Source organism: Vulpes lagopus, chromosome 22, assembly GCF_018345385.1.
Source record: "Vulpes lagopus strain Blue_001 chromosome 22, ASM1834538v1, whole genome shotgun sequence".
NCBI lineage: Eukaryota > Metazoa > Chordata > Mammalia > Carnivora > Canidae > Vulpes > Vulpes lagopus.
The window spans coordinates 3,639,374-3,711,462 of NC_054845.1; the positions used below are offsets into that span (position 1 = coordinate 3,639,374).

The following is a 72,089-nucleotide window of genomic DNA, read 5'->3' on the forward strand; positions in this document are numbered from 1 at the left end:
ATTGTGCTGAAGTATATCATTTGGGGGGAAAAAGAATAATTAAACAAAAGACAGTTTCTGCAAAACACTTATTCCAAAGAAATTCTTAAAGCTGCATTAGGGTTAATCCAGAGTAAAAATTGCCAGTCCTGTTGACCATTCACAGGCATTCAAGATCCCATGGCACTCACTGAAACAGCAGAGGAATTAACCCTGCAGTTCTGGCTTTACTCCAAATCTATTCATTAAATCCCCCCTACCTTATATTCCCCACATATTTCCAATTAGGAAAATTATTCTTCATTTCTCTTTGATACCGCTATTGGGACATGTTCTGGCACAAATCTCCTGTATCTGCTCTCTCTTGGAATTTAAGTTCAACACAGCTTGAAATTTGGGATGAATGACATCTTTATACTTAAGGTTCGCTGCCCTCTCATAAACGGTGGTAACATGCACCATCAGACATTTCATAGAACGCACTGCTCCGATAAAACATAGCATCTTGCGTATATATATATTTAAATTCTTTAATCACAAAACATCAAAAGAAAAGTAAATGGCAACTTCCAGGATATTTTAATGTACAGGGAGGAATTTCCTGACAAGAAAGCAGAAGTTATGCTAATCAAAACAGAGCTAGGAATTGCCAAGCTTTTTCTTTTTCTCACTTGAAACCTCTACAGCTGGCTATGTGGGGGAATGAACAGATGGGACGAATTATATATTTAAACAGCCTTTGACATCACGTCAAACACCTTGGCTTTTGCTCTGTAAATGGAACTTAACTATTTTTCTATTTATTGCAGTCGTAACACTCCGCATTTTATTAAAATGTTATAGACTAGACAAGCAATAAAATGTATATTAAAGATTTTAAGTTGTGTATTACAATGACAAGGTAATATCTAAATGTAAACAAAAGAATACTAAGCAGTCTATTTTAAATTAATAAATGAAAATACATTTTTTTATTCTCTGAAAAATGTATTATCCTATGGCACTAGTTGAAAATTATTTGAAAATTATCCCTTTTCATCTCCTAACACTAGGACTGTTTTTAGTCAATGTTTATTTCAGGAATTTATTTTCTATTTGTGATGGGGTATGGTAGAGAAGCTGCTTCCAGCATGAATCTTCTTGGATTTCTGACAGGCTTAAGTTGTTTGCAAGTGGAGTTTGATTGTGTATTGTGAAAAAACCTAAGATGGATTTATCCATTCATTCATTAACCCAACAAATATTATTTAAGTACCAGCTTTGTAATACATACAGAGTTAGGAGTAAAACAAAGTCCTTAGCCTCAAGATTCTTATATTTTACTGGATAAGAAAGACAGTAAACACCAAAACAAATAAATATGTGAGATTAGGTGGTTATAAGAGCTGGGAAGGAAGGACAAAAATAGACAATTGAAGAAAAATATTTGCTTAAGGTGCTCAGAGATGATCTATTTGAGAAGTTGCTATTTGAACAGAAACATGAAAAAAGTGGAAGAGTGAGCAATGTGGAACATATGGAGAAAGATGCCAAACAATGAAACAATAAGTGCAAAATACCTAAGAGAGGGGAATCCCTGGGTGGCTCAGCGGTTTGGCACCTGCCTTCAGCCCAGGACGTGACCCCAGGATCCTGGGATCGAGTCCCACGTTGGGCTCCCTACAGGGAGCCTGCTTCTCCCTCTGCCTGAGTCTCTGCCTCTCTCTGTGTGTCTCTCATGAATAAATACATAAAATCTTAAAAAAAAAATACCTGAGAGAGAAGAATGTTTTCTGAGTTCAAGGAACTGTGTAGAGAGCACTGTATTAAAGTGGGCAAGGGAAGAGAAGAAATGTCCCATATGCCATTTTTAAAGTATTAGCTTTTCTCTGATGTGTCCAACATAGAGTACAGGGGCAAGGTTGACAAGGAGTTTAGTTAGTAGTCTTCTGCAATAATTCAGATGTGAAATGATGGTGGTTTGGACCAGAGCTAAGCAAAGACAATGGTAAACAATGGTTAGAATCTAAAGGCAATTGAAGGTAAAAACCATAAGTGATCTGAGGGATCAAATGTGTATAGAAGAAAACAAGAAGAGTGAATGGTCACTCAGGCATTTTACCCTTTGCAACGGAAATAATAAAATTATAATTTAATGAAATGGGCAAAAGAAATAGAACAGGTTGAATAATCTTCCCCCCAAATTCCTGCCCTCCTGAAATCTCAAAATGTGACCTTATTTGGAAACAAGATCTTTGCAGATTCTTAAGATAAATGTTGAAATGAATTAATATTGAATTAGATGAGCCCTGAACTTAACGGCTGTGGCCCTATAAGAGATAAAGTACAGGAACACAGAGAAGCAGGGAACAGAAAGATGGAGGCAGAGACTGGAGTGATGTGTATACAAGTCACGGGACACCAAAGATTTCTGGCAACCAACTGAGGTTAGGAGAAATGTATGAAGTGGATTCACCTTCAGAACATCTAGAAAAATAAAAAACAGCCTGCCAACACCTTGGATTCCGACTTTGTGAGAGAATGAATTTCTATTGTTTTTGGCTACCAGGTTCATGGTAATTCCTTATGGTAGCCCCAGGAAACAGGTCCAGATGGGGAGGACAAATGAGGAGTTTGAGTTTTTGCTTATCAATTTGAGATACTCATCATAGATCTCTGGAGAGATGTCAAATTGGCAAGGTAGTCATAATTTCAGAGGTGAAATTAGGCCAAATATAATTATTTATGAATCATTAGAGCATAGTTGATATTTACAGTTGTCAGTGGATGAAACCACCTGTGGGATGAGGGTAACTGTGAAGAAAATTGAGAGAAAGACTAAGTTCTGAGTTGCTGGATATTCCAACATTTATAATCTGAAGAACTAAGGAACCAGAAAAAGAGTGAGAAGGGATAACACAAGTGAAGAGTTTGAAGAAGATTCTTTGCCAAATGATAACAGGCCAAGTAGATGGATGATGGGAATTGGATATTGAGCCTAGCAATGTGGAGATTGCTGCTGACCTTTTCAACAACTATTTTTAATGGAGTGCTGGCAGGAAAGACCTTAATTGGCTTGGATCCCAAAGGGAAAGACCAAGAGTGAATTCAAAATTCAAGTTTTGAAGCTTGGCAAGTTGGGGAGTTTGGCTTGAAAGAAGAACAGAAAAATGGGAAGAAACTAGAAGTGGATAAAGATGTAAAATTTTACATATTTAAGGATTAGATATTCTAGTTCACAATAACACAAATAAATAATTGCCCTATTACAACTTTGAAGCCATGTTAATATGTACAGCAAACCACAGATTTCTTGGGAAGTTAAAATGTTGACATAATTGTAAAGAGTAAAATCTGTCTCATGACAGATTTGGCTACAATTAAATAACAATATAACTTTCTATTTCAGAATTTTGTCCAATTTCATAATAGGTAAATAAATTAAAATAATAATAAATAATAGAAAACAGAAGTAAATAAAGTAAAATTAATAATAATAAACAAAATAATAAAAAACATAAGCAAATAAAGTAAACTAAAATAAAATGAAAAATAAGAGGCAAAATATTAAAATGTCTTCTAGTATGACTAAAAAAGAAAAAAAGCTCAAGTATCTAAAATTTGAATTAGCAATAATCACACCTTGGATAAACCTCATTGGCTACAATACTGTCACTATGCAAAGCTAAGTATCTAAAATTTGATACAGAAGTGTATAAAAGTTAATTTCCTAGTTCAATATTTCTAAATAAATGGAGTATTTATTTTGTATCAATTTCATTACAATATTTCTCTATATAAAATTCACTTAAATTTACTATTTGATTCTTCTTTATTCTTTCTAGAAAGTATATTTTTTCTCATCTCAATTTATTTTTTCACTACCAGTAGAAATATTTTTTATATTATCTTTTTATTTCTGAAAAAAATACTCTGCAAAAGTTTAGGCAATATCAGTTGCATTGCATTTATGCTGTTTCTGTGGTAAAAATAAATATGTATGGAATGAAAAACAGTAATAGATTTGTTCCTTAGAAAATAGATAAGAAAATCATAGTCTGTGCTCTAAGATATTTTTAGTACTGCACTATTAAGAGTAGATCAGTGTATTTTTTGCTAACCAATTGTTTCACATCTTTAATATTTTATGAACCATATACTTTTTGTGCTTGTTTTGACAGATCAAAGAATAAGTAGAGTACAACAAGCAATGAAGTAAAAATTGTTTTTTTTTAAATTGTTGAATAAAAGTGGAGAGTTAAAGAGAAAATGGACATACATCTTTTTGATTTTAGTAAAATAGACTTTGCTCAATTCCATAAAATTAAAATGTATAAAAGCTTGACAAACTGGTATAATATGTACTGTTTTCTGCCAAATAATTGAATATCTAATTTTAGAAAGCCATTAGTATAAGAGAAAGAATTTACATTACTTATGAAGAGCATAACTTCTTCCATTTTTAATTAAGGTTTTATTATTAAAATTCATTTGTTAATTTTTAGGTGGAGGAATTACATTTAACCTCATGCACTGCACTTAAGTAAAAGAGAGCAAAACATAATGATCCCAAATAGCCAGAGAGGCAAAATTCTTATTGGCATAGATCCTTCTCTCTTAGTAATATGCCCTACATATTTCATAAGCTAGATATCTTCAAAGTCTGGTATTTGTCTCTGTAACCACTGATATTCTCAAAGCATGCTTGGTTTCCTCCTCCCCTGCCATAATTGGAAAGTATCTCCATACAGAAAGTGGGGCTATTTTAGAACGCATCTTCTCCTTTTAGGGATCATTATTCTTTATTGGCTATTGTCACATATTCTTTTCTTTTCTCTTTTCTTTTCTTTTCTTTCTTTTTTTTCTGTTCTATTTCTTTAAGATTTATCTATTTATTTTAGAGAGAGAAAATGGGGGGCGGGTAGGGAGAGGGAGTAAGAGAATCTCCAACAGACTCCTTACAGAGTGAGGAGCCAGATGCTTGTGGGGCTAGATCCCATAATCCTATGATTATGACCCAAGCTGAACTCAAGAGTTGAATGCTTAACCAACTGAGCCACCCACATCCCCTTCATTTTCTAAATAAATTTAATTGTAAAAGTAGGGAAAATGCCAAATCAACAGATTCAACACTGGTTAATTTTCTTTTTCTTCAGATCTGTACATGCCCCACCTTCTCTCTTCATTACATTTGTATCGAGATACCTTTATCATCTATATTAACAAAAGACCATCCTTAAAATGAATAAGGAATCTAATTATTTCAGCATCTTTAATTATCACACAATCTTCCTTCTATATATTTTCAGATAGATTTTTGTGATGTGTAGGATTAACTGTAACTCTTTAGTTTTAAATAATTTGCACATTTGTTTACTTATAATAGACTAACACTTCCTAAAAAATCAATGAGATATTTTATATATAGTTTATATATATATATATATATATATATATATATAGTTTAAATAATAATCTGTCCTTAACTCAAAAAGAGAGAAAGGGAAAGAATAAATTATCAAGAAAAATATTAATTTTATTAAGAAGTAAAGATCAGAGAAAGAAATTGAACAAAGAAAACAAATTTAAAAACAACTCCTGTGCAAATAACATGTTATACTCATGTTTCTTCCTCTGTATTGCCTTTGTAGTATCTCTCTTCCTGAAAAGTCCTGCCCCTCCCTTATATCGATCTAAAACCTGCATTTATTTATGGGGCCTTATTTCTTTCTCTCTATGAGTAGTTCTTGAAATCATCAGTCACCATGATCTCCCTTTTCTGAATGCTTATAGATCTTTTTTTTTTTTTTTTTAAGATTTTATTTATTTATTTATGATAGTCAGAGAGAGAGAGGCAGAGACACAGGCAGAGGGAGAAGCAGGCTCCATGCAGGGAGCCGGACGTGGGATTCGATCCCGGGTCTCCAGGATCGCGCCCTGGGCCAAAGGCAGGCGCCAAACCGCTGCGCCACCCAGGGATCCCTGCTTATAGATCTTGAAGTTGTACCAATCCATCTACCACCTGACTACATGTTACCTTGTATTGTTCTTTAGTTCTTTGTATCGATTTTAAGGTGTTTCTTGAATGTTTACTGTTAAATTGTATGTGCCTTCAAGTGTCAGGTACACGACAGGTGCATAAAAAATTCTCAGTGATTTCAGAAGAAAAAAACACGTAGAAAAATTAAAGAATGGTTTTCAATCAACTGCGATTTTGGTGAAGAGAGTAACAGTCAATTTACTACTATTATACCATTTTGATTCAAAGTCAAACTCTCAGTATGAAACATAGGTAAGACTCTAGGAAAGCTAAATATCTTGTCTCTGGCTATATCTGAGTATTCCTTTCTTACTTATTCCCGCAACTATTCAGAATTCCACCGAAGGCTGCCTTTCCATGAAATGGCTCCCTATTAGACTGCAGCCATCCCTTACCCACAAACACTCTACTCCCTCCCTCACCTGAGACATTTTTTTTTTTTTTTAGTTTCAGAGAAGAAAATTAACAAATGAAGAGGTTAAGTTAATTCAGAAAACATGAGTGGCTGTCAGGTTGTGTTCATTCTAGTTGTGCATTTGCCTTGGGGTGACATTTACAATGGGTCACCTCAGAGCAGAGTCATCTCAGTTACATGTGTTTTCTGAGTGCAAGGTGCTCTGTCCTCACCCTGGGTTTTTCTGCGTTCTGTTTTTAATGCCTGGAATACTCTTTCCCTTCTTTCCTTTCATAAATGTTTTTTGATCAAATGAATACATTTCTCTTGTTCTATATGTGTGCATATATATATATATGAGAATACATCTCTCTTGTTCTACATATATATGTATATATATGACATATATATATCATTTACATGATAAACGATGGGTTTATATCTGGGAAGGTTTAAGGTCCCTTTTAATTCTAAAATTCTGTGATAGGATAGCTACATTGTGGTGACTGCTTGTATGTTCCAGGAGTTCTAAGTACGTGTTATAGGCAAGTACTATGAGGAACCTGAAATTCAGAAAAGACAAATAAATGATGTGATTATAAATAGTCCATGGATTGTGAGCTTTCTTTTCACTGGAATACATTGAATCATTTTATCTTCCACACCATTCATGTGTCATCCAATCAAATACCCAAATACCACATTTCCTCTGTTTGCAGGGATGTGAGTGTGTGTGTGTGTGTGTGTATGTGTGTGTGTGTGAAAAATAAAGTCAGATTGGACTGTAGCCAGTATTGTTTTGCAGAGGATGGCATAGATATTTAAGTAGACAACAAAATTTCCAAGGTTCTTCTTCTACTGACACTAGAGAAAAAGAAAGGATCACTAACATTCTAAAGACATTGTCAATCACTGCCAATTTCCCTTTTTTAGAGTGGAGGTCTGAGTTATGGTCTTATTTTATGCGTGTATGGTTGTTTTGCAAAGCTATGCAAATTAAATCAGGATTTAATAATATAAGGATAGAAAGAATCCAGAAAGTGAAGTAGATATGCAATTAATTTATTCTGCATAATAATACAAATGATAAACTTAAAAAAAAAAAAAAAAACCTGAATCTCCAGGGAGCCTGAAGTTAGGAAGAGTGAGCAAAGTCTTAAGCAAGTAAGGACACAAAGCAACATTGAAGCTTGTGATCAGAAGCAGTGCATAGTAAGTGAAAGAATTTCGAGAACAGAGATAGATACTATTCTTATAATAGTATGGATCATTTTGGGTTTGGCTCATAAAAAAACCCAGATAGTGAGTGAAGCATATCACACACTCAAGTGTCTCATGGGAACGCTTTCAGAGAATCCAGGAAAAGTGGCTGGTTTCCATGTCTCAGGTCATGATAGAGGAGAAGAAAAAAGAGTGCAATAAGAGTAAAGTTGAAACAAGGACAGAGGTTGTAAAAATAGGAATTTTTTTTTTCTGTAGGTTATAAGGATAATTGGATTGGAGCTGTCCAAACAAAACTATCTCAGAAGATGGCAGAGGATATAAGGAAGTTGAGAGAGCATAGCCATATTTGCAGCCAGAAATAACCATTCATGCAGATGTAACTTCTGACTGCTGTATATTTGTATATTTGGCAGACTCTTCTCTTTATTTGATCCCTACCATTTTTTGTTGGGATAAATTTAAATAGATATATTTAACTTTATATATGCATTTATATAAAGTAAAAATTTTATAAAATTTTATTATATATATTTAACTTTATAAATATATATAATGTATAATTTATCTACTTAACTTTATCCCAGAAATATATATATAATATACGCCATATTGTAATTTGCATATATATTCACTATATATAATATGTTATACATACTATGTATTATATACCATATACGTATTCACACATGCACACACTTATATACACATCATAGGGGGCAGAAAAACAGACCAAATGCTTGCTTTCATATATTAGCTAATTTAAATTTATATTGGAAACTAGCCAAAAACTCATGTTTCAAGGCCAATGATCAAATGATGATTAAGTAAGGTCTGAACTGACATTAGGTTCAAGAATCTGTGCTATAAGAATAAGTCAGGTTTCAAGAAACATTAGAAAATAATGCTTCTTTATAATAGAGACAAAGGCCCAACTAGAGTCATACTTGCATAGCTATTTTCATTATTATTTTTTAAATATCATTTTTGTTTAAATGGATAGTACATCTACTCTTTCTCCAGTTGTAATTGTGTCATTAACAAATAATCATATTGGCTCATGCTTTTAGATTTCTTGGTCTCTCAAGAGTTAAAGCAATTTTTATTCTGAGACTTAGATTTATGTATGTAACTTAGGATACTAGGTGGTTCGCAATTATTTTACCCTTCAGAGACTGAGTTTAAAAAAGTTTCTGAATATGGTATTTTTTATTATTATCACTATTAGATTAAAATGTTTATCATTTATTTGTGCACATTGTGCTAAACACCATGTGAGAAAATTTATATGTTATTTTTATTCTTTCCACAAATATTTTCCAAGAATCATAATTCTGACTCCAAATTCATACTTATTCCTTTTACGTGTTTTTTTTTAAATTAGCTTTTAGATATCCATCAACCATTTATATGATATTTCCACTTATTTACTGGTTTTGTTATATAATTATCTGATATTAAAGAATCCAATTGGTAGAAAAGTAGATGATAGATGTCAATAAAATGCACTTGTAATTATGTTAAATTGACTTTTTTTAATGTTCAAAGCTCATTCTGTGAAAATAAACAATTATTTTGTGTTACATTTATAATTCACTACTTGCAATCACTTGACAATACAGCTTTAATCTCCCGATTTACTTAAAATTAAGGTTTATATTCACTAATTGTAAATAAATCTAAGTCCCAAAACTTTATAATAAGTTTGATGCCATCCTACAATGTTTCCAAAGGGTTTTCCTATTAAAGAAAGGTTATAAAGGTACCAACTATTACAAGTATTACCTATATCAACCAAAGCATTTGCTTCAAAATCATTAAATATTATTAATGCATATTTTAAAATTAATTTTAAAACCTTTATATACATCTCAGTTTATTCTACTTGCGTGTAATAACTCTCTGGGGTCTCTGTTGCACAACTATAGGCTGCAGCATATGTATAGTACTCTCCAGCCTTGAAAATATATTAATTTGTAGTAAAATACATCTTAATTCAATAGGATATACTATATGATCTGTGGCCAATTATTAAAAGATATCGTTGATTTTGGAGTATTTGTGCCCCGAAATAATATAGCGTTTATCTATTCTGTAAAACACTATACTATTAAATATAAGAAAGTTTTATCATTGGAATAATATAGCATGGATCTGTTCCCTTCCATACTCTACTATTATTAGAACAGTTTGTTGTACAGAAACCTGGAGGCAATAAAAGAGCGTCATACCTACGGAATAGCCAGGTATATTGAGTTAATATTCTTCATCTTCTATTATTTGAACAAATTGTTCTAAAAACAAGTTTGAAAATTAGATGAGAATAAATACTATATATTTAGTGTAATATCAAGTTACTGGGAATTGGCATAATGGTCTTATAAGCAGCATCATATGGAGTTTCGCTCATAAAGGAAAATGAAGAAAAATCCAAAAACAATGAGACAGACGGCAAATATATCTGAGAGATGGAGTGAGCTGAGGGACTCAGAGGGGCAAAGCAGCAGTACCGTTTCATAAGGTGGTTTGAAAAGCTAGATGTGGAACACGCACTATAATCTCTAAAGTATCCTAAATTACTTATAATTACATGATGGCATTTAAAATACACCAGTTTAGTCATAGAATTAATGGAAGACAATGGTACTTTTTAAAGAAAATTTGGATGAAATATTTTGTCCAAATTTGAGTGTTTCTGTGATAGCTTATGCCCATAGATATGTTTTACTTCTTTCTAAAATAAAATCATTCTTTCTTTGTGCTTAAAATAATAGGTAGGTGTACAGTTTTGTTTGTAATACAAATTAATTTCTCTTAGTTTAGGAAAGAAGACATGTAAGTAGAAAGTAGAAAAGTTTGTCCATGAGTTTTGGAACTTCTGCTTAAAACTCTTCTCCCTTTTGTGAGTGGCATGCCTATAACTCTTAATCTCAAATAGTGTATTAGTGTCACTCAGAATTGAGAGCTAATAGGAGGCCTTTCTGAGGTGACACGAAATCACAGCAATAGTTTGCACAACACTTGTTACAGCCACAGTTAGAAAGACTTTGAGACCTTCTGAAAATGGTTTAAAGATCAGAAAATTCCGATTTGGAGTAAGCTCTGATGTTGAATCCATATATGACTGAAACAAAGTGGGTCTTGTATCAATGACATCAAATTTACAAATAAAAAATTAAATGGCACATACGTGTTGAACATTTACATAAGTAATTCAGATTTGAATGCTCCAGTCAAGAGTTTCAAATTTACATTGGCGTGGTACTTACTATATTAAGTTGTTTTACCCTCCAAATATTATTGTCCTGAGTTTCAGGAACATTGTGTATTGGCTAGAGTTGATGGGCAGTTTTTGGTAATTCCTCTTTCACCCATGGAGTCATTTAGAAATCTTCTATTCTGTCCTGATATTTAAGAAGGGGAATATGTAAAGATGTTCCCTATGTTAGAAATAAACTCACAGGACAGCTGAAATCTGATCCAGACCTCTCTTGTAATTCAAAGTCTCCAACAGCTTTCACATGTAGTAATACAATTGCAAATTAGGATAAACTGGCTTCTTTTGAAGAACATTTTGTGAGACATTTTATAGCAATGGTCAGCTGAATTAAAAAAAAAAAGAAAAAAAAACCTCTTTTGAAATTACTGTCTTAATTTATTCTTTTCTATCAATTCAATCTCCTATTTGTCCTAGAAGATATTATCTCTCTTTCAGAGAAGGGCATTTTCCTTCTCTCACTGTAATCTGACTTTTAATACATTTGAAAGCATTCTGCCTTTGGAAGGAATATATATGTGCATAGAGAGATAGAGACAGAGAAAGAGAGAGACGTTAGGGATGCAAAGAGCTAAAAGAAGCCTGACGCTTTGAATTAGTAGCTACAGCAACAACTTTGTTACTTTCTAAAGTCCTGGTATTTGTGGTGGAATAGAGTACGCTTGCTGCAAAATAAGACAAAATAAAAAGAAAACAGTTTTTAAATGATTTTAAGATGCTATTATATGCATAAACATGTTTAAAAATATTTATGTGCAAAAGCTTGAACACAATATGTGTTTATTTATGGAATGTATTTTCACTTTACAAAGGGAATCTTCACACAGTAAAGGCCTTCTCATACGCTTCCTCTGAATAGTAAATTTTCCAGTTTATTTAAAATATCCTTTAAATATATGTATACATGTACATGTGTTTGCATTGGTAGATGGGTGCATAGGGATATAGAAAAACAAGTATTTTTAAAGGATATGTGAAATGAGCCAGAAAATTTTCTAGACATAGTGTTACACATGTGCGTCAACATTTGCTCACTACCTTATAATCACATCCAGTCATCAATGCTAATTCTCAAAACAAAGTGGTGAACAAAACAATGACCATTCTCTTGATTGGTTTACAGTCTGATGCAAGAAAGATTCACATCTGCATATCATTTCAATGCCGAACCCTGCCAATATGTATCCAGAAAACAAATTAGGCCAGGAAGGAAAGGATTGTTTCTGGCAATATTTAAACTTGTTGAGTTTAAATATTGGAGGTGGAGTATACGACTATATAACTGTTCTAGTTTGGAAATGTTGTTACAAATGAATATTGTAACCTATAACAATTTTTCTTTATGTTTTCTATTGCATTATGCTGATTCTACTTTGCCATAGGCTAGTTTGAGCGGCTAGTTGTTCTTTATAGTAGAATACTTTAAAATAATAGTAGAGGGAAATGGAAATCATGAGAGAAAACTAGGTAATGAAATTAATTTGTCAGATTGTGCAGTTGGGGTCATGGACTAGGGCGTCAGCTGCTCATACACTGGGTATAGAAAGTGACAAAAATTCTTATTCTGACATAAGAATGACTGCACTCATATCAACTACAAAAATTATACTTTTAAGCCTATCAGCGAGCTACATATCTTAAACTGATGAAGTGCTCCTAGGAGAGAAGAGCCCTTGGGACTCCTTTTACCCCAGGCAGAGAGCAGCAGGGGAAAGGGAAAGAGTGTAGAGAGAGGCAAGAAAATAACACATTTCCACCAAAGCTTCAGAGGGTAGGAAAACAGAGACCCTCTGGGCATTCCGGGGCTCACCTTGAGCTGGAGGCAGCAGCCTGGGGGAGAGAGGAGAGCAGAGGGAGATGCAGGGTGTTTCAGTGAGCACCGGGTAGGGGGTAGGGTGGCCTGTGGCTGGGCCTGGAGACAAATTGCCAGGACCTACCTCACCCCAGACTGACGGACAACCACTGAAGCCTGCTAAAATCTGAGGGCAAGGTGGGAAAACTGAGAGAAAATCTCCTTGGAAGTAACGTCCTGTAATAAGGAGAGTCGTAGGAGCACAGAAGCCCTCCCAGAGGCACAGGTGTATAGGATATATAAAGGGTAGAAGCAGGGCAGGAGAATAATATTTGGCTCAAGGATAACAATCTCTGAGGGAGGATAGAGAAAGGTTATTCGTATAAGTTGCTATATGAGAATCTAAACAGCATTGCTTCTAGAAAAACATACTATTTTCATATTAAGGTGCTATTAGTAAAATAACATTCTAATTGCAAAAAAAAGCAAACAAGTATCTGCAATGTACATCCATATAGACACATTTTATTACATCTATGCTATGAAATACTTTATGCTTTTAAAAGGGAATTAAGAAGTTCTGTATGTTTGACCTGGACAACCTCCCATGATAGGTTATTGCCAAAGCTAGAGTGGATTGTGGCATCTCCTACCAATTCTGCATTCAGTGGACTTACCTGGAAAGCTCACAATCAAGTATTATAGGACTATTTATACCAGAAAACCAATAACCATTATAATTAGCTATATAACACCCCCACCACCCAGCTGGGTGGGGGGGGGGTCAGTGATTATTATGGCATATTATCTATGAAACAAGATTACATTTTTGTTAAACAGTACAAAACATTTTATATTCTTCTATTTAGTTTATTTTTTTTTTTTGAACTTCTATTTAGTTTAATGGACGAAAACAAAAAGACTGAGGAGGGCAAGACAAGAGTGATGGCATCCGATGTTGTGTTGGAAAATACTGGATATTTTTTGGATAGATTATTCAGATAGAAAATTTAGTCTTATTTAATTATAAGACTGGGAACACTTTTTTATTTTGTAATTTGAGCAAGAATTTTAAATGTTATTTTATTTATTTATTTATTTATTTATTTATTTATTTATTTTTTAAAGGCACATTTATTCAGCGTCATGATCAGACTATTACATTTAGCAATCAACAGCATGGGTGCAAAAAAAAAAAATATCTACATTAAAACCCTTTGTTGGGCTGCTTTACACTTTCCACAGAACAGAAACTAAAATACCCATTATACAATTAGTCACAAATACAGTCGTCGAGTTTTTTGTGCATACACATGAGTATTGTCTAAAACATGTCTTCTTTGTAGCAGCGAGGCCCCGCCACCACTGTGCTTGGCTGAGTTCACAAATCTGTTGTAACCTGTAGCTTCCCTGTCACCTTTCTGGCTCTCCTCCCCTGCTAAGCTTTGTTTCCTGGCAGTAATTAAAACTTTCCGCCCCTGCCATAGCTGCTGCTGCTGCTGGAACCGTAGCCACCTTGGTTTTGTGGTTTGGCAAAGTATTGGCCTCCACCACCATAGGGGCCAGAGCTCCTGCCTCCAAAATTTCCTCCTTTCATGGGTCCAAAATTTGAGGATTGATTGTTGTAATTGCCAAAATTGTTATAGCTTCCTCCACCCCCCAACTGGCTTCCATCATCACTAAATCCCTTCTAGCCATCCCCATTGCCACCGTACCCACCACCGCTTCCACTGCTACTGAAGCCACCTTGACCACTGAAGTTCTCCCCACGACCAAAGTTGTCATCTCCACTGAAACCACCTCCACGACCACCACCAAAATTTCCAGAACCACTTCGGCCTCTTTGGCTGGACGAAGCACTAGCCATCTCTAGCTTAGATAGGGTTTTCCTTCCTTCACAGTTGAGGCCAGTCACAGGATGGTATTTTTGAATGACAGTCTTGTCTACAGAGTCGTGGTCGTCAAAGGTCATAAAAGCAAAACCTCTCTTTTTGCCACTGCCTCGGTCAGTCATGATCTCAATCTCTTCAATTTTCCCATACTGTTCAAGATAATCTCTTAGATGATGTTCTTCAGTGTCTTCTTTAATGCCACCAACAAAAATCTTTTACAGTTAAGCAGGCACCAGGGCTTTGAGAATCTTCTCTTGAGACAGGCCTCTCTGATTCCACAACTCTCCCATCCACCTTTTGTGGCCTTACATCCGTGGTTGCATCCACCTCCTCCAGGGTGGCCTACCTGATGAACCCAAAGCCTCCAGAGCACTTGGTGTTTGGATCTTTCATTAGCACAGTCCGTAAGCGGTCCCCATTGCTCAGAATGGCTCCTCAGACTTCCATCAGCTGTTTCAAAGCTCAAACCTCCAATGAAGAACTTCTGCAGCTGTTCAGGCTCTTTTGGAGACTCCGACTTAGATGTGACCATGGTGGGAGGGGAGACTTCAACGACTACTTGGAGGAGTCCAGGAGCAGAAAGGAGTAATCTAACAAACATATCTCTTAAATGTTCTTTTAAATGTGACATTTGTATACTTCAAAACACTCTATTAATTTCTAACTTACAGTTATATAATTACATACATATATATGTATATATATACATATATATATATATATATATACTTTGAACATTTATTAAGTGTGATCAGTACAATAACCATATAGTGACCCATTAGGTATTATCAATGACTTGCATCCCTCTACACTCTTCTTTATTCCATCCTCCTCCAGTGCAATAGGCACTGTTCAGAGTTTTAATTATGTATATGCGATTTTTAAAATTTTCTTATTGTAATTCCAGTTAGTTAACAGGCAGTATTATATTAATTTCAGGTGTAAGACACAGTGATTCAACGCTTCTGAACATCACCCAGTGCTCATCGCATGTGCCCTCCTTAGTTCCCATCACCTGTTTAACTCATCCCCCTCCCTCCTCTGCTCCAGTAGCCACCAGTTTGTTCTCTAGGTTATGAATCTGTTTCTTCCTTCTGTTTTCTTGATTGCCAAAGGAGCTAACCGTCTTTTTAAAAGCAGGTGGCCATATGTACCTCTTCCATTGTAAAGTGTCTTTCTGAATTTTCCCATTTTAATTTAATTTTTGTCTTAATGATCTGTAAGAGTTCTTTCATTCTTTTGTACTAAAACTTTGTCAACTCCATTAAAACTTTCATCTCTAATTTACAAAACATATTTACATTTTCTATTTTTACAATCTTTGCTTCTAATGTCTTTGCTTAAATAGAGTTCTTAATTTTAATGTAGCAAAATTTATTCACACATTTTAGTAAGGTCAGCATTTTTTTAATCTCATGTAGGGAATCTTTGCCTGTCACAATGTCATAAAACTATTTTCATGGCTTCAATATTTTTTTTCTAAATTTTGAAAGTTTGATTTTTTTTTTCAAATTTAAGTTCTTAATCCATCTGGAATTAATATGTATATATGGGCTATAACAGGAAATTGTAGTAGGGAACAGACATAGGAGAGACAAATTATCTAACATGATTTTGGTGAATAATCTTTACCTTGCCTGCTGATTTGTGTCTGTCAAACAATCCCATATAATCATATCCTAGTTTTGTGCTTTCTATTCCATCCAATTTGTTAAGTTGTCTCTCTTGGTTTCAGTACCATAATTTTATTTATCATAACTTCATTTAAAACTCCTCAAAATTTTTTTCAGAAGCTTTTTGTTTTTTTCTGGAAACTACTTTTCTGCATAAGTGTAAAAACCAATTTGCCCATGTTTCATTAAAAAAATCCTGCTGCATCTTGATAAAATTGCTTTCAGTTGGGTGAAGATGAGTGGGAGATATAGGCTTCTATTTATGGAAAAAATAAGTCACAAGAATAAGAAGCATAGCATAAAATATAGTCAATAATATTGTAATAGTGATATATTAACTATACTCAAATTTTTAAAAAGTGCATTGAATCTTTTGCTCAATCTGAAAAGAACTGATCTATGTACAATGTTAAATCTTTCCCAAGAATATGAAATACGTTTCTCATTTTTAAGACTTTCCAGACATCTTTAATATTTAACAATCTTTATTAGTTATATTTATTTTTATATTTATTGATCTAATACTGTCTGCAGTTTTTAAATACTGCATTTTCAAATTTTCTCATTTGTATTGCTACAATGTAAAAATGCATCTAATGTTTATAAAATACTGCTATAAATAGTCACATTAACAAATTATAATTATTCAAATAATTAGCTATATATTTTGAATTTTTCTTTTAGAATGATAGTTTTATTTCTCCCTCTGTGATCCTTTGTTTTTGATTTATTTCTGTTGTCATGTTCCTTTGGCTTGGACTTGAATACAATGTGGAGTAGCACCTGTGATGTTACCTGTGTCATATTCTTTGTTTTAAAATGAATTATCTCCATAGATTCTCAAGGAATGATGACTTTTTAGTAGATAGTATTTATCACATTTGCTAAAGGTTTACATTATCATCATGAGGTGCACTGAATTTTAACAATTAATTTCTCTGCATCTGTGAAGTGATCATATTTTTTTTTCTCCAAAGCTGTTAGTGTGGTGAATGGCATTTGTAAATTTCTATTATAGCACTCTTTCATTTCTTTTATAATCTGAATTTAATCATATTATGTTCATTTATTTATTTATTTTTAAAGATTTTATTTATTTATTCATGAGAGACAGAGAGAGAGAGAGAGGCAGAGACATAGGCAGGGGGAGAAGCAGGCTCCATGCAGGGAGCCCGATGTGGGACTCAACCCCGGGTCTCCAGGATCACACCCTGGGCTGAAGGCAGTGCTAACCCGCTGAGCCACCAGGGCTGTAATATTATGTTCATTTAAAACTTTTAAAAATATTTGTTTTTTGAAATTACTCCTGGACTCTGGTTATTAATACTTTTAAGGATCATGGAGTTTGTATTTATTACTATGACTGAGGTAGAGTTGAAGTTTTCCTTCAACAAAATTGGACAAATTTATGTAAGTTTTACCAGTTTGTTTCCTGAGGTTAAAATGACTTCCATAGATGACTTTGATAATATGCACCCTCCTTATCAGTTGCATAGAAGACTTGATCTAACAATAGAATTGAACGTTCCTTGAAATTTTGGTAGAATGTGTGTATCTATCATCTGTATATATTATTTTATTTATTAGAATCTCTTAACTATTGCTTCAATTTCTTTAACTCCTTTTTTATGAGTCCGTTTTACATTTTATTAGTCTAGGCATTGAAGGTTTTATCTATCTATGCTTTCACGTGCCTTGGCGTAAAATTTTCCATGAAATTCTTTTATGTTTTTCACTTCTCTTTTTGTAAATGCTTTAATTTATGTTTATGTTTTCCTTTTCTTGTTTGTCTTAATCTTATTAAGAATTTATGTTACTACCATTTTTAGATAAGCAACTATTAGCTCTGTTTATCCTGTCTATTGTATCTTTTTTTCCTCCATTCTGTTGATATTTGTTCTTATTCACAGCAGTTATCCATCTATTGCCTCTTAGGTCCTACTCCACTCTCTGTTGCCCTGCTTGTGATACTGGACCATCTCTCTTCTTCCAGCTGGCTCAGTGTTAAGCTCTGTGAGCAGAAGATACAGAAGGGACACTTCAGATGGAAGGGAATCCTGAAGATTCTCTGTGATTTTCTTTCTTCTGGCTTCCATGGGTTGCTTGGTTGATATGTATGACACCCGGGGGGGTCTCATATTCACCTTGTGGATGGCTTCATTACAAGTTCCATAGGTGCTCCAATTAGCTTCCCAGTGAGTCCAGCAGCACTCTCCCGACTGACTCAGTGGGTCCAATTGTTGTTGGATTTCCAACAATTCAAAAGCATCCTTTCCTCCAGTTTCCTGTTGAGTTTCACTGATACCCAATAGGAAGACCCAACCCCATGGCACCCTGACTGCAAACATAGGTCCATAGCCAGCGGGCCAGTTCTGGCCAGGGACAACCTGTCAAACTTCTCTGCCATTCAAAGATGGTTGCAACTACACCCTCTCCAACAAAATCTGAATTGTACCTGGTAAAGGGACCCTCTTACAAGGATGTTCCTTCCTTAGGTTCACATCTACTGTCCTAGAGCATTCTCATTATTCTCTTTTACTTCCTAAGAGAATCTAATTTCTTGTAAATACTTAAGAAGTCACTATAGTCTAATTTATAATATTTTCTGTGTGAATTCCATCTCCTAATAGTCATTTTTATTATGCAATTACTGCTTTCTTTGGATTTTTATAATTACTTTTCTTAACTTCTATTTGGATATTTGGCTCATTATTTTTTAGCATTTTTGTCCTTTGTATTCATTTAATGCTACAACAGTCCCTTTAAGTACCAGTTTAGTACTTATCAAATACTTTGAAAACAGATGTGAGTGTGTGTGTGTCTAATGTGAACAAACTAGATCATTTCAGCTAGTTATAGATAAGGATAAGGGCTAAGATGAAATTAAAATGATGTAATACATTAGACAGTTACAGAGAGGCTGTTTTATCTTAGCTTGGGTAGTCAAGGACAGTGTATCTTATGTGTTGACATTTGAACTAGTCAAGGATATATTAAATTGTGACTCCAGTATTAATGGAAGGAGGCTGAACATGTTGGGTGTGATGACCTGGTTAATCTGCTAAAACTAAGATCTTTGAACACATCTTTTCTTTTCTTTTTTTTTTTTTAAGATTTCATTTATTTATTCATGGGAGACACACACAGAGACAGAGGCAGGGACATAGACAGAAGGAGAAGCAGGCTCCATGCAGGAAGCCTGATGTGGGACTCGATCCCAGGACCCCAGGACCATGCCCTGAGCTAAAGGCAGATGCTCAAAAAAAATAAATAAATAAATAAATAAAGGCAGATGCTCAACCACTAAGCCACTCAGGCATCCCTGAACACATCTTTTCTTCTCTTGGAGCACTGTCATCCTTATTCTGCAGTCGCCTAGTTTCCTGTTGCTCAGTGACCCTCCCTTCTTGCTTATAGCCATTTGGTTATTTTCCATATTTCAAATGCCATAGTCATAGCACCACCTGGAGAAGAGAAAGGACCCTTTGTTCTTCATCACCTAAGTGAAACAGATATAATGAGTAAAAATAAGTCAAATGATGAGTAAAATGTGATATCTCAACAAATTCTCATAAAGGTACCCTTTAACAATCAGTATCTGTCACCCCCCTCTGTGTCCCTGGAACTATGCCTTAAAAAAAAATATTTCATCCATGTCTGTGCACATTTAAGTCTCTGATTTATCCTTATACATAATCTCCTCTGACTCCCATCTTTCATGGAGTAACCATAGTTTTTAAATCAAGTATGGAGGGATTTTTGTTTTGAGCCATTTTGCATTTTTAGGTCCTTAAAATGGAAGCTTTGGGGGAGCAACCATATTTGTGCAGTGTGCCCTTTCTACATGTTCTTTGTTTAAAAATTTTAGACCTTTAAAATAATTTTATTTTCTAGTCAAGAGAAGACCCTTATAAAGAATAGACTCTAAATAAGCCTTATTTTACTTTGAATTGCATTATCAAGTTTATTCAGGTTTTTTGTATTTTTAATAACCTTGACAGACTCTTCACTGAACTCACGATGTGTTGCTTTCCTCTTGGAAACCAACAATTGCCCTTCCTGAATTTAATAGATGGTTTCTTCTCCACAAGTGTTATTATACTGGCCTTTACCTAGTTAGTTCTATCTTCTTTCTTCTATTCATAAAGGACACTTTGAATTCTAATCATCTTATCCAAGGTGAAAACTGGCCTTCCTAATGTCGTATGATCTACAAACAGAATTTTTATATTTTCCATTCCATCACTTTGGACAGTGATGAAAGCATAAAACTCTGAGTTTAAGATTAATCCTGTAGGACACAAGTTGTTATATCCCCTGCCTCCAGTCTGACCCTTGGTTATTGCTTTCTGATTACAATTTAGTCAGTTGCCTGCTGACATAATAGCTGTGTAATCTAAACTATATTTTCCAAGTACATTGATAAGGATATTAAGTTCAATATACTATGCACTAAGGACTCAAAACCCTGCTAATGCTACATTAATGTTAGTACATCACAGTGGTATTTATGAATACCCCAAATCCCTTGGAGCTACACTTGGCAGTAACTCAAGGTATAATGGTAAGGAAGTTACCAACCATCTGTCAGTACAGCTGGTGAGGGTAACAAGTTCATATCAATGGGAAAACAAATTTAAAGCAATGGGTGATCATTGGTGACGTTTCAAGAAAAGGTTTGGTTATAATGTACCATTTTAAAAAAAACCTAAACACTTGCTCTGCGATACTCAAAAATATCCATTTTTTTTTCTGTTGTCAGTTAATGACCTCAGGGAATAATACCGGATTATTACTATTGTGGCAAATGTTTTGCTGCCCTTATCTTTTCAAGGCAAAAGAGCAATCTTACTACTCAGTAGGCATTCTGGTTGTCTCAGAAGTATTGATAAGGGATTTCCTCATTTGTGTACACAGAGTAATATTTGAAAGTGTAGTGGAGAAGTACCATCCTGGTTATCATTTCCTGATTAAATTATTGATACTGATAAAATGATTAGTAAGAAAATAGTTAAGAAATGAGCTATAAAATCCCCCAAATGTGTACTAGTAGATCTTCTACACGTCTAACCCACTCAAAAAATGAAATACTTTGCATCTGTTAGTTTACATATGTTAGAGTCATCAGGATTCCTAAAAGACATAATAAAAATAATTTGTAATTTACAAATCATCAGAAGAAGAAATCAGGAAGTGATCACTGAATATTAATTTCAAGATCATACCATCATGACTGAGTTAAGGTCAAGAATCTGCTTCTGTTTTCTCGATTGCACCACAAATGTCTTTCACTTTCACATGGCTAGTACTACCAAACGGGAGCTTGAATATTTGTTGCCTTAGAAGTGCTTGTGTATTATGTCTTAGGTATGTACCTTTGGGAAAGAAACTGATCAAACGCTGCTCTTCTTTACAAAAATAGTTAACATTCTAGTTGTCATTAAGTACTCAATACGTATTCTGTGACAAGTTTAAGTTGGTAAATATTAGTGAAATTGATGGCATATTTACTTATGAAGGATGATTATAATTTCTAAGCTTATTTTAAAACAGCTGTGATAAAGAATACATTTTAAGTATATGATTTTAATTGCAGCAATTGATTTGAACCTAAACAGAGCCATTAAAATAAAATTTATTTAAAACAATTCTTTCACATGAATAAAAATTGTTTATATATACTGAGAGCATCTTGAGGGGGCATCTTTTTGACAGCAAGAGCCCCGAAAGGTAAGGAGAAGATTAACTTATTAAAAAAAAGAAGCTAGAATTGAAGACAAGAAGATAGAGTTGAAGAATGATTTCAGCATTTCTCATTCTCTATACAACTGACTAATTTCGTGAATCACAGAGCACAGTGCAGCTCAGCCACTGAGTGAGTGATTGCACTTACAGTTACGGAACATCCATCAGGAGAAAGGAGATAGGAGAAACTCTACATATGGAAGACAGGCCCGTCACTCAGAACCCCATGTGAGTTGCTGCTTTTGAGTTTTTTAACTGACTGGAAGGACTTTGTGGGCAAAATGAGTCAACAATCTAGCTGTGAGGATTGAAGTGTTTCTTTAAACTGAGATTCTAAGGATAAAATCTTTTGGAAGATTTGAAAAGTTTAAAAAATGTAAAAACTTCCCTTTAAATTATTAGTATTGATTGTCTCCGTGTATTATTAAATTTTTCTGGTGTTAAAAGATAAGTTTGAGGGATCCCTGGGTGGCGCAGCGGTTTGGCGCCTGCCTTTGGCCCAGGGCGCGATCCTGGAGACCCGGGATCGAATCCCACGTCGGGCTCCTGGTGCATGGAGCCTGCTTCTCCCTCTGCCTGTGTCTCTGCTTCTCTCTCTATCTCTCTGTGACTATCATAAATAAATAAAAATTTAAAAAAAATTAATAAAAAAAAGATAAGTTTGAGACAGATTTTTTTTTTAATTTTATAGAGGCCATAAACCTATTTCAAAATAAGTGAACTTTATTGTATTGAAAAAGTATCAAATGTTCTCTAATCCCCACAGATAAATGCATTCATTTCATTCTACACCAAGCAAATTTACATGCTGACTCCTACTACTCTCCTCTTATTTTTTTTAACATACCTTATATCTTATGTGCTGGTACAGAATCATTAATGGCACTAATCTACTAGGCTGGGCAAAACTATTGGAATGTTCATTTATTCTACATATTAAAAAATCATAGGAGAGTAATGCTAAAAACAATCTTAGAGACAATCTAGTTGAGGTCCTTTATTTTAGGATAAAGAAATTGAGATTTGCTTATACTACCTTCTTTATTTTTTTTTTCAAGACATATGTTTTTATGTAGGTTACTTTTTGAGGCCACTTGTCAATGCTCTTGAAATCAGCCTTATTTAAATGAAATGTAAACACAGAACAATGACTTCATATGTTATTCATATTATTTTTTGTTCATGAATCACATTTCCCTATTTTTTGTATATTCTATTCTTTAGTAATATTCTACTATCTGACATTCTGTGTGATACATTAGAAAGTCTGGATTATATTTTCTTCCCTGAAAGGATATTGACTTTTATAATGGCAGGCATTTAAAATAACTGAGGATCAAAAACATAAAAAATAAAATAAAATAAAATAATAAAATAAAATAAAATAAAATAAAATAAAATAAATAATAAAATAATTATAAAATAACTGAGGATCATCTTGCTTCTCTCAGACTTGGGTTAACACTATTAGGGCTACTATTGTATTATTGTTAGTGCTAGGAAATAGTTCTTACTCTAGAATTTACTATTTACTTCTAATATCTGACCTTGCTGAATTCCTAGCTGGAAGTCTCAAAGGGCTCAGCAAGATCTTTCTTCTGGAATTGGGAGAAACTCCAACATATCCCAGCATAGAAATATCTCACTATTTTTGATAATCTCTAACTCTATACAAGTATTCCTGCTAGGCCTGCAGGACCTTGCTGTTGCCTGACATGGCAGCTGAATCATTGACAAGAACCCAAAGAACCCCAAGTAAACTTCTGGAGATGCCTCCCAAGGGTGCTCCCCCTTCTGTCATATGGCCCACAGCACATTTTCTAACCACTTCAGGAAAACTGAATTTTATCTCTTTCTTCTCACCTCAACAAGACCAGAGTTCACTGCTTGAGTTCAGCCTTCATAAGCCATGTCTCGAAAATGTTTCAAAGCAGATTGCCAGGGTGAAAAGGGTGCTTAACTCATTCCTTTCCTTGTATTCGATGACCACAATCCTAGTCTGTTGTCCAATGACTTCATTTCAGTTATTTTCCCTCATTAATAGAAGTCTATAATATTTATATGAGAGTTTATTTGCAAGTGAATTCAGTAAAGGTAGTAAAATCTTTGCAAAGATAGAGTACCTCCTAAAGAGAATTATTTCAAATATGTTTTCATTTCAAAATATGAAAAATTAAAAAGGTTAATTTTGGCTATTATTTTTTATTCCCCCTTTACAACAAGAAAAAGATTTGAATAAGTTCATGAGTTACACTACATTCCTATTCTCTAACACATTCATGTAGTTTTGCCATTTTATTGTACCTCAGTATTAGAATCACCGCAAAAGCATACCTTTGTGAATAAGTTAAATATAAAGTGACTTATTCTATGATAAAAATGTAATTAAGGGTACTATTTTTATCTTTGTCAGAACCACTTAATATTATTTTCATAATTTTATTTTTATTTTTATTTTTTATTTTCATATTTTTGAGATATTAGTGCATTATATACTCACAAAAGTATTTGATATAGATGAAAATAGAAATATATTTAAAAACTCACAATAAGTGTTTACAATGCTTCTCACTACCTTATTCTTGTCTTTAACTCTTCATACAGAATTCCTAGCAAAATTTCTGTATTCCACACACCCTAGTAAAAATGGATGTCTCCACATCTCTAAAGATGTTTCATTAGTCCTCAGAACAAACCCATTTCCTCCGTATTCCTGCTATACCTTTATATGTCACAATGGCTCTCTGTGGCTCTATCTGGCTTAGCCATCCTGGCCTGGTATATTGACCATGATTTTGCCCATATGTTAGGTTTTAATGCTGTTTTCGCCAATGCAAGTTCAAGTAATAATACAAGTTCTATTCAAAATTACTCCTTCCTGGAGCACCTGGGTGGCTCAGTCAGTTAAGCATCTGTCTTCGGGCTCAGGTCATAATCCCAGGGTCCTGGAGTGGAGCCCTGCACCGAGTCCCTTGCTTAGTATGGAGTCTGCTTCTCCCTTGCCTGCTCTTCTTGCTTGTGATCTCTCTCTCTGTCAAATAAAATCTAAAAAAAAAAAAAAAAATCACTCCTCCCTCAGTTAACTCTTAACTCCTCAGGAATCCAGCACAATTTGACTAGATCTCTTTCCGATCTTCGTGTTTACTGCACATGTCAGTGGAGAACTATGTCAAAACTTCCCATGTACAGATTGTGTTCATTACCAATAATAGTCCCAAACAGATTATCAAATAGACTTCTTCTAAGGCCAGCAAAACCATTTTGTTGGACAACTTTGGATTTGTTGAACCCTGCAAGAGAATGCGTGGAATTTAAGGCTCACATTGAGTTTCTGCCACACTATTTTTAATTACCATTTACAAAATGAATCTGATGTGTTTATATTTATTGGAGCTAATAAAAGAAATTGACAGAACAATATATCATAAAGTTTAGGAGCAAGCATTTGACTTGAGAGAAACCACACTACAATGTCTGGCTTATTCTTCTCATATATATCCTTTGACAAATTGTTTCCTATTATAAATCTGTGATATTGTGATGTAATGAAAATTATATATTTTGGTCTTCATCTTTGGCTTTTGGCCAGACCTCCTAAAATCTTAGCAATTTCCTAAGCAATAAAGTTACTAGGAGCCTCTTTTGATATTTGGTCTCTGACCCTGGTTCCAGACATAGAGCTTCTAAATCCCTTGGGATTTCCTGAATAATAGGAACATCTTTCATTTTATTAGATGACTCTTAGTGGGCTCCTGGATAGTATCAGGATAGGGATGGTCACCAGAAAGATCACATCATAATCAGAAGTTTAGAAACCTCTGCATCACGAGAGGATCTAGAGATTAAGTTAATCAATCATGTCTCCATAAAAATTTCTGGACCACAGCATTCAGAGAACTTCCAAGTCGGAGAACACAATCATATGCTGGCACGGTGGTCCACCCCAGCTACATGGGGACAGAAGCTCCTATGCTCAAGACTCCTCCAATCCTCACTAGGTACCTTTTTATCTGATTGTGTATGTCCTTTATTATATTCTTTATTATATAGTAAACTGATAAATACAAGTAAGTGCTTTCCTGAGCCCTGTGATTGTTTCTAAAATATTATTGAACCTGAAGAGGACATCCCGAGAATCTCACTCTATAGTCAGTCTATCAGAAGTACAGGGGACAACCTGGAACTTGCATTTGGAATCTGAAGTGGGTGTCGTCTTGTGTGACTGAGCCCTTAACATGTGAGATGTGACGCTTACTCCAGGTAGATAATGACAAGACTGAATTGAATTTCAGGACTCCCAGCTGGTGCCAGAGAGTTGATTAGTGTGGGAAAAAATGGACACATCAGGTTACGAAAATGTTTTGTGTCGTGTGAAGAAATAGTTATCTTCCTTACAAAGTTCTAATCACTTCATTTGGAAAATATCTTACAGAGTTGATATAAGCAATATATGAAATAATGTCAAAGTAATGAGTCAATAAACAGGTATTGGAGGTGGTGGTAAATCGTGATGGTATTACAGAGGCAATAGTAATGGTAATAATAACAGTAGTGTACTAATAGTGACAGAGATTGCCTACAGTTCAATACCAAATGTTAAGGAATTGGAGGTATTTTTCCATCACATGATACATTCATTCTCTAAACTCTTACTTTAACTATAGCCTAATTATGAGAAAAGGCAGTTGGGGCATTTCTACTCAATGAAAATGAAGCTTTGTAACTAAAACTATTTAAAAAATAACATTCAAAAGGCTTTAAATTGGTAAGAGGTAATTTAAAATACCAGAGTAACTCTTTGAGGAACCTCCACACAGTTTTCCTGAGTGGCTGCACCAGTTCACATTCCCACCAACAGTGCAGGAGGGTTCCCCTTTCTCCGCATCCTCTCCAACATTTGTTGTTTCCTGCCTTGTTAATTTTCCCCATTCTCACTGGTGTAAGGTGGGATCTCATTGTGGTTTTGATTTTTACGTTCTCATTCATTTGGGGAATATAAATAATAGTGAAAGGGAATATAAGGGAAGGGAGAAGAAATGTGTGGTAAATATCAGAAAGGGAGATAGAACATGAACACTCCTAATTCTGGGAAACGAACTAGGGGTGGTGAAAGGGGAGGAGGGTAGGGGATGGAGGTGATGGGTGATGGGCACTGGGGGGGGGCACTTGACAGGATGAGCACTGGGTGTTATTCTGTATGTTGGTAAATTGAACACCAATAAAAAATTAATTTATTAAAAAAAGAGAAAATAAAATAAAATAAAATAAAATAAAATACCAGGGTAAGCACAGGATTTCATCTTTAAAGGAAAGAGTGAAGTCACTTTGATAAAAAGGAGTGTGGGAAGGATTAAGGTTATGAAATAGTGGAGAGAAAAGCAAAATTCACAAGATTGAACTACAGAAGGGCATTGGATGTATGACATCGTACACAACGTATGGCTCTTAATACCAGGCTGCCTCCTATTTCACTACTGTACTTTGCATTTAGCTGCTACTACTTGGTGCCCCACAATATTAACATGCTAGAAAATGCTATATGTAAACCAGGAAACATCAAGCAACATGTTAGCTTTGTTTCCCTATTTACCAATCACAAATGAACTAAATATGCATTGTACCACAGGAGATTATTTTTAGTGCTTTAAAATTTGATAAGGCAGTAAATATTCTGGCTTATAGCAAGTCCAGAACAACAGTGAAGTGTGCTCCTGCTAAGACATCTACGAATAACAAAAATTTGGATTTAAGGATAAAGAATTAGTAATAATGTGATTTTTTTATCTTGGATAATCTGGGTTTCTCCCCCTATGGTTAGGATATCACTAAAGTTGGATTATTGTCCATAATATATTATGAAGTTTCCTTGTTACGTTACAGAATGTCAAATATTTTTAGCAAAGCACACTTTAAAAATATAATGCCATATAGGAAAAACTAATTTATAAGAGAATTATGAAGTTCATCAGGTAATTTAACTATTATTTGACAGAAAACATTTATGTTCCAAAACCTTAAAGACACTTCCAAGGAGATCTAGGCTTTGAAGAAACATAATATGAAAATTAATCTTTTATCTCATAATTATATTTAATCATTAACCATATAAAATAAAAATGAAGTAGTCATGATCATACTTTACCATTTTAATTTATAAAGCAGAGGAAAAGTAAAATAAAAATGGACAGGTTATATTTATTTTTATTTTTGTCCTTTCTGTTTCAATAAAGTATTTAAGGTGATTTAAAATACAAAATGTGAGGGGTGCCTGGGTGACTCAGTTGGTTAAGCATCCAACCCTTGATTTCAGCTCAGGTCATGATTTCGGGTCATGGGATCAAGCCCCAGGTTGAGTCCCATGTTCAGCACAGTGTCTTCTTCTTCTTCTTCTTCTTCTTCTTCTTCTTCTTCTTCTTCTTCTTCTTCTTCTTCTTCTTCTTCTCCTCCTCCTCCTCCTCCTCCTCCTCCTCCTCCTCATACACTCTCTCTTTCTTTCTCAAATATATATACATACATACATAAAATCTTTTAAAAATGCAAAATGTGCACCTTCAGTGATAAATCAGAGAAGTGACAAAATGAAGGGAACATATATAGTTGTTAAATGAGGAAGCTACTTCTGAGTTTCCTTAGAGCCAATACAGAATTAAAAAGAGAAAGAGAAACATACTGACCTATATATGTCCCATTAACTAATAAAAACAGTAATATACCTTTGTAATGATATGCTGTCTTCCTGTCATATTAGTTGGGACTTTTGGTCAGGGGCATCAAATAATTATTTATTTGATTACTTAAGGTAAAATATGTTTACATCATAAGTACAATGACAACTTAGAGAATTAAAGAATGGCAAAAACCCAAACATAGTATGGCAAAATCTAGGAAATAGAAGAAGTGTTCTCTCTACCTCCTCTCTGCTTCACTGTTTTCTGCATTATTTCTTTTTCTCAAGAAATAAGAAAAGTGAGGCAAAAGGTGAGGGTAATAATATAATCCTGTATCAGTAAAACAACATAAACTGCCATGCAAATACACCCTGAAATTTGTAATGGCTCAAACATAATAGAAGTATATTTCTTATTCTTGTAAAGGGAAAAAAAAATGAGAGGTTTCCTAAGACCCAGGATCTAGCTGTCCTGTAGTTTGGCCATCTTCCAGATTTGTCTTCTAAGCACATCATGCTCATCTACAACTAGATGGCAGAAAATGAAAGCACACCGACAGAGGCAGCATGCATGATGGAGTCCTCTCAATGCACAAACAGCCTCCATTGCTGGTCCATTGCCTGGAATTCCATCACATGATGACATTGGAATTAAAAGGATCGGGAGTGTTACCCAGATGTATTCCTGTAATGAAGTAGAACACATCTTGTGAATATCTCCCAAGTCTCTGCCACGAGACCTAATAAAGTAGGAAGTCAAGATGTCTATCTAAAACTAAATGAAAGATAGTTGAGGTTTAATGGTATATTTTAGAAATACAATGGTAACCAAGAGAGTGTCAACCAGATAAATGAAAAATTAAAAGGGAGGAAGAGTGTAGTTGGATAGTGTAACTAAGCTTAAAGCCTTTTATTTCACTGGAGCTCTGTGGGGATGGGTGAAATAAGATAGAGGGGATTAAGAAGTACAAACTTCCAGAAATAAGGAGATGAAAAGTAAACCTAAGGAATATCATCAATAACATTGTAATAACATTGTAAGGTGACAGATGGTGACTTCACTTATCACAGTGAGCAATGAGTGATACACAGAATGGTCAAATCAATATGTTGTACACCTTAAACTAATATAGGATTGTATGATAATTATACTTCAATAAATAAATGAACCAGAAAAATCTAAGCTTGAGTTGTAACTCCCCCCCCCTTTAAAAAAAAGCAAAACCAATTTCTATAGTCATTTGGAGAAAATAAATCAGAAAGTGTCAAAAGAATTTTCCCATGGGAATTGGAACCAAATATTGTGAGACATATCCTGGCAAATGGAGTTTTGGGTGGTTTCTTCCTAAGTCTCTTTGTATTATTTTTCTTTACATGATGTAGCTGATAAAAATAAAAATGAAATAGTAAGACAACCCATTAGGTTTCTATTGCCACCATAAAAAATCACCACAGACTCAATGGCTTGAAGTGACACAAATTTATTATTTCATATTTCTGTAGGACAGAAAACCAATACAGGTCTCAACAGGCTACCATCAAAGTGTTGGTCAGCTGCACTCTTTTCCAGGGATTTTAGAGGAGGATTCACTTTCGTCCTTATTTCAGCTGTTGGCAGGATTTGCTTCCTCGTGGTACTGACACAGATGGCTATAACCTTGCTGGCTGCTAAATGAAAGCTGTTCTCAGCATCTAGAGGCCACGGTCATTCCTTGGCTCTTGTTTCCCTCCCTCCTTTATAAAGCCAGCAAGGACCAGTCTAATCCTTTGAGTGCTTCCATTCTCTCTTCTTTTCATTTCTCTTCTCCTTCTCCTCCCTCCCAGCTTTTCCCTTCTCTTTTTTCTCCTATCCTATCCTCTTCTTTTTTCTGACCCATCCTTCTGCTTTCCTCTTCTACTTTTAAGGAGCCATGTGATTAGACTGTGCCTACCCAGAAAATCTAGGATATTTTAAGGCCCATAATTTTTTTTAAGATTTATTTATTTATTTATTTATTTATTTATTTATTTATTTATAAATAGAGAGTGTGTGTGAGCACAAGCCAGAGGGGCAGAAGGAGACACTCAAGCAGACTGTGCTGAGCACGGAGCCTAACATGACCCTGAGATCACGACCTGAGCCAAAACCAAGAGTCAGATGATTAATGGACCCTGCCACCCAGGCACTTCTTAAGGCCCATAATCTTAATCATATCTGCAAGTCTACACCATGAAACAATGCTATTTAATGTTCAGCTAATAGGTATTAGGGTATGGGAATCTTTGGGAGAGTACTACTCAGCCTACTGCAGAGAGAGAAATCTTTCTATTTATTGAGACTTAACTCATTAAAGACAGACATTGATTTTTGAATAGTAAAGAAAAACTATAATTAAAATAAATGAGAAATTTTCCAACTTGAAAGAAAACACAACAATATACAAAATATATTATCTTAAATGATTAAGACATGTCAAAGAAACTAAAGGGTTAGGATAAAAGAATCAACAATTGCAAAAAAAGGCTATGAAAAAGTTTTTAAGCATAATAAAATTAATCAGTAGCAAAAATTAATGGAATAGTACATAATAAATTGGGTAAGGATATGGAACAATAAAATTCATAAGCTTGAATATTTTAAATCAATGTTAACATATAGAAAGTTAAATATTCTACAATGAAACAAATATACCTTAAAAAATCCTGATAAAAATACAAATAAAAATAACATTTTATAAAGTACTTTATCCTTAAAGATGAGAAAAAAATCAAGTATCATAATCGTAAATAAATTATAATCATGAACATTTCTCAATGATCTATTTGTAACAAATATCAATATAAACCTTTACTATTATACTCATCACGGCTTCTCAAAACAGGCAGACAATATTCTTTTTTGGTACTTCCTTAATATTTATAAAAGGCAACTTAAACCCAAGTGGTTATTCAAGCTTGTTCATTGACTTATAAAATGAAAAGCTACCTTGAACCTTAAATATCTGTGTAGCCAGAGAACCAAGAAACATATTACTTCTTTGGTGAACACTTGCCTGAGTCATCAATTCAGCTTTGGAAATTAATAAATTATTGGAGCAGTAAAAGTTATTATTTTATCTTGGACAGATAAATAATAAACAATGAGGACTACGATGGGACAAAACTGTACGTATTATCAACTTAAATGATTCTAACTTCTCCAACAGCATAGCATCTAGTTTATCTAAAAGTCATCAGGCTATTTGAATATATTTTAAGATATGCGACTATTTTAAAATTGGTAGATTTTTCTCACCTTCACTTCAATGTTATTATTAATTTTACAGTTATATAAACAAACATAAATAAAATAACAACTTCTGAATATGAAAACAGATATACAGCAGCACTTAATACTCTATCTTTGAGTATGGAATACCTAAGGGAATTATGTGTGTGTGTGTATTCTTAAAGATTTTATTTATTTATTCATGAGAGACACATAGACAAAGACATGGGCAGAGTAAGAATCAGGCTTCCTGCAGGGAGCCGAATATGGGACTCAATCCCAGGACCCTGGGATCACGACCTGAGCCAAAGGCAGATGCTCAACCACTGAGCCACCCTGATGCCCCAATTTGTGTATTTGAATCAACAATTGATTATTTAAGCTTATGAGCGTAATCGATTTTCCCTTATTTTTTCATATGCACACTATAAACCTAAAGAATTTCCTTATAATCTTGTGTGTTTTTAAAATTAATATATTTAATTCCTTTCTCCCTTGACTGATACACAATTAACTTTCAAGTTTGGAAGATATAATTCAATTGAGCAACTGATACCATTTGCAAATCTAGTTAAATAAATTCTCTTAAAAACATTTTAAGGCAGCCCGGGTTGCTCAGTGGTTTAGCACTGCCTTCAGCCCAGGGCGTGATCCTGGAGTCCTGGGATCCAGTCCCATGTCGGGCTCCCTGCATGGAGCCTGCTTCTCCCTCTGCCTGTGTTCTGTCTCTCTCTCTCTCTATCTCTCTCTGTGTCTCTCATGAATAAATAAATAAAATCTTACAAAAAAAATAAAAACATTTTAAACTATAAATTGCAAGTTTAAAATAACTGAGTCTCTAAGGCATTTCAAAGACCACAAAACATAAACCAGATATACTCATATTTAAAACAAAAAATTTGGCTTGTATAATTGAGTGCCCTATACTTTAATCCTAAACAAAAGTTTTGAAGCCTCTCCACCTAATCTCTATTATGCTTATATTATCCTATAATTTCAGATAATTTTATCCGTCGTGGTTCTGAAAGAAGAAAACAAAACATCTGGGCTATTTCATTAAGATACTTTAATTAAGGGACTACTTACAGAGATGAGAGCAGAGCTAAATGACAGAATTTGGAAGCTGTAGTACCCAGAGATTGTACAGCTGGAAGCTCATACCACTCCCACGGTGGGAAGGACAAGGGAAGGAAATGGTAATTACAGAAGCTCATTAAGAGCTGGCAAGTGAGAAGAATGCGCTCCACTGTGGCAGCTGAAGCCGTGGACAGTACACCTAGGCACATCTTTATTTCCTCATACCCCAACGTGGGCAAAATGCAGCTCCTCAAGTGGGCCTTCTTCCCATTAGTGTATAAAAGTGTCAATGGATCAAATCTGGGCACCAGAACTACACTCTATTATTGATTGATCCCCATCACTCATGACTACTGGTATATACAGAGTAACACACTGCCAGACCCATTTAATGAGATAGCTGGAAAAGTTAGTACGTTAAATGTTCTCATGCTATTTCCCCTTCATTTTTTTTAATTTTTATTTATTTATGATAGTCACACACAGAGAGAGAGAGAGAGGCAGAGACACAGGAAGAGGGAGACCAGGCTCCATGCACCGGGAGCCCGACGTGGGATTCAATCCCAGGTCTCCAGGATCGTGCCCTGGGCCAAAGGCAGGCGCCAAAACGCTGCGCCACCCAAGGATCCCATTCCCCTTCATTTTGGATATATATCTCCATATATGTGATAGATAAATACATTATATATTTAAATACGTATAGTTGAATATATAATATATGTAATATATATTCAATATGCAACATATAATATATATTTTATATTCAATATATAATATATATTCAACTATACATATATTTAACTTTATAGATATATTCAACTCTCTCTATATATACATATTCCACTTTTAGAATACAAATTTGAAATATAAAAAAGAACAGAAAAGAAATATAATTGAATGAATACCTATTTAAATTTAGAAATTTTCAACTGGGGCTCTAATTATACTCCTGATCTTTTATGACCCCCTGTGTTGCATTGCTTGTTCTTCTATTTTTATTCACAGCAGGCATTCTATTAAATCTTTGGGCCCCTTGATTTTACTGAACATTCACCAGGGAATCTGGGTTCTTTCATGATTTTCTGTAAATTTTCATAGATTTGGGCAATACATTTTGGGATTAAATGTTGGCCTTGAATCTCTTGACCCTGAGCTCAAAAGCAGCATCAGAGACTGGTTAGCTGATATTCCCTTAATCCTTTAGGTGCAGGTAGATCTGATTGTTGAACTATCACCCTGTAATAAGTTGAACGGTTCCTCCTACGAAAATACATCCAGTCCTAAGTACAGAACCTGTGGAAGTGATTTTTTTTGGAATATCTTTGCAAGTGTAATTAAGAGTCTCGAGATGAGATATTCCTGGATTATTTGAATGGCCCAAAATCCAAAGATGAAGATCCATATAAGTGAGGTAGCAATGATTCCATTGAACTGAAAGTTAAGCTTTCCCACCTGAGACTTTGGGTTCTCATGCTTTGAATCAAGAGACAGAAAAAGAGGCCAACAGCCACCAGAAGCTAGAAAATGCAAGAAAAGATTCTATGATGCAGCTCTCCAGAAACCTTGATTTCAGACCTCTGGATGCCAAAATTGTAAATAATAAGTTTCTGTAGCCAAATTGGTGGCAATTTATTGTGGCAGCCCTTGGAAACTTGATAAACATCCTGTTTAAATTCTGCATTTGGAAGCCAACCTATCTTCCTAAGATCGTTGACATCATTAAACTGAGTAACCCCTAATTTTACATGGTTCAATTTTGCCTACCACACCGAGAACAGAATTTTCTCTGGCCATCATGAACATTCTCAATAGATCCAAACATTATCTTATTCAACACACAGAAATTCTGCTGTCAGCTGAAAATACTCCATGGTTTCCTGCTTACATGTGTTCTTTTTATACAAAATGCTCATTATTTTAGCTCCATCTCTGAGTATTGCTATTCCACTCATCCTCCCAAATCTATTTTAAAGATTTATTTATCTATTTCAGAGATAGAGAGAGAAAGTGAGAGGAAGGGGGAAGGGAGAGAGGGAGAGAGAATCGAGCAGACTCCCACTGAGCACGGAGCCCGTCATGGGCCTTGATTTCATGAACATCATGACATGAGCCAAAACCAAGAGTAGAATGCTCAACTGACTGAGCCATCCAGGTGCCCTCCCCTCATTCTTTGAAATCTTGAGAGCCATCTTTTATAGTTTAGGTGAGAAGCAGAACCTAAATCAAGATTATATGTGCACATGATATACCAGGAAAATTTCTCAAGAGAGACTAGTAAAGAAATGGAAGAAGCAAGTTGAGGAGAAAGAAGAAGCCATGAGAGTGTGATTTCATTCCAAAGAACTATAGATTCATTCCAAAGAACTATATAAATAAATAAATAAATAAATAAATAAATAAATAAATAAATAAATAAGAAAGAGAATAGTGGTGTGTAAATTAGCCTCAGAACTGTCTATGGAGGCAATGAAGCTGTGCTCACCAAGCTGAGCTCACTTGGGCTTCTGCATCAGCAGGCAAAGAGGTTCCACTAACCCTTCTAAAGGCTGAGGAAGTCTTGAGAAGAAAAGCTGTAGTGCTCCCAGGAGAAAACACCACACATGGAAGTAGGGCCTCCACTCGTGGACTGCACTGTACTCCAGGCCTGGATCCTGGCTGTCTCCCACCTCCTGCCTGAACTTCTCACCACCAAGTAATAAGCAGTCATGAAAGTTTTCTGTATTACAATTGACCCCTGAACAACACATGTTTGAACAATGTGAACCCACTTATACATGGACTTCTTTAAAAACATACATACATATGGATGGATGGATGTTACTTTAAGTGTATTTTCTCATCCTTATGATATCTTAATGAGATTTTCTTTTCTGTAGCCTACCCCATTGTGTTGTATATGAATATAATATATAATATATATAGCATGTAAGTTAATCGACTATGTTCTCAGTATAACTTTCAGTCAACAGCAGGCTATTAGTGGTTATGTTTGGGGGGAGTCAAAGTCATACATGGATTTTTGACTGTACAAGCATCAGTGTCTCTATCCTCTGCATTGTTCAAAGGCCAACTGAATGGCAAGCGTTATCAAAAACTTTCAAATACAGCATCTCTTTCCACTTCAAAGAATTTGTTTAAAGCAGAGGAAAACTAGGCTTTAATCAGATAAATTTTTCTAAGTTCAGTTATAAAAGATTTCTCTCCTTTTCTCTTCATTATGTATCATATATTCTTTCTCAATTGTACATTTTTTTAACTCCATTGAAGTATGTTTATTTTTATATATAACTTAGCTGCTTCTTGTTAGTCCTAAATTAAGACCCTTGTGTGAAGGAGTTTTCTCTTACAATTTCTCTTTATATATTTTCAAGGACCTAAAAATGTCTTATACGATTTTAAAAATATTAATGATTTTCATTTAATCAAATCAACATATTGTTCTTTCTCCAGATAGCCTCATATGATTTCCATTTTTACTTCTAAAAAATATTGTTGATTTTAGTTCTAACAAGAATAGTTCTAAAAAATAGTTCTTTTGTATGTAAATATACCAATTTTGGCCCATTTGTCATAATTAATTAAATATTTGATAACTAGTCTTTGCCAGATGCTTCTGGATTCTAAGTGAAGACATCTTACTATAAACATTGTTAGTAGGATATAGATGATCCAGCACCAACTGACTATGAAAAAGTGAGACTTTAGGACCCTTTACATGGTGCATTTTATTGGAATTGTATTCAACATTCTATTTAAACAAAAGCACACATTCTTTCATGTACTTATAAATTTTAACTGGCCTTCATTCTGTTGTTGAAGTTTTTAAATAAATGATAATAAATATAATAGATTTGCCATCCATATTATTTATATAATATCTATTAGTCTTACATTATGGAAGAAAAATTAGCATAGTGGATTTATGTGCACACAATTCCTAGACTTATTAGTTGCATACCTTTGAGTAAGTTACTTAGCATCTCTTACTTTCCTGACTTGTGAAAAGAAGTAAAACTAGCTGCCCCATAAGATAGTATTATAGTATATAATTAAGTGTATATTTATTTAAAAAAATCAGTAGGATAGTCTGGCACACAGCACTTAACAAACGTTAGCTATTCTTTGGACTGAAGACTAAATTTGAGACCTGAAACCATAAAAATCCTAGAAGAGAGCATAGGCAGGCGAGTAATTTCTCTGACATTAGCTTTAGCAACATTTTTCAAGAAATGTCTGAAGGCAAGGGAAATAAAAGCAAAAATAAACTATTGGGGCTACATGAAAATAAAATAAAGTTTCCACACAGCAAGCGAAACAATTGTCAAAGTAAAAGACAAACTACTGAATGGGAGACGATATTTGTAAATAACATATTTGATAAAGGATTAGTGTTTAGAACAAAGATCTTATACAACTCAACACGCAAAAAAACAAATAATAAAATTAAAAATTAGGCAGAAGACATGGGCAGATATTTATGCAAAGAAGACATATGGATCACCAACAGACACATGAAAAGTTGCTCAACATCACTCATCATCAGAGAAATGTACATCAAAACTACAATGAGATATCACCTCACACCTATCACGTGGATAAAATAAAAAACACAAGAAACAGAGGCACCTGCTTGTTTCAGTTGGTAAAGCAAGAGAATCTTGATCACAGGGATGTGAGTTCAAGCCCTGTGTTGGGCATGGAGCCTACTTTTTTTTTTTAAATCTTTTTTTTTTTTATTATTTATTTATGATAGTCACACACACACACACAGAGAGAGGCAGAGACATAGGCAGAGGGAGAAGCAGGCTCCATGCACCGGGAGCCCGACGTGGGATTCGATTCCGGGTCTCCAGGATCGCGCCCTGGGCCAAAGGCAGGCGCCAAACCGCTGCGCCACCCAGGGATCCCGCATGGAACCTACTTTAAGCAAGATTTAATATTTTAAAAACATATAAGAAACAATAAGTGTTAGTGAAGATGGAAATGAGAACTGGTACAGCCACTGTTGAAAATAGTATGGAAGTTCCTCAAAAAATTAAAAATAGGGTCACCTAGGTGGTTCAGTCAGTGAAACATTTGCCTTTGGCTCACATCATGGTTGGGGAACCTGATTCTCCTTCTCCCTGCCACTCGCCCTGCTTGTGTTCCCTCACTCCTTCTCTCATTGTCAAATGAATAAATAAAATATTATAAAAAATAAGAATAAAAATATAATCCAGTAATTGCATTACTAGATATTTACCTTGAGAATACAAAAACATTAATTCAAAAAGATACATGTACCCTATATTTATAGCAGCATTATTTACAACAGCCATTTATGGGAGCAGCTCAAGTGTCCATCTATAGATGAATGAATGGATAAAGATGTGGATATTCCATTGTGTGTTTATATGTGAATATGAATGTGAAAATATGAATATTTCAGCCATAAAAAATAAAATCTTGCCACTTGTAACAAATGGATGGAACTAGAAGGTATTATGCTAAGTGGAACAAGTCAGTCAAAGACAAATACCATATGATCTCACTCATATGTGGAATTTAAGAAACAAAACAAATGACCAAAGAGAGAGAGAGAGAGAGAGGGAGAGAGAGAGAGAGAGAGAGAGAGAGAGAGAGAGAGAGAGAGAAACCAAGCAACAGACTCTTAAACATAAAAACAGGTGGTTACCAAAGGGGAAGTGCGGGGCGGGGGCTGGGGGAGGGTATGGAAAAGGTGATGGGGATTGAAAAGTACAGGATGAGCACCAAGTAATGTATAGAATTGTTGAATCAGTGTATTGTATACCTAAAACTAACATAACACGGTTTGTTAACTAACTGGGATTAAAATTAAAGACTTAATGAAAAAGTTAGCTACTCTTAGTTTTTAAATTAATAACAGGGAGGACTTCGGATCATTTTCATTGTTTAGATTAGAAGATATTAATTAACCATGCTAATGATAAACTATTTTATGATTGTATTAAATGACTTTCTCCATAAAAAAAGGTGGGATATAATATTTGTACTATCTTATTTAATTTCTTTTTTTTTTCTATTTCATTTCTTAATTAAACTTCTGAGATTCTTGTAGAATGACAACCAGGATATTGACATTGATAGAGCCAGGAGAGCAAGTATTTCCATCACCATGGAAAATTGGACATCCACATGCAGAAGAATGAAACTGGACCACGCTCTTTCACCATACACAAAGATAAACTCAAAATGGATGAGAGATCTAAATGTGAGACAAGAGTCCATCAAAATTCTAGAGGAGAACACAGGCAACACCCTTTTTGAACTCGGCCACAGTAACTTCTTGCAAGATACATCCACGGAGGCAAAAGAAACAAAAGCAAAAATGAACTATTGGGACTTCATCAAGATAAGACGCTTTTGCACAGCAAACGATACAATCAACAAAACTACAAGACAACCTACAGAATGGGAGAAGATATTTGCAAACGACATATCAGATAAAGGGCTAGTTTCCAAAATCTATAAAGAACTTATTAAACTCAACACCAAAGAAACAAACAATCCAATCATGAAATGGGCAAAAGACATGAAGAGAAATCTCACAGAGGAAGACATGGACATGGCCAACAAGCACATGAGAACATGCTCTGCATCACTTGCCATCAGGGAAATACAAATCAAAACCACAATGAGATACCACCTCACACCAGTGAGAATGGGGAAAATTGACAAGGCAGGAAACCACAAATGTTGGAGAGGATGCGGAGAAAAGGGAACCCTCTTACACTGTTGGTGGGAATGTGAACTGGTGCAGCCACTCTGGAAAACTGTGTGGAGGTTCCTCAAAGAGTTAAAAATAGACCTGCCCTACGACCCAGCAATTGCACTGTTGGGGATTTACCCCAAAGATTCAGATGCAATGAAACGTCGGGACACCTGCACCCCGATGTTTCTATCAGCAATGGCCACAATAGCCAAACTGTGGAAGGAGCCTCGGTGTCCATCGAAAGATGATGGATAAAGAAGATGTGGTTTATGTCTACAATGGAATATTACTCAGCAATTAGAAACGACAAATACCCACCATTTGCTTCAACGTGGATGGAACTGGAGGGTATTATGCTGAGTGAAATAAGTCAATCGGAGAAGGACAAGCAGTGTATGTTCTCATTCATTTGGGGAATATAAATAATAGTGAAAGGGAATATAAAGGAAGGGAGAAGAAATGTTGGGAAATATCAGGAAGGGAGACAGAACATAAAGACTCCTAACTCGGGGAAACGAACTAGGGGTGGTGGAAGGGGAGGAGGGCGGGTGTTGGAGGGGAATGGGTGACGGGCACTGAGGTGGACACTTGACGGGATGAGCACTGGGTGTTTTTCTGTATGTTGGTAAATTGAACACCAATAAAAATTAATAAAAAAAATATATAAAAAAAAGAAATTCTTTATGCTGCTCTTTGTAGCCACTCACCTGCCTCCCACTCTTTCCACCTCTAGCCTTAATGCCTGGAAACCAATAATCTGTACTTTATGTCACTTAAATTTGCTATATAAATAGAATCACAGTATGTAACCTGGGAAATTCGTCCCTCCCCACCCCCCAAGAGTATCTTTCTCTGGAGATCCATCAAAGTCTTTACATTTATCAATAATTTGCTCCTATTTACTGCTGAGGGGAATTTCAAGGTACAAATGTACCACAATTTGTTTAATCATTCACTTAAGGACATCTGGGCTGTTTCCAGTTTTTGTCTGTTACTAAAATATTTATATAAAATTTTATGTGTGCACACATTTTCTTATTGCTGATTCAAACAACCAAGAATGCAGTTGCTGGGTTGTAGGGTAGCATCATATTTTTTTTAAACAAACTGCCAAAATGCTTTACAGATAAACTGTCACATTTTACATTTCCACTGACAATGTACGAGTGATCCAGTTTCTCCACATCTTCACCAGCATTTAGTGCTGCCCTCTTTTTTTTTTTTTTAATTTTAGCAATTCTAATAGTTTTATAGGATCTCTCATGGTGGTTTTCAACTGCAATTCTCTAATAGCTAATGATGTTAAACATCCTTTCACTTGCTTATTTGCTCTCTGTGTATCCTCTTTAATGAAATGCCCCTTCACAGTATTTGAACATTTTCTAACAGCATTTTTTCCTCTTGAGTAATGAGATTTTTAAAAATAATTCCAAATACTAGTCCTTTGTCAAATATATGGTTTACAAATATTTTTGCCCACTTTATAGATTATCCTTTTATCCCCTTAACAAGTCATTTCACAGAGTAAATGTGTCTAATTTGGGGAAATCCAATTTACCTATTATTCTTTTTATGTATTATGCTTTTGATATCAACCTTAAGATTTTTGCTGAATCTTAGATCACAATGATTCTCTCTTATATTTTCAGTGAATTTTACAGTTTTATTTTACATTTAACTGTGATCTATTTAGAATTTTGTATGAAGTGTGAGAATTAGTCAAGTTTCATACTTTTACTATGAATGTCCAATTGCTAAATCATTATTTAAAGGCTATCTTTCCTCCGTTTAATTCCCTGTGCACTTGTGTCAAAAATTTTGTATTTTTCGTATTTTCTATTCTTTTCCTTTGGTTATGTGTCTTTCCCTCCACGAATGCCACACTGTCTGAATTGCTGTCACTATGTAATAGGTCATGAAACAGTGTAGATGTATCCCCCTCTCTTTATTCTTTTTAAAGTTATTTTACCTATTCAAGTTTCTTTACATTTCCATATACATTTTATTTTTTTTAATTTTTTTAATTAATTTTTATTGGTGTTCAATTTACCAACATACAGAAAAACACCCAGTGCTCATCCCGTCAAGTGTCCGCCTCAGTGCCCGTCACCCATTCCCCTCCAACACCCGCCCTCCTCCCCTTCTCCATATACATTTTAGAATAATCTTTTCTGTATCTACAAAACTTCTTGCTAGTATATACCTAGTAATTGTATTAAACCTATATATCAATTTAGGGAGATGATACCTACACTGTGTTGAGTCTTCTAATCTATGAGACAGTGTATCTCTCTATTTACTTAGAAATTCTTTAATTTCATCAGCATTTTGTAGTTTCCAGTGTGTAAATTCTGAATATGTTTTGTTAGATTTGAACTGAAACATTTCATGTGTTTTGAGCAAGTTTAATGATTTGCTTTTTAAAATTTTGTTATATATCCATTGCCAGTATAGAAAATATAATATTTTTTTGTTTATTTTATCTACTCTGACCTTTCTAAACTCACTTATTAGGTCTAGGAGTTTAAGTTTTTTGTAGATCCCTTGGAATTTTCTGCCTCGACAATCATAGCATCTTGCAAGTAGGGATATTTTCATTTCTTACTTAACAATCTCTGTTTTTTTATTTCTCTCCTTTCCTTTCCCCATTGCACAGGCTAGAATTTCTGGCCCTACACTGAATAAGAATGGGGATATCAGACATACTGGCCTTGTTTGCAGTCTTAGGGGGAAAGCATTCAGTGTTTCACCATTATTACATTAGTTGTAGGGTCTTTTATCGAGTTAAGAAAGTTCCCCTCTATTCCTAGCTTCCTGAGTGGTCCTATCATGAATACATGTTAGATTTCGTGAAGTGCTTTTTTGGCACTGATTTTTATGATCATGTGATTTTTCTTATTTTGCCTACGATGGTCGTAGATTACATTGACTGATTTTCAAACATTATACTAGCCTTACATTCCTGGAATACACTATATTTGGTTATGCTTTATAAATCTTTCTATACAATGAATTTTCTTTGCTAATATTTTCTTAAGAATTTTTTGCCTCTATGTTCATGAGGAATAATTGATCTGTAGTTACTTCTTTCATATTTTGTAGTCTAGTTTTCATACCAGGGTAACACTAGTTTTATGAAATGAAATAGAAAATGTCTCTTATAAATGATACCATAAATAATATGTTGTAGAATTAACATTAATCTTCACTTAAACGTTTGACAGAATTCTCCAAACGATTTGGGTTTGATATTTCTATTTTAGCAATCTTGTAATACAAATTCAATTTACTTAATAGTTATAGGGCTATCTAAACTATTTACTACTGGGTGAGTTGTGGTAGTTTATGTTTTTTGAGGAATTAGCCCATTTCCACTAAGTGGTCATATGTATGTTGTTTGTAAGAATTTTTAAAATATTCTTTTGGTACATTGAAGTTCTATAGTATTGGTGATTTATGTCTTGTCTCCTTTTTTCCCTGTCAATCTTCCAGAGGTTTGTTAATTTTATTGATTTGAAAAAAGAGCTTTAATCTCATTGATTTTCTCTATTGTTTTTCTGTTTTCAACTTCATTGATTTTGCTATTTTTATTATTTATTTTCTCTGCTGGTTTTTTGTGCTTATTTTGCTCTTCTTTTTCTAAATTCTTGAGGTAGAAACTGATAATTTACATGAGTAATTTTCTACTTTCTAATGCAAGCATTTAGTGCAATAAATTTCTCTCTCAGAACGATTAACTTTGTCCCATAGATTCTGACATGCTATATTGTCATTTTCATTCAGTCAGGTTTTGTTTTTGTTTTTGTTTTGTTTTTTTTTTACTTTTCCTCAAAACCTCCTTAGGGACTCATAGGTTATTTAGAAGTGTATTATTTCAAATGTTAGGAGACTTTCTTGTTATCTTTCTATCATTGATTTTCAGTTTGAGTCTGCAGTTTTATTATATCAATTCTTTTAAATTTGTTGAGGTCTATTTTAACTCACATATGATCTCTCTTGATATAAATCTGTACTTGAAAAGAATGCATATTCTACTCTTTTGAGATGGAGCATCATATAAATGTTGATTAAACAGTATTATTGGGTTCTTCTATATACTTGTTGAATTTATGTCTAGTTGTATTGTCAATTACTGAAAAAAGGGCAATGATATATTCAAGATAATTGTGGATTTGTCTATTTCTCCTTTCAGATTTGTTAGTTTTTACCCATTATAGTCTGCAATTCTGTTATTTGGTGCAATTTTCTTGCAGGATTGACTCCTTTATCATCATGTAGTCTCCTTTTCTTTTCTTTGCTCTGAAGTCTACTTTATTTTACACGATATGCCACACCTACTTTCTTTGTTTGCAGTTGCTTTTTCCATTCTTTTTCTTTCAACTTGACTGTATATATTTGAAGTGAGTTTCTTGTAGACAACATACACTTAGGTCACATTTTTAATCCATTCTGCCCATCTGCCTTTTAATTACTGTATTCAGACTATATACATTTAACTTAATTATTGTGTTAGAGCTAAGTCTGCTATATTTATCTCTTGCTATATTTTTCTTTCTGTTTTTCATTTATTTTATTTTAATTTTCCTGCATCTCTATGGGTTATTTGAACATTTTTCAAAGTTTAATTTTTATCTATCCATAGTATTTTTGAGTATCCCCTATATAAATGTTAGCATGTGATCTAGGTATTACAGTCTTCTACCTCTATCTATCATCTATTCACCTCCTTCCCTACCTAACTACCTATAGACATAAATAGATATTCATAGGCAAATTCTAAGTTTTATCGGTGTCATCATTTTACCACTTTGGGTGAAGAATAGAATTCTTAACTCCCTTTGTGTACCTCTACTGTCCTCCATTTATATTACAATGATCTTAATATTTCCTGTTTGTATGTTTAGAACCAGTATATTCAAACATTGTTATAACTGCCTAATTTGGGAATTTTTCCACTGTTATTTCTTTGAGTACTCCTTCAGGTCTGCCTACTTTTCCCCCTTCTTACAAGGCAACGATGACACAAATGTTAAACAATTTTATAGTTCCATAGGTTCCTGAGGTGGTTTATTTTTTTGTAGTCTACTTTCTCTCTGTTGTTTAGAATAAGTAATTTCAGTGGTCTACTTACATATACTTCACTGGTTCTTTCTTCTGTTCCCTCAATCTTCTATTGAGCCTATCTATTGATCTTTAAGCCCCTAGTTATTTAATTCTTAAGTTTTAAAATGTGCAGTTGGTCATTTTTTATATCTTCTATTTCTTTGTTAAGAATTTTTTTCATTTTTTCTAGCATGTTTATTACTGTTCATTAAAGATTCTCTGTAACACAGAAAGCTCCAATTTCACATTTTTGTCAGATAATTCTAGCATATCTTTCATCCACTACTATGCCTTTTGATTGTCTTTTTTCATTTACTTTGTGATTTTCCTTGTTCTTGGTATGATTTGTAACTTGATTGAAACCTAGACATTCTGAATAGTATGTTATGAGACTGGAGCTTATTTAAACCTTCTGTTTCACTGTGATTTTTTTTTTTTTGCATTTTTTGTTTGTTTGTTTTTTGTTTTTTACATGGCTACAGAAGGTGAAATGCAGCCATAATCTTCTTATTACCAGGTGGGATTAAAAAATCCAGATTTTCCACTTGTCCTCAGCTGACACTCAAGGTTGGGAGGTAAGCTCTGTATTATTGCTGTGTACGGATGAGAGTTTGAGAATTCAAACTCCCCAGTAATCTTCCATTGACACTTCTTTGTTTGTGAGTGTAAGGGTGACTCATTATTGCTCCCTACATGGTTTTCACTGACACAGCACATTGGGAGTCATTTATTACCCCTAAATGTTGATAAATGTCATCACTCACTACTAAGCATCTAAGAAGATGAAATAAATGCATTTTTCTCTATTTTTTCCACTAATTACAAATAAAACCCCTGGATAGTATAGGTAAAACAAACCTAAGAAAAATCATGAGAGACTGGAACAACAGGATGTTTGGTTCCCTGTTTCTTCTTTGTTGTTGTTTGTCTTATGTATGACAGAATAAGAGTTAAAGCTAACTAACTAGGACATCAATGACAGACAGCAAAATATCCCAACAAAAGCCTACTCTTCCAGTCAAAGTGCCAGGAAAGGAGTAGCCTAGCAATGGCTTTACTCCACCCGTGCCATCAGGAGAGCCTGACATCCACTTTTAGCTATATGGAGGACATTCCAATCACTTTCATTCTCCCATCAGCCTAATTCCTAGCACCAACCCCTTCAATGGTGTTAGTGAAGATCATCTCCATCTAGAAACAAGGGGAAAATTATTATGGAAAATAATTTTATTTTTAAAATACATGTAAAGCATGTTAACTAATAGCATATATAATTAGCAAATTTTAAAATGATTTAATTCCAAAGTTCCTGGGAAATAAATTATAAAGAAAAATGATGGATAGCTGAGAAAAGAAAATATAGCTGCTCTTCAGGAAAAAAAAAAAGATGTATATGTAAACTTATCTCACTTTAAATACATATAACATTATGCACTTTATGAAATATGATAATATTACCATCACTTTGCAAAACAAAGTGGACTGGGAATTATTAAATAAATGTAGGAACATCAAATATATTTAGCAAAAGTAATATTTTATCAGAAATACCTGGTCTTTCCTGTTATATTTCTGATTTATTTTATATTTCTAAGAAATAGGAGAAAAAATTTGGAAAACCCAGATTTTGAAATAGTCTGCACATTTCTCTATGATCTCATATTCATTATATGCAGATGTGTTAGCTATCCATCATTCTCCTAAGATCTGCACACATTTAAATCATGGCAGCTTTAATTTTACTACTGTGAATTCAAAAATATCCTTTGAATGCTACTCATGTCCATAGGACCATTCTTAGCCAGAAAAGAGGGTATTTTAAAATTAAATGACATATTCATGGGCCAGCATAATGATTTCTTCCAAATATGATAAAGTCTCTTTGGAAGGTCTGTGCAAATAGAATGAAATTACTTGAACTATGGACATAACACATTCATTTGTTCCTCTCTACAGAAAAACTTTTAATCATTCCATGCAATACATATGAAAAGTGTATTTACAGCATAGAAATCATACTTTTTAAGCAGAATTTAAATTAACAGAAAAATATTTATTCTGTTTTTCAATATTATTGATAATTGTTTGATTAGTCAATTATATATGAAATGAATATTTTTATAGAATCGACACACCCTTTTTTAATGTTTATGCCATTTTTCCAATTTATATAATTTGTCAGTTTTTAAAAAAAATCAGAGCCTTTTCATCTAATCATTTCCTAGCATCTAACAGGCAAGTATAGCAGAAAAAAAAGGGGGTGTCAAATATAATTACTTTTTTGAGAAGCTACAATTTGCCATTTTTGAACTTTAGAAAATTGGGACATGAAAAACATAATTTAAAGTATCTAATAGATGAGATTTTCTATTGAAAGAACTCTGATTAATGGAAGCCTGGAGTGATATATGTATATATTTTAAGACAGAGAACTAGTGTTTAAGATTTTAAAGATTTTATTTTCCATACATCTTACTAGATGTGCAAATGGTAATAGTGGATTATCCAAGCAATATATGATTGCTGTGTTTTTAGTACATGTTTTGAAAGAAGAAATGTAGTGTTCAGAAAAAACAATTCATATGCAAATAAAAGTAAATTTTCTCCATGGCAAAAATATCATTGAAATGAATCAACCACAGTGGAATCATAAAAACCTCTAGAAGGCGGCAGATTATGACCAATGAATCTCTATTATATCATCTTCAGAAAATAAATATGTGCAATTTGGGATGTCATTGATCTATCGACCAAAAACAGGACAAAGACCCAACATTAGTCTACAAATATTTTTTAAGGTACTTATGTGCATTGAGCCTATAACGTTGCTATTGTCATAAATGTAAGAAAAGATGATGGCATTAATTTTTCAAAGATCATACTTTACAGAAAGGCCAGGAAAGTTTGAATCCATTACTCACTGAAGTGAAACAGAAGGCTAAAGATAAGTACATTAGTTTGAGAAAGGTATGCATATTTTCACAACTAATAATACTCATAATAACCTACTCAACTAAACCAATACAAATTTCTCAAAATAAGCTATAATGGCACACACCCACATACACATATATAACAAATACTTAAGGTTTATAACTCATTTTTCCCAAGAAATGCCCTTTTGTAACTTGAAATTCATAAAAAAAAAATAGGGTGAACTTGTTTTATCTTTATTTATGTATAGAGCCCAGTGTTTGACTACAAGTATTGTGTGGGCATACATGTACCACTTCACATGTATCTGAAGTGATTCTTTCATTGGAAAATGTTTTAAAAATAACCAAAAAAGTTGAATTCTTTAATTCACATTATATGAAGTTATATACTATTTTTCATTGTTAGTTTACATACTTTTCCCTTTTCTTCATTTAATAAATAAATATTGATATAGTACTATGATGTGCCTAGTACTGGTCAAATGCTCTAAATGTTAGTTCACATCTCCGTCCTGTGAAGCATCATAATTATCCACATTTTTAAAAAATGAAGAAGTTGAAGAAATGGAGCAAGTCCATCACTTGTGGGTGGGTAAGGTAACTTGTCCTAAAGAAAAGTATCTTTGTTTTTGTAGTGGATGTCTTGGTTGTTGTTACTTGACTATTGTTAAACTTTCTCAATGGACTGTAATGCCATGAGGCAAGGACTACATTTATCTGTACTGATGACTGCATCCTTAGAATATAGTGCAGTTTACGTTGGCTAGTAAATGAACAAGATAATCACTCTCTAAATGAAGATAATATTGCATGTAATGTAATTCACACATAACAGTTTGGGGTTTTGAGTAATTCTTCTGTATTTTCACATAGCAATTCCTATGGTAAAAATGGTTTTAAATGTTCTTTTTTAAAGATTTTATTTATTTATTCATGAGAGACACAGAGAGAGGCAGAGACACAAGCAGAGGGAGAAGCAGGCTCCCTGTGGGGAGCCCAATGTGGGACTCGATTCCAGGACCGTGGGATCATGCCCTGAGCAAAAGACAGACGCTCAACCACTGAGCTACCCAGGGGCCCCAGGTTTAAATGTTCTAATAAAAAGCATCATTTAAAATGCCAACCTAGTTTCTTTAAGGTATCAATAAGTTTGGAATAAGTGATTTAGTCAACTTTATTAAAGACTATATGCCGACATGTGCAACATTTTGTTAGAAGACAAGGAAAAGAAAGTAAGTGCATTTGCCTATAGGGTGGAGTAGGCAATAAATAAGAAAGAACATTATGAACAAAACCTGTTCACTTTAGATGTAATTAACCTCCTTGTGCCATCTGCATTATTAATGTGATGGGATTATTATACTGTCCTAATGTATCTGAATTTCTATTCATGTTTCCTCCACTAAATAAATAAAAGTGGTTGAGTAAGAGATGACATTTGCTTTAACTGTTCATTATAGAATTTTTTCTAAAGCTGTGGTAGTCTGTTAAATACAAACTGTTTAAATGGATGGTATTTCATGAGAGGTTTTGAACCTAATTATACCAAATGTCATCGTTTTATTTATTAAAAGGATTTGCAAAATTGCTCAGGAAAAAAAAGGAGGTGAATTTCTGGATTCTTATCATATTTAAAATATTCCATTAATTAAAAATAATTTTATAAGGCAAGTTGGATTGACTCTAAACTCACCTTATATTTATAATCAATTTACATCATTAATGGATAGTTTGGAATCCTATGGGATTTACTCCTATGTACCATTTTGTAAATTATCTTGTTGAAATAGATGGTTATGGCAAATAATGTCAGTTAAGTTAGAATGCAGATATTACTATACAATTTCAATCTATACATCTAAATTGAATAATCTAAACAAGTAGTTAACAAAACATGCTTCTTAAAATAGATATCCTGGTATTTTAACATGTAAGATATATAATAATTTTCAATTGATATGTCTTTGTGTTGATTTTCAGAGAGGTTGATAGACATGCAAACTTACTTTATTTATTTATTTATTTATTTTAAGATTTTTATTTATTTATCCATGAGAAACACACAGAGAGAGACAGAGAGAGAGAGAGGCAGAGACACAGGCAGAGACAGAAGCAGGCTCCATGCAGGGAGCCCGATGTGAGACTTGATCCCAGGACTTCAGGATCACACCCTGAGCCAAAGGCAGGCGCTAAACCACTGAGCCACCCAGGGATCCCCGCAAACTTACTTTAAATTTAAAATGAATGTTTAAACATTTTCACCACTTCTAAAAAATATGTTCTATGTTTAATATCCACTTATTGTTCCATTTTGGGGAATAGTTTGGTGTGACTTCCCTGGTAGTATTTTAAAGATTTATGTTGCAATTGATATACATATATGTCTCTATAGAGAAAAATATACAGTATTTTCTCTGTATACTGTATGAAGATAATTATCCATCATCTTCAATTTATAAAATTTACCTTCTATTATATTATTTTCTCCTCTGGTTATAGTCCTAATATTGCCATAAATCCAAAAATTTTTCAGTATAATTGCAAACACAATTTTTGAAATATGATTATTTACTTTCTAAAAATATTTTGAATAAATAACATTATAGGCTAGATGACAAAGTAAAACTGATGCCACAACAAAGTAGAGAATTATATCTCTGAAGCGCATGTTTGATATAGTACCAACAATTAAGATAACCAATTATGAGCAAAGATATGGGCATTTATCCTATATCCAGATCACATTAGAGAAATCCATAAATATTCAAAGAATGTTTGTCTTTAAATCTCTTGACTTAGTTCATAATTAGCTCTTTGAGTTTCTTTTTCTGAACCCAAACCAAAAACGTTAGATCCTAACATCCTTCTGAAGTAAATCCAAAGGAAATAAAATACAATTTGTATTTTTCTGAATGCAGAAACATACATTTTGGTTTTTTTTTTAAATAAGAAAATAGATTCACTCTATTTTATGAAAACTTTCTACATCTTGCCATAAATGAACAGTAAACATTAAAGTCTAATGTGAATGGAATTAGGTTTGAGTCTTACAGAGTTTAAGGAAATACCTATCTGAAGAATCTTTACATAGGTTTCCCTGACTATTTCATAAGTAGAATGTTACTATGGAACCTTTTGTAAGCTAAATGGCATAAGCAAAGAAACAATTATCGTTAATTTATATGGAAAAATTTTTGAGCATTCTTAGACCCCAAAAATAACTTCTCTTAGGCATTTCTGATACCGTAGGACATATCTTGCTAACAGATACACAAAATAAGGCAAGATAAAGCACAGATGATCACAGACATAGTTCAAAGCTGGCTATGGCAGCTCCATGCTAAGATGCTGAGTGTAGTTCCCAGGGAAGGAGCTTGGTGGCACTACCTGTGCTGCTAGAGGGGCATAGCGTGCTTGCAAAACAAACACTGAACACTTTTATCTCTTTTCATCTTTTAAAAGATATATATGTTGGGATCCCTGGGTGGCGCAGCGGTTTAGCACCTGCCTTTGGCCCAGGGCGCGATCCTGGAGACCCGGGATGGAGTCCCACATTGGGCTCCCGGTGCATGGAGCCTGCTTCTCCCTCTGCGTGTGTCTCTGCCTCTCTCTCTCTCTCTCTCTCTGACTATCATAAATAAATAAAAATTTTAAAAAATATATTTATTTATTTATTTATTTATTTATTTATTTATTTATTTATTGGAAAAAGAATGAGAGAGGAAAAAAGAGCACACAGGGGAAGGGAGAGGTAGAAGCAGACTCCCCACTGAACAGAGAGCCCAATACGGGGCTCAGTCCCAGGACCCTGAGTTCATGACCTGAGCTGAAGTCAGGTGCTTACCTGCCTGAGCCACCCAGACATCCCTTATATATTTTTAAAGCAAAAATGCTCTTCAGATTTCTCTTGGTTAGTGAAATAAGTATAATAGCCCTCCCTCTTTATTGGTGGGGTATACATTCCAAGAACTCCAGTGGATGCCTGAAACTGAGAGTATTACTAAACCCTAAAATGTTTCTTCCTCTATATACATACCTACATTAAAGTTTAATTTATAAATTGGAAGCAATAGTAAATTAATAATAATAATAATAATAATAATAATAATAATAAAATAGAACAATTATAACAGGTGCAGGTGCCCCTTCAGATCACTATTTGTATCCCATGAGTAAATACCCAGCAGTGCAATCGCTGGGTCATAGGGTAGCTCTATTTTTAACGTTTTAGGGAAACTCCCTACTGTTTTCAAGAGTGGCTCCACCAGTTTGCATTCCCACCAATTGCACTGCGGTGATAGCCCCAATGTCCACAAGAGCCAAACTATGGAAAGAGCTCAAATGTCCATCGATAGATGAACGGATAAACAAGAGGTGGTATACATACACACATACACACATACACACACACACACACAATGGAATACTGCTAGTCATCAAAAACTGAAAGCTTACATTTACAACAACATGGATGAAACTAGAGAGTATTATGCTAAGCAAAATAAGTCAATCGAAGAAAGACAATTATGATCTCACTCATTGTATGTGGAAATTGAGAAACAAAACAGAATCAAAGGGGAAGAGAGGGAAAAAAAAGTAAGACAAAATCAGAGAGGGAGACAAAGCATAAGAGACTTTACTATAGGAAATAAACTGAGAGTTGCAAAAGGGAGGTTTGGGGAGGTGGATGGGGGTATGGGGTAGCTGGGTGATGGGCATTAAGAGGGGCACATGATGTGATGAACACTAGGTGTTATATGCAACAGATGAATAACTGAACTCTATCTATGAAACTAATGATACACTATATGTTTACTGAATTTAAATATAATAATTTTCAAAGAACAATTATAACAATATACTGTAATAAAGATTGTAGACATATGGTCTCTCTCAAAATATCTTATTGTACTGTACTCACCCTTTTGTGTTGCTATAAGATGATAAAATGCCTACATGATGAGTTGAAGCGCAGTGAATGTAGAGTCAGAATGAGGATCATCTACTTCCCAACTGTGCTTTACTGAGACTACATGAAGAGAAACCACAGACAAGGGGGACTACTGCTCTCAGGTAGTTACTTTATAAAACACAATGACATAGGGCAAACTTTCTTAAAGTGGGAATTAACTATGTTTCAGGAGTTGTGTTCCTTGAAAAATGCATAACAATCCCAACTAAAATATTCCTATACTTTTAAGCCAAATTTGTATAATGGACATATTCAGCTCTCCAACTGGTTCTTACTTTTGATTTGACTTATTTAAGAAAGCCTTCAATAAAGGAGGTTGTGAGATGTGTTTGAACAGGCAGTACTTACACCCCATTCACATGTCTTTTATCAACACTGATCTATACATGCTATTGACCAATATAAATCAGATGTTTCTGGCACTTAGATAACATTCCATGGATATTCTGTTGTTACTTAAGTTCCCAGCTTAGCATTTATTTGCTCATTCTCATACAGAGATTACCCTTTGGATATAATTACAGATCATACATTCAGTTTTCATAAAGACAAGACATACCTACCCCTTCCCCTCCTATCCTTTCTGATCTTGGCAGTTTTTAATTTAAAATATAGGTTGTAGGTAATATTTTTGTAACTCAGGAAAATACTTATCTCTCCACAAAATTTGGAAATAAATTAAAGAAAGCAAAAAATCTGAGCTTGTTGTTATTGCAACCATTTTCGTTTAATGAAATCATAAAAGTGAAAATTTGATATTTTTCACTCATTTTTTACTGTAATCAACAAAATTAATTGCATTCCTTCATAATGGAGATATTAGTCTGCTATCCCTAAATTGCATCTAAGTGTATCTGAATTCAACGTATTGTGGGTCTTAATAGAAATAATTTAAGTCCATGTCAATGATCATAAATCATTAAATAGTACATATGTTCACTTATCTATTTTCAAAAAAGTCTTCAAGAATCACTTAAACCATGGATTTTCTTTTGTAAAATGATGCATTTATAGATAGTAAACTTTCTACACTTTGAAAAATATTAATGTTTATTTTTTACTTGGATTTCAAGATTAATTATTGGTTTGTTTAAAACAAAACAAAACCATATAGCTGTCTGAGTGCTAACAGTCTATAAGGAGGAAGTCAGGGCGAACAAAGAAATATAGAAATATAATCTCTTAGTTTATGATCTTTAAGGGACATCATCTAGTGGAAGTGTTTTAGCTGGAAAATTCCTGGCAATTACTATAACTACAATCATGAGAATGAAATGCAGTCTAGCTATAATTACAGTTCCTCTACTGCACAGCAGCATGATGTCATATGGCTTCTGAAAATACTACATTCCAGGATTCTTAAATACATTTGGTTTTACATGATGATAAAATTTTGACTCATTTCTTTGTGATGAATCTCATATGTATAGAAACGATTACCTAAATAAACTAGGATTTAAAATGATCTATGGAGATTGTTTGACTTATTTAAATTTGGTGGGGGTGTTAAGTGGTGGGATGATCTCAAATGATAAAGTCAAGATGAGTAATTTTATAATTTTTATAATAATTATCTTCTATAATATTAATATTTTCATCTATTTTTATTTTATTTTTTCATCTATTTTTATAATTATATGGCCAATATGTGCATGATTTCACATTTTTATATACACTTGCATATTCAATGCTATTAATTCTGATGTCTAATTATTCAACCTATAAATGTTTGATAAATAATAAGCTGTGTACTGTGGAGAACATGAAAGAAAGAAAGCCATGATTCCTTGTAAAAATCACATTTTTAGTGGAGGAAAGTCATATTTTTAATGGGCATGCATACTAAAACCATTTATTTATGCCAAAAATATGAAAAATTAGATTAGTACAAAAATATTCTATAGACTACTCACAACATGTTCTGAAAAATAAAATTATATATTAAATTTTTAAATTGGATGATATGATGGAAATCTACCCCCAAAAATCTTAGAATACATATCCTTTAGATATGCATTTTTCCTAGACAAAATAATGTGGAATTTAAATAATATATTAACAGTTAACCAAGAAATAAAAGTATATATTCTACTTGCATGTAACATTGAATCTTTTTTAAAAGATTTTATTTATTTATTTGAAGAGAGAGAGAGCACACGCGTGGGGAGGGGCGTAGGAAGGGAGAGCACACTTCCCTACAAGCAGGGAGCGCAATGTGGGGCTCAATACCAGGACCCTAGGATCCTTACTGGAGCCAAAGGCACACATTTAACCAACTGAGCCACTCAGGTGTCCCAATAATATTGAGTCTTTATCATCATTAATTAACTCTTACCTTCCAAAGGTGTTAATGAATTTCTCATGGTACCTAGTACATACCTGAAAGAACTTGCATATTCATTATTGGGTCATAACTGTGATCATGATCAAGCTTACAAAGTTGTTACTTTGTAATACCTTAATTACATGAAAGAATAAGTATCAGAATAATATTTATTAAGATATTGACACATTTTCAAAGTGCCTAACTTACACCTAAGGAGTAATTCACAAATAGTAAGCATCTGGATGAGTACATATTAAGCTCCTTCAGGTGGATGCTTTCATGCTTAGTATTACTTAGACACACTTTTAAAGACATGACACCTGTTCTATAACAGTTTGTAAAACTGAAGACAAACACACTGATTGACATAATCTATGTTATAATGAAGGATAAATAAATTAGAAAATCTGGCAATTTCAAATTAGGAAATAAAGACATCATAGAATAGCAATTGCATTTTTATACTAGCATTTTTTGTTTATATACACACACATCTGGACATACTTTATTATAAATGAAGTCTTTTCTACCTTTTAAAAGAAATTATTACATTGTTCACTGCAAGGTAGAGATATTAAGAAGACATGAGATCTGGGGCACCTGGTGCCTCAGTGGTTGAGCCATGGCTCAGGTAGAGATCCTGGGGTCCTGGGATCAAGTCCCTCTCCTGCAGGGAGCCTGTATAACTTATTGTATAAAATCTTTTTTTTAATTGTGTTTTTTTAAAGATTTATTTATTTATTCATGAGAGACACAGATTGAGAGAGAGGCAGAAATTAGGCAACCTAACCCAGTCTCATCACCATGCCATTTCTCACTCCTGCACTATCAGCTTCTTGAGAGTCCCAAAATTCTCATTTTTTCTTATCTTTGTACATTAGTGTCCCCTCTGTTTGGACAAACTTACTGTTATTTCCTTCTGCCAAACTCTTATCTTTCTTTTAAAACATTATTTAATTACTTTCCTTTCTATAAAGCCCTCCTTGAATTGAAACCTCAGTTTAGTTTATTGCACATTCTCTAAGCTCTCCAAGCACTTATATTATTAATATGGATATGTTATTCTAAATACCAATTGTTTTCCTGCATATTATCTTTTTTATTATCTTCTGTGCTCCTTGAAGCAGGTTAAATGTCTTGTTTACTTTTAAGATACTCAATGTCTTGCCTTTTTATGGGTTTTCCTTTAATATATGAATAAGAGATATTTTGGGGTAGAAATGGACAGATTGGATAGGATAGTTCAGTCAATTTGTTAAAAGCTACTTTCAATTACAAAGCCTATTTCACATACTTTAAAATTTTATTATGGCAGCACAATACTTCAAGGGACCAACTTCCAATATTGGTCTCAGTGGACCACACTATTACAGATCAACCATATAAACACCCAAACTGCAGTGATTTAACACCACAACATAATACTTCTTGCTCAAAGTTAGATGTGGGTCCATTATAGTTCTTCTCTATCAGAGGCTAGCTTTCCTCCATTCTGCTGTCAACTCAATATTTCACTTCCTAGATCTCAGTTACAAGACTATTGTCCAATTTTATACTTGGAAAAAGACAGATTTTTATGGATTGCCTCTGACCACTCATTAGTAAGTGGGAACCCAAGCAGCTTAGCTTAGTCCTGATGCTTAATCACCAAATTAGACTGCCAACTAAGATAACACATATCAAAAGATTTCTATTTCCTGGCTCATGACGGGCTCTGAATACCTCTTCTTCCCATTTCATGTACCAAAATGAAAGCCCTTTGAGTATAAATGTGGGTTTTTTTTTTCTTATTAGTGTTTTTATTTTCAGTACTTAGCACAAGAACTGGAAAGTAGTAGGCAGTAAAAAAAATTAATTTGAATTCAGATTAATTTGTTTGATGATGTTATCATGTGAGAGCTATGGGATGCTGAATAAATGGGAGAGGTAGAGTTTTTCTTTCTTAAGTGTATATTTCCTGAAAGCATTAAAATATACTTTAAAACTATTACTTGATAGTGAAATGAATTTGGCATTGAATATTTCATTCCACACAGTTTTAATATAATTCTGCACACCATGAACTTATTCAGTTCTAAACAGTTGTGAATATTTGTGATTAGTACAGTAGTCTGAGTTGAAGCATAAAATTTTAACTGGGGGAAAAATTAAAACATATCTAGAGTTTGCTATTGAGGATTCAGAGAGAATTATAAATAGAAAAACACTTTTAGAAGGCTAAAAATTAAATATGCATGCATACGTGCATGCATACATACACACACACATACTCACGCTGCTCAAGCGTAATTTAAAATGGCTTAGTTCTGTTCAGAACTGATGGTGTCAGAAATGCTATCAAATTCTGGTACGTTACAGAACAGAAAACTCTGGGCACTATATTTAATAATCTGAAGTTATAATTATATAAACCCAGCCCTGTTTGTGAAGCATTGAAGAAAAGACAGTGTTTCCAATTGGATTTCTTTGTTTTTATTTTTGTGTATCTCTGGTTGTTTAGTTTCAAAGAATATGTGAACAGATTTAAAGTTAAAACCTTGAGCTTTAAAGTTATGTCTTCGACTTCAGATATTTGTTCTCATCTGGAAACATGACAAAACTAGTAAATTCATGATATTGTTGTTGTGTGGGTTAAAGAAATACCATCTAGGCAACAAACAATATTCCTGACATATATTTATTAGTAAGTTAAAAAGTAGTCATTATTTTATTATCACTTGATAATAAAATACTTCTAGCACCAACTATTGTTTAAATAATTTTAAATATTTTTATTTAATCTTTTGCTGATAAACACAATCTAGTTTATATTTGCTTTTAAAAGAAGCAATAAAACAAAAATGATGTTTCTTCTTCCAGAATTATCACCAATCTTATTTTCTCAAAGCACTGCCTATTACTTTTTTCTTTATTCCTTTTGACTTGCTACTTAACTGACAGGTTAACTGGAAGAGAAAAATGGAGGAAGAGACAAGGCATTAAGATAAGGAAATGAAAAAAACTTGAAAAATAGAATAAGAAAATGGACTGAGAAAGCTTAACAGCACTTACCATTAGCGTTGGCTTGATTTTTTTTCATCTTGTGGAATTTATTAAATGTTTCTTCTGAGATATCATATTTTGCGCAAGATTATATATTCCTATTAATTCCTACATATATTATAGATACTTTTGTAATTTGTATGAAAGTATATATTCAACATGGGTGCTATTTAATAGTATATTTTTGTACTATAAAATTATAAAAACAGTTTATTTTTAAGTATATTGATCTTATTTTCAACTCCTACATTTAGGTCATTTGTATATTATATTTATATCACACTAAATCAGAATTATTTTCACACTACACATTTTTGGAATATAATTAAAATTAGAAATATAACATACACATCCTAATTTTGAAATTGCTATGATATAAAAGGTCATCATGTTCAAATTATTGATTCATTAATTAAAGATATTTGTTTGGTTATACCAACAAAAATGGCTGAAAACATCTTCATGGCATAGAATCTACATGAACAAGAAGATTTACAATTCATTAAGGCATTGTCAAGGATTTAACATATACAATCAAAACAGAAAAAAAAAAGCACTCAACCTGAATTCACATTGGATTCTACTATAATTTCAGGATATATAGTAGAATATTTTCTTAAATTGACTGAAGTGACGACTAACTGGAGGTTGCCAGGTATGCATTTTCCCGTGTATAAACAACTGAGAAAAGATAACAGTTTTTCCAACCAAAAAGACTTTTATCATAGGAAAAGAAAAGTTACAAAATTACAAAATATTATTATTCGATGTTGAAGAAAAAATAATCTTTGCAACTGATCATTATTGCAAGCTGTAAGAGAATGTAATCCATACTTTTTGAAATCACTCTTAAATTCTGACTTCACACGAATATATAGGAAAATAATAAACAGCTATGTGAACTATTCAGTACAAATGACCTTAATTTGCCCTATGTGAAGTTTACTTGCAGTTCAGTTAGTTGATATATAAAAGGCTACATTTAGAATGATCAATAGAACCTTAAGATCTGGAAGCCACTAACATTAAGTCCTTTTCAATATGTTTATTTTATGAACTTTCTAGGCGGAATTGAAAAATGAATTGCTTTAGGATGAATTTTGCCATCTAAGAACCAGGTTCCTGTATTGGAAGAAATGCTAAAATTTCACTAGCGTGAAAGAAAAGAAAATCTGTTTTAACCTGATATATCAAAAGGGAGTTGGATTTATTTTTAATCTATTGACAAGTTGTCTTTTTGCAAAACTTGCCTATAATAAGAATTTGGAGACCAAAGTTTTTTGCACCCTCCTACAAAAAATAAAATAAAATAAAAGGTAGAATTAATATTCTAGGTCGGTTTTCTAATCAGAGGGAAGATATCATGTCTTTGACCTCCCACTATGAAAGACTATTTAATCCTGCCTTATACCTGTTAGAGTGATGTAATAGTAACACTGACATCAATGGGATCCACTCAACTATTACAAGACCAATGAACACAGCAACAGAGAAGATAATAAAGAGAGTTTCATGTGTAAAGAAGAGTTTATTAGTTTTCTAGGTTGAGATCTGAGCCAGAAACAAAAACACTAAAGGCTAGCTAGGGGAAGCAAGTGTGATTTAATATATTCTTGTCCAAACACACATAAGAGAATACTCAGATGCAATTACAGGAGATGGCATCTGTTATGACTCAGAGTTTGCAGAATTCATTTGTAAAGCACTGTTGAGAATTTCTTTCTCTCATAAAAATTGTTTCTTTTTCACACCGTCACCAAGAACAAGTAAATATTAAGAAAAGATTAAGGAATCAGACAAAATTTAACTTTTGATGGCACAAGATTTTTGAAATTCCAAATTTTGTTCAAATTAATTATGTTTTCATTAGGACAAGCCCGGAGGAGTGGTTGTGAAAAAAATAATTTTTGTCCTAAAAAATAAGTAGCAGTCTTTTCATTACAGACATAGGCCATTTATTTAATAGTATATTGGAAATATTTCAAAATTCAATCTGCTATAAATTAATTAGCTAATTAACAAAACTCAGTCTGTGTCTATCCATGCAGAGCAGAGGCAGGAGGAGGGAGGTAAATTAATTCTGTATTTTTGTAAAAAATGAAATACTTTCATCTAACTAGAATAGTGAATTTATACTATTCCTCATTGAACAGTTCAGCACTTTTTTTTTTTTTAGGAGAAAATCTAATCAAGCAGCTAGGGACATGATTTGATTGAAACACATTTCAAATCCTAAAAAAGGATGAAGATACAAAGAAATATTAGACCACTATGCAAATTTATGAAGGAATTTCTTGGAAGCAGAAAAATAAATGAATTGTAAACATATAAGACAAAGGTGTTCATAACTTAGATTTTGCTACTCAAATTGTAAAGTTAAGCAAAAATGATGCAATGTTTGGGAATCTTTAACCTATTTCACATACTCTGTTAGAGGGGTAGAAGTATTTTAATAAATTTTCCAGTGGAAAAATATATATAACTCCAGCTAATTAGGTAATAATTAAATGCAGTATCTAAAAATGATGATAAAACTCTTCTTGAAATCTAGCTAATTCTCAAAAGTTTCCTGAAGATTTAACATGAGGTATTTACTAAAGGTAATACTTATTATGAGTTGTATTAATATATGTCTTACTTCAGGCTGTCATAACAAAATACCAGAGATTAAATGGCTTAAATAACAGAAATTTATTTCTCCCAGTTCTGGAAGCTGGACATCTAAGATTAGGGAGCCAGCATGGAAAGGTTCTGGTGAAAGCTCAACTCCTGGTTTGCACACAGCAGAGAAAGAGCCAGCAAGTAAGCTCTCTGGTATCTCTTCCAAGGGCAGTAATCCCATCCTTAGGGCCTCACCATCATGATCACATTTAATCCTAATTACCTCCCAAAAACTGCATCTCCAAATACCATCATGTTAGGGAGAATAGGTTTTTTAATATGTAAATTTGGGGGGGACACAGTCGGTTCATAACAATATAATTGCACCCCTTTGAGCAAATGGAATATAGAAAAAAGGGCCATTTACCTTATCTGATCTTTGCCTACTTTACAAGAAGATACATTGAAATAACCCACTAGTGAATATATAGTATTTTGCACTATAGTTTTTTTTTAAGATTTTATTTATTTATTCCTGAGAGACACAGAGAGAGGCAGAGACAGTTGTAGAAGGAAAAGCAGGCTTCCAGAGTCGGGAGCCCAATGGGGTATTCAATCCCAGAACTGTGGGATCCCAGAATTCTGGGATCCCACCCTGGGTCAAAGGCAGATGCTCAACCACTGAACCACCCAGGTGCCCCTGCACTAGAGTTTATCTATAATGAAGGAGAGCTCAGGCAAGGGGATGGGTAGGATTTCCTCAAAGGAAGACTATAAAACTAGTATTTTTAAATAGCAAGTTGACTTCGTAGAACAACATATCCAAGAACCCAACTTACCAGGTTTAGGGAGTTAACATTTTGGGAGAGAATCCTGTTGCAATTATACCAAATGCAGTCATATGGATGCCTCTAAGGACTGAACATACTCAAAATCTATTGGGCAGAGCAAACCATTAGGAAATTATGGTTAGTTATATAAAATTTAGTGGGATTTGTCAGGAGAAGACTGGGCAAAGAGTGAATACATTAAATATATTTATCCTACCTGTTTTGCCATGAAAAAAAAGTTACATTGTGCCTAATTGCATAATCCCTTGTAAAACGGTGGTAATTCTATGATAATAATGACTGTGAAGCATAAACAAATGCTGTGTTTTGAATATGTTAACTTTGAGCTTTTTCCTTCAAAACTTCTGTGTGACTCTAAATGTCATACTTTTTTATTATTTACGATATTTATCATATTTCTTTTATTTTTTTAAATTATTTGCAATTAATACAGATAACTTTGGATTGGTTTTGCAGTTCATAACTGTTGCTGCATTTTTTAGATTAGCCCCCAATACAGAAGTGTTTTCTATGCAATATTGTCTGTCTATTGGTAATGAACTCAGAGGTGGGTATCTTATTCAAATGGGCCAACCAAATTTTATGTCAAGGTTAAAAAATATTTAATATTTGCACTAATAAGTACATAAATGAAATATCACTGGATCTGAACTTCATTTCTGCAGATTCTAGAGACAAATTTCTATTGAGGAGTTCCCTAGGAGAGCTCTGGTTTTACCACATCCTTAACCATAATAATTCAGCCATTTCTTATAATATGCTGGGTACCTTCAGAACACTCCCAATAATTTGTTCATCAATCAGACCACTCCCAATAATTTGTTCATCAATTTAATTTGTTCAGCCAAGTTAAGCTTCTGTTACCTACATCAAAATAAATTTAAGTAACTCATAAATTAAGGCCAGTTGTGTTGGCCAGGGTTCCACTGGTCTGTCAAGCCAGATGCTTCAGGATGGTAGAGAACATCCGATTAATAGAAACAGAACAAGAATTTCAGGAAACAATTGTATTATGAATTAGTTATTTAGCTTATGTTGACAATAGGCAATGTGTCTCTTCCTTAATTATAAGGTGGGAAACTTTTTGACAGAAAGGATATATAGTAAATCACCTTGAAACATGAGCACTGTAGGGTAAGCTAGAGACAGCATTTTTTAAGATTTTATTTATTTATTCATGAGAGACACACAGAGATCGAGACATAAGCAGAAGGAGAAGTGGGCTCCGTGGGGAACCATATGCAGGACTCAATCCCAGGACCTTGGGGATTGAGGGTCTGACACACCTCAAAGGCAGATGTTCAACCACTGAGCCACCCAAGTGTCCTGAGACAGCAGATTTTGTAGTTAAATTGTAATGCTATGGACTGAACTGTGCCCCCCGACCCCCAAATTCATATGTTGAAGCTCTAACCTCTAATGTGACTATATTTGGAGAGAGAACATCTAGGAGTGCGTTAAAGTTAAAAGAAATCATACGGATGGGATCCTAATCTAATAGGATTGATGACCTTAAAAGAAAAAGAAGAGAGAAGTTGAGAGAAGAGAGAGACAGAGACAAAGAGAAAGATCTCCTCTTCTCTTCATGCATATTCACCAGGGAAAAGTCATGCAAACATACGGCCAAAGGCAGTCATCTATAAGACAGGAAAAGAGTTCTCATTAGAATTGAGCCATGCTGGCATCTTCATCTCAGACTTCCAGCACCAGAACTATGTGAAAATATATTTATTCTTTTAAACCACCCAATTTATGGCATTTTGTTGTGGCAACCCCAGTAGAATAAGACTTGCAGTAAAGGAAAAAAAAAACAAAAAACAAAAAATAAAAACAAAACAAACAAAAAACAAAAAAACAACAACAAAAAACTCCAAAGAAAGAAAGTATAGAATTCCTAACTGAATAGAACTGCATTAACCTGAGAAAAGAATAATGAAAGACAGACAGACAATCCTCTATTGAAGATGATGACTTAGGGCTAAATAATGTGTCCCAATAAAGATGGTGCACTATTTTACCATCACAAGTTTTTTTAAGTTCCACTAATAATCAGAATTACTGTGTATTCCTTTTGTTCCTTTTACAGTAAGATAAATGTCTATTTTAATATATAAACCCCAAGAAGCAAGAGGCACCAACATTTCATAGACTCCACCGTCGTCTATTTTGGTACTGGCTTACCTCGGGCTCCCAGATGCCGACTGCTGAAAGGTGCTAACTAGTTGTCTATAAAAGTTTGCTTTGCTGCTTTATGAAATTCTTTCTCACAGAATATCATTCCAATAACCAGAAGATAATAAGCAAGGATAGTCTTGACTCTAGGCTAACTCCATGACAAATTGGATATAACTATACAAATTTTAAATAACAGCAACACTCATGATGAATGACAAAATTAGTTGTTGAACTTTAAGAGCAGAGTATAGGAAAGGGAATGAAAAAAATAACAATGACGTGGAGTAGGGGTAGGTTAGGAAGACCTATAGCAGGCATTTGTTGGTAAGAATCAAGACTTGTTATTTTTTAAAGCACAGACATAATTTTATGTCGCTATAAGGATGTACCTAAGTAAATACTATGTTGTGAAAATATTTAATCACTGTCTAACAGTGCTTGTTAGATAACATTCCCATTGTCTTATTCATAAAATAAGTTTCAAATATCTTTCACTGCAACTCTTTTTTCTTATCTTACTTACATTTTCAAAGTGCACCCAATTGACATTTCAGAAAATTCTAACCTGGGTGATATGCCAAAAGTCAGTAGCTGTCATTATCAATAAAGAAAGAATATTGCTTAAGTCAATGTCCATTTTTATGATGAGAGAAAATCAAATCTAGATGGAAGTGATAGAATTAATGGGCCCATGAAAATTACTTATAAAGGAAATAAATCCACTAAGAGATGTTAAATACATATTACATACCTGAGATATGGAACTTCTGAAATCAAGTATAAAGAAAAACAATCACGATTGAGAATGAAGTCCACCATAAGTTATGAACTTAAACGGATGGAAGTATAATTAATAGATTACTGCATGTGTACCCATAATTTATTTTTTTACACTAGATTTATTTTATTTCATGAAAAGATGAATTGAAGTATAATAAGTTACTCCAATTCCATAGCAAAGATGTATGTCTCTCCTGGAATTTATTTCTTTCATTACTGTGTGAATATGAATTTCTATTTTAGAATTTGAAGCTTGTTGTCTCTTAAAATTATATAACTGGAGACACCATCATATATTATATCTCCCAGAAGCAAACGTCAGGTATGAAGTATAGTTTTTGTAGTGTTTAATTGCAAAGCTGCGATGGATAACACTGTTCTGGATTACTATGAAATACTGCATCAAATTTAATTTTAGGAAAATATAAGCAAAAGATTCCAAATATTTTCTATTATTTATAATTTAATATATCAATTGTTGATATATATTGAATTCAATTACCTTTAAACTACTTTTAATATTTGATCTTTTAACTTTTAAGGTAATATAGCAATCAGCCTACATTTTAATATTATTAACAATGTGTTAGTAACCAATCCTGTAGATGAATATAAGTAAGAGCATACATTTGGAAAAAAATTTGTGATCACTAAAATTAAAAATGGAAAGTAACTTCTAATCTAATCAAAGATTTAATTATTTTTAGGGTGCTATTGTTCAGAACAGTTATTTGGCATTGAGAACAGAACCTGAGTAAGTGTTCTCTGTTCATTATTCCTAAAACTCACAGGGGTGGTCAGTCGTGGACAACCTTTGGTGCTAGGCCAGTCGTCTAGAGTTGTTAAAACCCACATCTACAACTGATAACTTTCCAGAATCTACCTTCCTCTTTATAGGTAGGGAAAATTTATGGACTTTATTTTACCACTTCTACCCGAGGGAGAAATAATGACAGAGGTAAAATTATACTAAGTCTTAACAAAAATCAATAATGTAGGTGAAAATGGAAAGGAAAACATTTAAGACAGGCAGGTGCAGAAGAAGAAATGCAAAGGACAGGAATGGCCCATGGGGCATTCTAGACAACAGGGAGCAAACCGCCTAGACCACCATAAAGTGCATATAACCTTGAATTGAGAGACCTCAAAATACTAGGCAAACATTTATCTTTATCCTATGAGCATTGTGGAATTATTTAAAATTGGGACATGGAGTTAAGGAAATAAAAGATTCAACCTTAATTTTTAAAAATTGCACCTGGTATCTTAGGTATTATTCCTCCTTAGACTGCTGTTCTTCAATTTCTTCTGCCAACATTTGCATGGACTGGAAGAAGGATAAATTGATAGTGCTGAGATTAATTTAAAAAGCTATTGCCGGGCAGCCCAGGTGGCTCAGCGGTTTAGCACCGCCTTCAGCCCAGGGCCGGATTCTGGAGACCCAGGATCAAGTCCCACATAGAGCTCCCTGCATGGAGCCTGCTTCTCCCTCTGCCTATGTCTCTAGGCCTCCCTCTCTCCCTCTCTGTGTGTCTGTCATGAATAGATAAATAAAATCTTTAAAAAAAAAAATAAAAAATAAAAATAAAAAAATAAAAAGCTATTGCCCCAGGCCTACTGTGAGGGATTAAAGAGGAAGACAAGAGGAATTGTTACAGGTAATGTGGATAGGAGGAAGACTCTGGGAGTGAGAGAATCGGCACATCTTTAGTAGAAATGACGTCAGAAGAGAATAACAGTGAATAGTCAAGGGAAATGCGGAATCCATTATGAAGATGGAGAGAGAATGAGAAATATACTTGTCAAAGACAGAAAGAAGTGTTTAGTTTAGAAATTGTAAAGTTTCCAATAAGGAACTTGGATTTCATTTAGATATACTACTACCTCAGTGACCACTTTGGATTGAAATATTTGGCCTAGAAATGCAACAAGGTTTGTGTAGGAGGGGGTTGGTCTGACAGGTGACCATGTCATTGAAAACAATGTGTGAGAATTTTTCTACGACAAGAATAGTCAGAGACTGGAACCACAGGGAAGTGTAATATTCAGCCTATTTGTTATGTTCTTCGACCATTGTGATGCCTCCCTACACTCTGGAAATAACTACCACTTTTTGGATACAGCGCACTCCTGAGGGAAGTGCCCAATCTTGGGAAATTGTATTTAAACACCAGGGGTACAATATAAAAGATCCAAGATTGAAAATTCCACAGAAGCAAGATCCTTAACCTCCAGGATTTGAACATATAGAGACCATCAGGAATCCTTAGAGACCCTGGAACATGGATATGGGTTCCAAGAGCTGAATTTAAATACAAATGTGTCAACTGATCCCAGTACTTCTGAGGATACTACAAACAACGCTTGGCCTGGAGGTTAAAGTGAAACCTTAGTCCTAGACCAGAGAATATTGATAATTTTGAAAAGATCACAAATTGTTGAGTGGTACAAAATGCTTACAGAAAAGTCAAGGACAAATTGCTTCGGCAAATTTTACAGGAGTTAAAATGAGTAAAGGAGACAGATATCCCTTAAGCGTGAGGTTTCAGTAAGAAATGTGATCAAAGGGAGCAACATAGGAGATCCACCGCTCTGAGATGAGAAGCCAATCTCTGGGCCCTATTTTATACCATAGACTGAGGAACACTCCTTCCCCCATTGGGTTATTAAATAGTTAAATATTGAACTAAAGGCTTGATTTATTTAAAACACCAGGGTGATGAAACCTTACAGAGGTGATTTTAGGGCATCAGTAATTTAGTTTGTGGCTATAGACCGGAGAGTGATGCAACACGGGAAATCCACTGTTGTTTTTGTTTTGTTGTGGTAGTGCTTTAAAACACAAATGATTTAGGGCATCTTTGGCTGGCTCAGTGGTTTAGCGCGGCCTTCAGCTCAGGGCCTGACCCCGGGTCCCGGGATCGAGTCCCACGTCGGGCTCCCTGCATGGAGCCTGCTTCTCCCTCTGCCTATGTCTCTGCCTCTCTCTCTCTCTCTCTCTCTCTCTCTCTCTCTGTCTTTCATGAATAAATAAATAAATTAAATCTTTTAAAAAGATTAAAAAAAATAAAACACAAATGATTTGAACATAATTTTCATAACTTATTCCTAAAGAATAAAGGATTTAAATTACTTTCTCTCTATATGTTATGATCCAAAAGCAAGTTAAGATTATCATTTTCTTTATGGTACCATATATGTAATTCCTAACTCAATAAAGAATACCTTCGGTTTTCGTTAAAGTGGATGAAATACTAAATAAAGCACATCAACTTTTATGAATTTTACATTCACTTTGTATTATTATAGAGCTTTTATAATATATTGCATTAATGTGTCATCAATTATAGCTTAATAGTAATATGTTCATCATTTAAATGTTCGATCCAGATAACAGCATATAAATACAATGAAAAATTGATATTCTAATAAAGTAAGTTCCCTCATTCTCTTAGATCAGCGGAGTGCTTATGGTTTATCCATGATTTCTTCCTCATTGTTTATGTGACTTTGTGAAGATTTAATAACCGTGGACACATATTTTATTGCCATTTCAACAAGGCATATAAGGATGATATATAAGTGAAAAGTAACATTATAGAGTCTAAAACCAAACTACCCACTAGAATCTAGTGATATGTGCTTTAAAATTATAGGTTATTGCACTTGAACAGAAATTTAGGAATATGGATTTCTAGATATTGTGACCAGGAATCTGTATTTTCATAAATGTCTTGTTGATTTTTCTGCTGCTTGCCACACACAACCGGTATTTATAAATACCAGTGATAAATACTAAGAAATTTGAAGGAAAAGCAGCAGCATATGTATTTTGGCCATAAGCCATATTGCTGCCACTCTATTTGTCCACATTACAAAATTATTGTGATTTTTGAAATATTGAAGCATATATTAAGCATATAATCATAGAGCCTTAAAACTGTTATCTGTAAACTGAAGATTTAGAATGAACTAATATTAGGTTCTTTCTCAAGCAAAAATTAAAAAAAAAAAAACGGGAATCATAGATGTATGTAACTGAGAGGAATTATGGAAAACTAAAACGTCACACATTCGCTCAACATCTAGGTGAGAAACCTGAAGACCAGACAAGTAACTTATTTATTTTGGTAATACAGCTAAATGGCAGGTCTTCACTTTCATGGCAAAATATACTGTTAAAGCTGCATGGTGATACATGTTTCAAATAGAAGAGATGTTCAAATGATAAAGTTTTAAGCAATACATTGACTTGTATATTTAAAGGTGTAAACCAAACGTTTAAGACAACTTTGTTATTTAATATATTATTTGTTATGGGGCTAATTTTCTACTAGTTATTTAAGAAGGTTTTCTTCTGTGTCCTCACAGTGCGATATGCATATTTTAATCATAAGTGTAGCTGTAATCACTAAAAAGTTTGTTTCCTGCTACACTTCTCCACTGGCCACATTCCACTGCCCTTCACACACAACCATACACACATGCACAGTCAACCATTTAGTTTTAACACACTAAGATAAGCACTTACTGTTTATGAATATTACCTCAGGGTATCGTCCATAATATGGCAAGTTCTTAATAACTGTGAAATGACTTGGTAAATGGATAAGATAAAATTTTGATTTGTCTGATTTTCAACTCTAACTTGACTAATGTATTTCATGTACTAAAACATACTAATATACTTTTATATAAGAGCTCCACTCTGCTTTTAAGCAGAGTTTTGTGATATCTTATTTGTGGAATAAACAAGATGCAGGAAAATCCAGGGAACAAATTCATGTTATGATATGTGGGGAAAAAAAAACCAAACTGGTTTAAAATCTAGATTTCTTTATTTCCATACCATTAATATCTTCTAAAATTTACACAATGTAAAAATGTAACAAATTATATTTACTACCTAGAATCTTCCAACTTCTAAAATTTTCTGGATCAAAATAAGTTACGTACCAGATCAAAAGCACAGATTCACCCATCTGTCCACTGTGAATATGTTTCTTAATAGGACTTATATACTGTCTCTTCAGTACATGTACTTACTATTTGAGTAAATGACTTTGAAGCAAACATTCTGAATGTACCCATTTGGGTCCTACTTTGAAACAAGAAACTACATAATATTGTAGCTGTAGATACTTTAAGAGGAATTAAGAATATTTGAACGTTGGTCAGGTAGGAGATGATGCCTAGAAATAGATGTCAGTTTTGCTAGGTGTAACAATGGAATTGCAGTTAAGCATATGTTGACATTTCTTTTAGGGATTAGACTGAAATATTATGGGGCGATACAATATGATGCTTGAGTATTGCTTTAAAGCACTCTTCAGAAGATAAATTTAAATCTATATGTTGCAAAATATTGATATTTGTCGAATTTGACTGATGAGCATATATTGCACTGTTGTTTGGATGCTTAGAATTTTTCATAAAAAATAATGTGGAGACATTAGAAGATGGGACTAACAATTATTTTCTAAAACTTCAATTCATCAAGAAAACTAGGGAAGAATATTTTTATTTATTTATTTTATGACCTTTGACTTTCCAGGAGATCTGGAAGCAGTTGAAGTTGGCTTCATTGCAAACTGGAAAGTCTGACTTACACCCAATACTCATGTATTTATTCAAAAAATACTTATTGGAAATTCAGTTATATGTCAGGCACTACTCTAGTAACATCAAAATAGACAAAATCTATTGTTATGATGGAGTTCACATTTTGAACAGAGATTGTCCGCTCCATTTATCTTCCCCATAATCAGTTCCTCCCAACAGATCTCTATTGTCTAGATTCATAATTCTTAAGTTGTTGTTCATGAATCCTCTATGCCTTATTATTAAATCAGGTTGGATATTCATCAATTTTAAAACAAGGAAAGAGGTTTTATTTCTAGTTGGTATGTAATATTTATTCCAAAATAGAATTCTTTGAGGAAAATTAACATTTTAAAATTTTATTGAATTGTAGCTCTGCAAATAAAATAATTGCTATTTCTTTCCAACATGGCTATATTTTTACTTGCCTTCAAGAACAAACAAGTGCAGTCATTACATTCTATCCTGGTCTATAAGGAATTGCATTTAAGTACATGAGTCCTGATAAGTAGTAGAAGACTTTGAAAAAATACACTTTGAGAGAAATGTACTAAAGTAAGAATCAACTTAAAACCACAAAACTATATATTCACAGGATTTTTCCAGAAAAGTATTGAAAAACGCTCCTTTTATTAGTTTAATAACTAATTCTCACATTAATGAGAGTGATACATATTTTGGGCTGCATGATTAACATCTATACATATACTACAAACTAGTTTAATATGAAACAAATATACCTAATATTGTCACTATTGGATAAAAATAGCATTAGAAATATGTAGATATAGGGACGCCTGGGTGGCTTAGTGGTTAAGTGCCTGCCTTTGGCCCAGGGCGTGGTCCTGGAGACCCGGGATCAAGTCCCACATCAGACTCCCTGCATGGAGCCTGCTTCTCCCTCTGCCTGTGTCTCTGCTTCTCTCTCTGTGTGTGTCTCTCATGAATAAATAAATAAAATCTTTAACAAAATAAAAAATATAAAAGAAATATGTGGATATATACCCACTTTTATGAAAAATAAACTTTTACTTTCTTTTTTATCTTATATCAAAACATGGAAAAACTATAACTGCAGTAATAAAAATTTGCCTATTATTCTTTCACTCAGAAAATTGAATTATTTAACAACTGAAATTAGTGATTTAAAAAATAAATGAAAAAGAGTTCTGATATTGGTTTGATTTTTTTTTCTGGTCACACCTGCCTAATCCATATAAAGAAATGGTACATTTCTGTGGCACATGTGGGGGTTAGTGGATATAATGGGGAAAACCAGCTACTCTCATGATGGTAGGTTGTTGCAGAGGAATACTTCTACCATGAAGGACAGAACTTTGTTCTCAATGAAATAAAATTACCCTTCATATGGATTTGCCTTCCTTACCTTCAGTGCTTCTGCCAAAACCACTTCCCGTGGACTTCAGGATACATTATTCTCTGGCCTCTAATTCTACATGGGCATTGCCTCTGACCAAAGGATGCATTTTTAGTAATAGAAGTATAACTCCACGATCATGAAAGTTACCATCATTCACTTATTTATTCTATGTAATAACTTACCTCAAGCTTACAAATTTAAAATGACATTTATTTTCCTACATATTTTCTGGAGGTCAGAACCTGAGGAACTGCTGATGGTTCTGGTTCAGGGTTTCTAACAGGTGTTTCTCATGAGTGTCACTCTAGTGGATCTGCTTCAAATGCTCATTCTTTGCTATCTGGGACTCTCCCCTGGGCTGCTTATAACATGACTTCCCCCAGATAAAGTGATAGGCCAGCAGGAAGCCACAGATTTATATAAGTTAATCTTGGACAAGACATGCCATCACGCATGCATATTCTATTTTCTATACAGAATAACTCTGGCCTGGTACAACAGAAAGAAGGAACCATAGACAGTGTAATACCGGGAGGCAAACTGATTGGGGACGTCTTGAAAACTGGCTACCATACTGGTCTTACTTTGTTCCATGCATCCTGGAA

At 33.9% G+C, this 72,089-nt stretch overlaps 1 pseudogene; it reads right to left on the reverse strand.

Moving 5' to 3' along the window:
* Positions 1-14,144: 14,144 nt before the first annotated feature.
* LOC121480815 lies at positions 14,145-15,106 on the reverse strand (annotated as a pseudogene).
* Between the last annotated feature and the right edge of the window lie 56,983 nt (positions 15,107-72,089).